At 37.9% G+C, this 72,089-nt stretch overlaps 1 protein-coding gene across 1 annotated transcript; it reads right to left on the bottom strand.

Moving 5' to 3' along the window:
• Positions 1-31,787: 31,787 nt before the first annotated feature.
• Positions 31,788-59,054, bottom strand: LOC100030645 (dehydrogenase/reductase SDR family member 2, mitochondrial). The gene is made up of 9 exons (XM_056810084.1): positions 58,637-59,054; positions 42,218-42,395; positions 41,728-41,905; positions 35,550-35,651; positions 34,146-34,216; positions 33,465-33,516; positions 33,061-33,195; positions 32,656-32,708; positions 31,788-32,363 (listed from the first exon to the last, which is right to left on the bottom strand). Exons 2-9 carry the CDS (start codon positions 42,355-42,357, stop codon positions 32,252-32,254), a joined length of 843 nt encoding a protein of 280 aa, XP_056666062.1. The 5' UTR covers positions 42,358-42,395; positions 58,637-59,054; the 3' UTR covers positions 31,788-32,251.
• Between the last annotated feature and the right edge of the window lie 13,035 nt (positions 59,055-72,089).

Consider the following 72,089-nt stretch of genomic DNA (forward strand, 5'->3'; position numbering starts at 1 on the left):
ATCCTGGGAATTGGACAGAAGTTGGGTATGGGTAGAAGAGGGAAAAAGAGAAGTTTGGTGGGGTGGGGGGGTGTCGTGAATACCTAGAGACTAGAATAGGGAAGGGAAGGCAATAAGCAGAATCATTTTCCACAGTTGTTTTCTTGGTAAGCACTGGGCTCAAGGGGAGGGTGAATGACAGATAAAGAAATATTGTCTGTTCCTTCATAAAATATATGAAATATTGTTTCTTGGTATTCTTGAACTCATTTCAATCCTTTAATCTGTTCCCTAACATATAAATGTTCTGTACAAGATGAAATTTGACCTTTAATGGGGATCTCTGGGTAAATGGGCCATGACTACAATATGATAGAGGTTAGTGTTCATTAAGAAAAGAGGAGGGTACATTTTTAGGTGCTGAGGAGTCTCCATCTCTTTAAATTTGTTTAAAGACTTTATTATTTAAAATGAATTTGATGGAAATGACTAGATATGTTGTTTTGAAAATAAGCCACCAGTCTATGATTTAAAATCCTGACATGGAATTAGTACTTTTTAGACTCATAGAGATAAGTTGGTAAGGGGAGGTAATTAACCTTTCCTATTCATATTATTTCTTATATTTAGCAGCAAATGCCTCTCTAAATGAGTGGTGAGGAATGGAGATATTCGATTAAAGTCTAATTTAGGAAAGGAAAAAGAGATCCTATGCACCAAGCTTATATATCCAAATGAGCTTTTTCTATTAAACATTTTATTTTTCCTCATTAAATAAAGAATGAATTTTTATCTTCATTTTTAGAAATTTGAGCCAAATTCTTCCTTTTCTTCTCTCCCTGTTCTCTTCAAGCAATCTCATATCAATTTTACATATGTAATAATGTAAAACATTTTTCTGTATTAGTCATTTTGTTGAAGAGAACTCAAACAAACAAAAATGAAGAAGGTGTAATATAATATGTCTCAATTTGCATTCAGACTCCAACACTCTGGAGTGGGATGGCATTTTCCATTATGAGTCCTTGGGGGGTATCATTGTACTGCTAAGAATAGCAAAGTTATTCACAATTGTTCATCACATAATATTGCTGTTTTTGTGTATAATGTTCTTCTAGTTCTGCTCACTTCACTCTGCATTGGTTCATGTAGGTCTTCACAAGTTTTTCTGAAATCATCCCTTTCGTCATTTATTATAGTGTAATAATATTCCATTACAATCATATACCACAAGATGTTCAGCCATTTCCCAATTGATGGTGTAATATTTATTGAGAAAGGAAATGGGGAGGATATGAAAAATAGGGAATAATGGGAGGTTTGTATGGGGTATGGAGGAGTTTAGGGGAGAGAGGGAATATTGCTCAGTGAGGCAAAGGAGAGAGATGCCCCCCTGCCGAGAGGAAGCAGCAGGGGTCCAATAAGGTCTGTTTGTCTTGAATGACTGAACTGAAGTTCAGCTCCCTCTATGACCAGAAAAGAGAGTCCACTTATCTGACTGTGAGTTCAAATAATATAAAGTTTAATAACTAGTTGGGATTGGAGTTTTTTCTCAGCTTCAGAGTTGAGGCCAGGCCCCAGAGGCTGGCGGAGGGTTTCTCCCACTCCCGTCTACTCTATATCAGTCCTCGCTTTGTCTAATTCAGAATCTTAGCAGTAGACATAAAGCAAACAAGAACAGGTCTGACCTTCAGAAGTGATTGGGCCTGAATCTTTGGGCTGAACCAAAAGAGGCACATTACATCAGACTGGGCTGATCAAGCTCCTCTCTCCTCCAATACCAGGAAGGAAGACCCCTCTGGCAGGAAGGAAGTGCTAGTCACAAGACCCAACTGCCACTCCCAGTTGTCCCTTCCCCCACCAACTGTCAGTTTTGTTTCCTTTCCACAATGGATATCCCCATAATTTCCAATTCTTTGCTACCACAAGAGAGGTGTACTATAAATATTTTTGTACAACTAGGGCTTTTTCTTCTTTTTTCAGCTTTTTGAGATATAGACTTAGTTGTGGTATTGCTGGATCAAAGGGTATACATAATTTTAAAGCCCTTTGAGCATAGTTCCAAATTGCTCTCCAGAATGATTGGATCAATTCACAGCTCCATCACCAGTACACTAGTATTCCAATTTTCCCACATACTCTCCAACATTTTTCCCTTTTCTGTCATATTAGCCAATCTGATAGGTGTGAAGTAGTACCCCAATATTGTTTTAATTTGCATTTTTCTAATCAAGAATTAGCACATTTTTTCATGTGACAATAGATAGCCTTGATTTCATGATCTGAAAACTATCTCTTCATATCCTTTGGCCATTTATCATTGGGGAATGACTTATATTCTTATAAATTTGACTTGCTTCTCTATATATTTGAGAAATAAGACCTTTATCAGAGATACTTGCTATAAAATTTTTTCATAGTTATTTATTTGCCTTCTAATCTTGGTTGCATTGGTTTTATTCATGCAAATTATTTTTTAATTTAATACAATTAAAATTATCCATCCAACATCCTAAAATTCTCTCTAACCCTTGTTTGGTCATAAATTCTTCCCTTATCCATAGATTTAACAAGTAAACCATTCTATGTTCCCCTAATTTACTAATATCAGTATCCTTTATATCTAAATCATGTATCCATTTTGACCTTATTCTGGTGTATGGTGTGAGATGTTGGTCTACATCCAGCCTCTGCCATATGTTTTTCCACTTTGCACAGCAGTTTTTGTCAAATAGCTTCACTTGTTACTATGTATTGTACAGCTAGTCTATTCCATTGATCCACTGTTCTCTTTCTTAACCAATACCAGATCATTTTGAGCTTTGTAAAACAGTTTGAGATCTGGTAGTCCTCAGCCACTTTCTTTCATATTTTTTTCCAGTGATTACTTTGATATTCTTTTCTTCTTCCAGATAAATTTTGTTATTATTTTTTCTACCTCTATAAAAGAATTTTTGGGCAATTCAATTGGTAAGGCCCTGAATAATTATATTACTTTAGGTAGGATTGTCATTTTTTATTATCCAAGGGAGACTTTTAAAGGATATTATTTAAAATTGACTAAAACTTCAGGAGCTAGAGATAGGAGACAGAACATTTTCAGATCTAATCCTTAAAGAGGGGCTTCCACTGCCATTTTTTACCCCTGTTTTAAACCAGTTGGTTGGGAATTAAGGATACTTTCTCAATTTCTTGGTTCCCTGCATATTCTAGGGCAACAATTAGAAGGAGGTGTTATCTGCTACCTTTACTCTCAGAGCTATGATTTGGTATCAGAAAAATTTCTGACACATTTACTGTGTAAATTCTTGTTGATTGCTCTTTGAGCACTGTAATTGATTAAGTGGGATTAGGGGGCATAAAACTGGAATGCTCATTCCCTTCCTGCCACTCAAGTTTTGATAACAAGGGATCACAAGATCAAAACCCTAGGGCTAATTGCATATATGTGTGGGTAAAGACCTCATCTGACATCTAGTCCAATGCATGCACACACACACACACACACACACACAGGTATAGATAGAACCTCACTAGAATTCTAGCCTCTATTGGAAGACCTTCAAGAAGGGGATCTCACTCCATCTAGAAGTAGGTCATTACACCATTGGAAAACTCAAATTCTGAGGAAGTTTTTTTTCTGACATAAAGTTGCAATGAGTTCTGTTCTCTGGGAACAAACAGAACAAAAAAAATTTTTTTTCCTGCACGTGACAAGCTTTCAAATACTAGAAGATGGCTTCTCTCTTCATTTCTCCACGCTAAACCTATCTAGCTACTTCAATCAATCCTCCCGTGATAGACTCGAGGCCCTCACCATCCTGGCTTCCTTTGGACAGTCTTTAGTTCATCAATGCCTTTCTTACTAACATCATGTTGTCCAGAACTGAACACCATAATCCAGATAAAGTTTGACAGAGCAGAATACAATGGGAACTATCTCCACCCTACTCCTGGAAGCTGTGCCATCTAAGATCACTTGATTTTTTTTTTTGGCTGATATATCACACCACTGTTATCCGGGATCCCAGGTGTCATCAAGCATTAAAGCATTTGTGCTCAGGTAGCCACATATATGAAGTCATAATTTTAGGAGAGAGAACAGAGACCTCAGTCAATTTAGGGGTGTGTAAAAGACCAAAATATTTGGAAACAAAACTATATAAATGTGCTGAATAGCACAGGATGATGGTTATTTCCCACTTTATCAACTGTATCACCTTGCTGTCTGGCTGTCAGGAAGACCTAAGTTCAAATCTGACCTTAGACATATTAGCTGTATCTGCCTCAGTTTCTTCAATCTTAAAGTGGAGATAATAAAAGCAACTTATTTCCCAGGATTGTTATGAGGATCAAAAGAGATATTTGTAAAACATTTTGCAAACTGCTTAAAACACTATATAAATACTAGTGATTATTCGCTCTTTTACATAAATCCAAGCACCATCCTATTAGAGACCAAAGCAGAAAAGGAGAAGAATCCATTTCTTCATAAACAAGTTTCATGAGAACACTGCCCTTTTACCTACTACTGCCTAGAATTCCTCCCCTTACTTTTAGCAGGTTGGCTGAGCCCCACCCCCTTATTTAGGCCACCACATGAACTCTTTCTCAACTCCTACCTAGACCTTTGGATTGGATTACTGGGAGAACTTTGTTTTAGCACAACAAGGCATTCTATTAACCCCTTGGGTCACCACCTGGATGATCTCTTTTTTACTCAAGATGGTTCTCTCTAGATGACCTTATATCATGAACTTCTATAGGTAGGAGCTCTCTTGTCCTGTGTAGAGGAATGTGGGTTGAGATGGTTAGGATGGGGTTAGAACTGAGCCCTGAAGATAGGCAGAGATTCTAAGGGGTAGATATGAGGAAGGAATGTGTTCCAAACATGGAGGTTCACTGATGTAGAGACACAATGGTGGGAGATGGAAATTCAAATATGAATGATGATGATCCATCCCACCATTCATACCATTACCACCTACCTCTGCCAACTGCTAACTGCCACTGACATTTATATAGCCCTTGAAGTTTCCAAAAACACCTTCCATTTGTTATCTCACTTGGAGCCTCACAACTGCTCTTAGAGGTGCTTCACGAGTTGTTTCCATTTTACAGAAGAGAAAAATGGAATCATAGAGAGGGTAAGTGACTTGCTGATGAGAGGTCAATCAATAATACTCAAAGGAAGAAAAAACAATGGACTCGATGCTGAGGGCTACTGAGGGATAGGAGCCATCTGTCATGAACAGTAGAGTGTTCTGCTCTCTTCCTGGTACATGCTTCCAAGACAGGATTGGAGAAACTCTTGAGACTTAAAGACCTGAAATCCCAATGATTTGTAGGGATTTACACATGGACAGATCAGAAAAGAGGAACTGGATTCATACATCTCCCAGCAAAGATCAGTGATTGGAAGGCTGAGGGGAAGAAGTCTCAGGAGTGAGAGCAAAGAATAGCATTAAGTAGAATAAGAGAACCCTCAATCCATGAATATAGGAAAAGTAGGGGAACCCCAGAGTTTTAGACTGCAGGAGTCATGAAGTTTCCCCTGTGGTAGCTTCTACCACTGGGTTCTACAAACATTTTGTGGACAGAAGATGATGTTGATTCATCACAAGTTAGGGGGACAAAGTGATATGGGACAAAGTGGTATGGTCCAATGGGAAAAGCCTAGTATTAGAAGCTCTCAGCTCAAATCCTGTCTCTGATGCTGTGTGACCTTGGTTAAATCACTTACCTTCCTTAGACCTTTGTTTCCTCATCTGCCAGATGAGGAAATGGGACTAGAACTCTTAGGCCCCCTTCTAGTTCTACATCTATGATCCTTTAAAGGAGGCTGTGTGAGGCCTCATAAACATGAGAAAGTACAAAGTGGCTGGTAGTTGGATTTCTGCTTGAGAGCTTTTCCCAGGCTCCAGCAGAAGAAAATCTGCTTGTGATGGGATTTTGGCAAGAGACTGCAGACTGCTGATCAAAGGTAGCTGAGTAAAGTTATGCCCTACAGAGAAGAGTCAGGTCCCTTGATAATTAAAAAAAAAGCATCACTCAGGAGCCCCCAGAGACAGAGCCCTCAATTATGCCCCTGCCATGAGAGTGAACACCAAAATGTAAGGACAAGCTGGACCAATGGCAGAATAGTTTATTTTCAGCAGGTTTGCTTTCTGCAGTAATCTGCAGAGTGCATGAAGCTCATTGCTGCCCATGTCTTGGAACAGCTGGGCATGCACAAAACACAGATTTGTCTCCCTACTAGAGGTGGTAGAAGGGCTAGGCAATCAGTAAATCAATCAATAAACCTTTATTAAGCATCTCTTATGTACCAAGCACTATGTTAAGTGCTGGGCATACAAAGAAAGGTAAGGCAGTCCCTGTTCTCAAAGAGTTCCCCATCTAATTGGGGGAGAAAATATGCCAACAACTATGTATAAACACCTAAGTTGAAGATAATCACTAGAGAGAGGCACTAGGATTTATAAGGGGCAGGGAAGGCTTCTTATGGAAGCTGAGATTTTTGCTAGGACTTGAAGGAAGCCAGGGGAGCCAGTTGGCAAAGATGAAGAGGAGGAGCACTCTGGTCCTGGGGGAAGGCCATTTTAAGGCCAGACTCAGGAGATGGAGTGTCTTGTTTGGAGAAACAGAAAAAGGTGAGTGTCGCTAGATCACAGAGAACATGGGGGACAGGGACTAAAAAGTGGGGAGACCAGTTATGAGGGCCCTGGAGAGCAGCATTTTCAGGGAGAGCCAAGCATTTCTCAAAAAAGTGGAAGAAGTATTTCAAAGGGAAAAATCAAGAGGAAAAACAATCACTTCTGGGCTAAGATGGCCTCAAAGTAAAAGAGGAAAAACAATCCAAAGGTGCTGAGGGTAATCCTATTCTGTGTCAAGAGGCTAAAAGGTGAAAAAACATAACCAGGAAAAGGATAAGAAGAACCAATGAACCTTTAAACTCCGTAAAAGGTGGCAGACTCTTCCTGTAAGGGAAAAGCTGGATCCTCTGGTAAATCTACAGTTTCTTTTGCTCCAAGAAATTTCAATTCAACAAATACTTATTAAGTTGTTGTTTTTTAACCCTTACTTATCTTAGGCTCAATACTGTATATTGGGTTCCAAAGCAGAAGAGTGGTAAGGGCTAGGCAATGGGGGTTAAGTGACTTGCCTAGGGCCAAACAGGCAGGAGGTGTCTGAGGCCAGATATGAACCCAGGACCTCCCATCTCTAAACCTGGTTCTCAATCCACTAAACCACCCAACTACCCTCAGTACTTATTAAATATTATAGTGTATAAAGCCCTGGAGATGCAAACACACACAAAAAATAGTCCTTGATCTCCAATTCCTTGCATTCTATTTGATAGACAGTTTAGTAAATACAAAGTATGTACAAACTTATACAAAATAAATTCAAGACCATTAATGACTGGAGAGCCCAAATATTCCTTTTGACTCTAAAAGCTGCAATAATTCTGTCTTGTATAAGAGCAGCTTTTGAAACAAAAGTTATACAATGTTATAGATGATTGGAAGGGAAACTGAAAAAACTGAGGGGAGGAAGTCAAGAAAGCTCTCTCATAAGGGATGGCACCCAAGCTGCATACTGAAGTAAGCTAGGGTTTCTAAAAGATGGATATGAGGAAGGAGTCTATTCCAGACACAGAGGGCCATCAATACAAAGACACGGAGGTGAGAGATATAAATTCAAGTATGAGTGATAATGATCCATACCACTATCATCATGACCATCACCAACAACTAATAACTCCCACTGACATTTATATAGCCCTTGAAGTTTTGAAAAAGGTTCTAAAAACACCTTCCATTTGTTATCTCACTTATAGCTTCATAACTGCTCTTACAGGTGACACAGAAATCATTCCCATTTTATAAATGAGAAAACTGAGGCAAAGAGAGAGTGACTTGCTCTTACAGGTGACACAGAAATCGTTCCCATTTTATAAATGAGAAAACTGAGGCAAAGAGAGAGTGACTTGCTCTTACAGGTGACACAGAAATCGTTCCCATTTTATAAATGAGAAAACTGAGGCAAAGAGAGATGACAGGCGTCAATACTCCGAGGAAGAAAAGACAATGGACTTGATGCTGAGGGCTACCGAGGGATAGCAACTGACACGCACACAGAGAGGTCTTCTGCCTTTCTGGTACATATTTCCAGGACTGGTTTGAAGATACTCTCAAGTCTTAAAAATCCGAAATCACGGCCAATTTGTAGTTATTCCAAAATGAAGGAATCTTTCTGGTGATAACATAGCTAGGAGAAATAACTAACATGTTGAATGACAGTCAAGATCTAAAATAACTTCTACACTATGGAACTCCAGACTGAGTGTAGTAAGATAAAATGGAACAAGAATTAGTATCGTTGTACATTTAGCTTCCCAGAAATCAGAAGCATAAGAACGAGATAAAGGACGTGTGAAAAGACATGCAAAGTTCATGTGGAAAAGTATCTGAGGGTGGGATAGGAGTTAGTGAATTGGAAAGTCAATATAAATTACTTTACTTTTTCCCTCTCAGCCCTCAGATCTCATATTACAACTTTAAGATTGCTTTAATAAAGTCTCTCCGCAACCTGACTCTGGACTGGAATCCAATGAATGTCTAGTTGAAGTGTCTACTGCCAGAATTGTATGCAAACCAAGGCCAGTGAGATTTTAAGTATTCCTTCCCAGGGCTAATGCATTTATGACTAAAATTCACTTGCAGAAAGCATCATCTGAGCCAGGTCAGCTTGAAGAAGCTGACCGTATTCAGCAAAAAGGAAGGCTACTGGTGAGGCATTAGGAAAATCTAGACAGTGAGTTGAACTGGAACGGAAATGAGAGCTGTTGGGTTCCCTCAAGAAAGAGTGGTCTGGGCTAGGGGCTTACCAATCAGAGGAGCCAACCCTAGGACAGAGCCTTCTTCAGACTTGCAAGGCTGCCAGTGGGGAGGTTGTAAAGAATGGAGAATAAATTGATTCATTAGAAACTTTTTAGGTTTCTTTAAAAAAAATAAAAACAGTTAAGACAGTTCTCCCAAGAAAGTTTTTTATCTTCTATTTTTTTCTAAAGTTTATCTGAAACTTTCTTCTTTAACTCTTTTCTCAGTTTCTCAAAAACTAGTTTTGTTTTACTATGAAGATTTTTGCAAAGGTTTCTCCTTATCCACTTTTCCCCCCAACCATTTGGATGGGTAGGGACAGGTGGGGTAGAGATAGAAGAGCAGAAAAATAAATATGGATCATTGAAGCATCCTTTTTTCAATACCCAGAAAATAAGAATAGGAAACCCCCCCCCCCCAAATGGAAAATTACATTTTATGGAGCAGTTGGGTAGCTCAGTGGATTGAGAGCCTGGCCTAAAGGCAGGAGATCCTAGGTTCAAATCTGGCCTCAGACACTTCTCAACTGTGTAACCCCAGGCAAGTCACTTAACCCCCCATTGCCTAGCCCTTACCACTCTTCCACTCTGGAACCAATATACAGTATTGATTCTAAGATGGAAGGTAAGGGTTTAAAAGAAAGAAAGAAAATTACATTTTGAAATTACTTATTTTTAAGATATTGAGAAATATATAGCAAAGACCTGCAGTTTCATGTACTATTGTCTTTCCTCATTATATTATATATATGGAAATGCTCATTTTATTTTGTGCTTGTTAAGTTCATAATTTTAAAACATTAAATTATTTTTTTAAAAAGGCCTAGGCCTACCTGCCAAACTCTAAATCTTCTATTTGGTTCTTAAAGCTACAACAGAATTGTTGTATTGTTGTTGTATTGTATTATTATCTATAATAATAAATAAATAAAACAGCTTTTGAAATAGAAGTTATACTTTTAAGAGAAGAGAGGATTCCTATCTCCTTGACAGGAGGGGATATGAGGGAATTTAGGAAATTGAGGGGATTAGGACAGCAAGTGGTTAAATATGGGAATCGAGTGAACCACACTGATTCCATCTTGTGATTCAATTCTGGAACTAGTTCAGTTCCCTTTCTATTCAATTATGGATCTAGTTCAACTTCTGTCTTGTGAGAGAACTTTATCCAAATTGTGGGAATTGGAAGAAAATCTTATTACTTTGAACCTAGCCCTGCATGACTAGAAAGTTGGACCACCTCTGCTTGCTACTGAGAGACCCTTAACTAAGGAACTTGTTTGTGCTGACCAGAAACCTGGTCAGATCCAAAGACTGATGCAAGGAGTTTTCTCATAATTTCACATCTCAAGCAACCCACATGACTTATCTGAAAACCGACCAATCAATTATTGTTTCCACAATTCTTTCATTGTATATAGATACAGTGGGGGAGGTGGGGATGGGGACCCTTTCAGATTTCAAGGAATTGTACCTGTTTACTCTCCCCCTCCTAGTTTGGAAAGTTCCTAATCTTTTATCCAATTAGAAACCAGATTACCTAATGTTGTATTGGTTTTTTTTAATTAACTGCCATTATTTGAGTAATTTTTTAATATATAAAAGTTTGCCTTTACCTGTATTTGGAGTCCATCCCTAAGCTGAGGGAAAGAGACTGGTCCCAATTTGTTAGACAATTGACATGCATTGCTTAGTACATCAGAATGTTTGGAAGCACAAACCTTTGTTTCCTCGGTCATTTCATCTTTCATCCTCCAAAAATATAAAGTGTACAGAGTTAAGTATAGTACAATGTCCAGATGAGATGCTCTAGAAATATCAAAAATGGAGAGAACATTTTCTGCTAGGTGCATTAGAGGAGATTACATGGAGGAAGTGGCACCTGATATGAACTTAGCATATAAAGATTAATATTTTTATGTTTTATTGATGTCTTTCATTTTCATATCACAATAATTTCTAAATCTACCCTTCTCCCAGCCCTACTCAGCAATCCCTCCATTGTAAAATTTTTTTTCATTTTTTAAGAAAAAAAAAAGCTCAGCAAAACTAGCTAACACATCAGCCTTATATGATAACATATTCAATATTCTATAACCTTAGTTGGCGTAGATAGCCGGCACAGGGGACAGATGGTCCTGGAGCCAGGAAGATTCATCTTTCTGAATTCAAATCTGGCCTCATGCACATATTATCGTGTGAGCCTGGACAAGTCACTTAACTCTGCTTCAGTTTCTTTATGTGTAATATCAGCTAGAGAAGGAAATGGCAAACCACTCTGGTATCTTGGTTAAGAAAACTCTAAATGGGGTCACAAAGAGTCAGACACTACTGAACTGACTGAACAACATAATCATAGTTCCCCTACTTTTCCAATTAAAGGATCGACATGCACTTTCTCATCTCTATCTGGGGGCCAAACTTGGTCATTATGATTCTAGAGGGCTCACTTTCATTTTACTGTAGAAGATAAAGATTCTGAAAGGCAGAAGAGAGAGTACAGTGCATTCCAAGCAGGGAATGGCCAGTATGAAATCACAATGATAGAAGATGGCATGGCATGTTCAGGAAAGAACTAATCTGAAAGAATATAGGAGAATAATGTGAAATAAAGCTAGAATTGCAGGTCAAATGATATTTTTGGTGATCCTTTAATGTTAGGCTAAGGAGTTTTCACTTTATCCTAGAGAGACCCTGGATGTTCTAGGCAGAGGTGGGGGCATCATCTTATCAAATTATTCTTGGCAGCTCTATGAAATATAGACTAGAAGAGAGAAACTGATGGCAAAGAAATCAATTAGGAAGTTGTTATAAGAGTTCAGATGAGAAGTGATGAGGCATTGATCTGTGTGTGGGGTGATAATAGGAATGAAGAGAAGGGGCCAATCTATATGATGCTGTGAAATAGCAAAATTGGCAATTGAATGGATATGTAAAGAGTGATGCCACCAAAAGGAATAAGGAAGGGTAGAGTGGGGGTGGGCAGAAGATACGAGTTCAGTTTTAGACATTCAAGGGGGAGAAACAGAGACAGAAAGAGATACAGAGACAGAGACAGAGACAGAGGAGAGAGACAGAGCCAGAGAGACAGAGAGAAACTGAGAGATTTAGATGATTAAAGCCAGAGAAGTGATAGATGCAGAGAAAAACAGAGATATCTAGAGACAGAGACAGAGACAAAGGCAGAGAGGGACGTCAGTGCCACTAATTACATTTATTATAAGAGACCAGAAGGACTGTTAAGTTATTGGACCTACCAAAGGAAGCTGCCAATGGATGGGGATAAAATGAGCTTCCAGTTCACAAGTGATACAAAATACACAGTTTAAGATAAAATGATCTGCATATATAGAACTCTGAAGCAGGGGTAGTTTTTTTTTTAATTCTTAAACATTATTTTATTTGGTCGTTTTCATACATTATTCACTGGAAACAAAGATCATTTTCTTTTCCTACCCCCCTCCCCCCCCCCCCCGCCCCTTCCCTCTCCCATAGCCGACACATGATTCCACTGGTTATCACATGTGTTCTTGACTCGAACTCATTTCCCTGTTGTTGGAATTTGCACTAGAGTGTTCATTTAGAGTCTCTCCTCAGTCATATCCCTTCAACCCCTGTAGTCAAGCAGTTGCTTTTCATCGGTGTTTTTACTCCCACAGTTTATCCTCTGCTTGTGGGTAGTATTTTTTAGATCCCTGCAGATTGTTCAGGGACATTGCATTGCCACTAATGGAGAAGTCCACTATCTCGATTGTACCACAGTGTATCAGTCTCTGTGTACAATGTTTTCCTGGTTCTGCTCCTCTCACTGTGCATCAATTCCTGGAGGTCATTCCAGTCTCCATGGAATTCCTCCACTTTATTATTCCTTTTAGCACAATAGTATACCATCACCAACATATACCACAGTTTGTTCAGCCATTCCCCAATTGATGGGCATCCCCTCGTTTTCCAGTTTTTGGCCACCACAAAGAGTGCAGCTATGAATATTTTTGTACAAGTCTTTTTTGTCCATTATCTCTTTGGGGTACAGACCCAGCAGTGAAGCAGGGGTAGTTTTGTAGGAACTTGGAGAGAGCATGAAAAGATGATTTCTCATATGTCAACAGGGAGATGGGGAGGAGTGATCCAGAAGACAAAGTGGAAGGTGTAGGCAGAGAAGGAGAAACACTGGGGTGAGTAGGGCAGAGCTAGCTGAAGTGAGAGTACAAAGAGTTTTGTCCCCTAAAATAGCAATTCAATGGCAAGGATGATGATGATGATGATGACGTTGACAATAATATATATTATCATAAATATAGTGCTGCAAAGTTTACAAATATTTCATTTGAACAAAACTCTTGGAGGTAAGTATTGTTGTTATTGTTATTATTATAATACAAATGAGAGAACTGAGGTAGACAGCCTTTAAGAGATTTGCCTGGTCAAGGCTTTTCTAGCCACGGAAAATTGGGAAATATCAAGTAGAGTAAAGCTTTTAGACTATGTTGGTCAGGGGGGGTCTGATTAGGGTTCCTGGATGAAGATGCCTTTGATGATGGTGCAAACTCCTCCAGATGATCAGACCAAGAGACAGGAATGTCATGCTAATGGGATCTTGTGGTGAAGGAAACTTCTAGTTCTGGGCAGCAGCAATGACTTAACTTTTTCTTCTGAGAGCCCAAAGGCCAAAGCTAGTGAATTTTCATAGCCATATTTTCCCAAGAAAACTGTGAATTCTTTGAGGGCAAAGAGCCTAATTTACATTTCTTTGTGTCCTTCTCAGCACCTATGACTATACCTAGCAAACGCCATATATCATATCATATACCCTACTTGAAAAATACTTAGAATCACAGAATCTTATGGCTTAACAATACCATAGATCAAATCTTTTTTGATCATCTCACTTTATAGAAGGGGTAGGTAACAACTGAGGGGCATCTAGATGGCGCATTCAATAAGAGTGCTGGGTCTGGAGTAAGAAGGACCTGAGTTCAAATTGGACCTCAGATAGCTGTATGACCCTGGGTAAGTCACTTAACTTTGTTTGCCCTCAGGTCTTTCATCTGGAAAATGAACTGGAAAAGAAAATGGCACACTGCTCCAATATCTTTGCCAAGAAAATCCCAAATGGGGTCACAAAGAGTCAGACATACCTAGTTGACTAAACAACAAGAAGAAATAACTGAGGCTCAACAATTTGTCCACACAAATCAGTTTGTATCAGAAGGGAACCTAAGGTTCAGGGCTCTTGAGTTTGTAGTCTAATTGACTTTCCAGAATATCAGGCTTCTAAAACCCAACTCATTCTCCAATACTATGTTTCCATCCCTCCCCAAGGAATGGCAACTTATCTTTCTACAACCTTCTTTCTCACAGTAGCAAATAATCTGATAAGAAGTGGGAATGAATCACATAATCATTGCTCCCAATGCTGGAAGAAACTTTATAAAGAAATTTTACCACAGACTTTTCCCACTGGTGATCCTTTTCTTTCTCTTTTGAGACCTGAATGTTTGGAGCCTGGTTTCATTATTCCCTTAAACCAGGGAAGTGCTGGTAAATGTTTAACCACTGTCTGAAAAAAATAATTAATTCAGGGCATGATTTTATGTTTAAGCTGCATTATTAACATTTTCCCCATCTCTTAACTCTAGGCAATCAGCAAAACAATAAATTAAGCCTTGATTTGCAGTGTTTGCCAATTTCTGAAATATAAATGCTCACACTGAAAATTTAACAGTCCAGTTCAAACTGACTCCAGAATACCCCTGCCTGAAATTTCCCATCATTCCAAGTAACTGACAGGTTTAAGGGTTCCTTCCCTCTCTTCTCCTCTCTCTTACTGGGCTGAGAAGGAAAATGGGGTCTAAGAAGAAAAGGAAGCGGGATGGGCCTCTGCTCAGCAGACTGGATGAGACAGAGTTAATGACCCAACAATTCCAGCCAGCTCTTTGTAAGCTTGACCATGAAAACTTTGTACCTTGTTTGGCTGGTTATACATTTTTCTTTCAATTACTTTGTAAGGTATAAGGCATTATTTTTAACTTTAACATATCAGTGAGTAGAAGGAAAGCAGTTCTTTCTTCACATAGACTTGGCAAATTAGTTGAATCTGGAATCAGTGGATGAGAAAGAGACTATGGCTAATTGGGGGGGGGGTCTTGAATTTTAAAATACAGTAAATTTCTGTCTGTGTATCAGTTCAACAGCTTTTTGTCATTCCTCTTCCTGTCTTGGGCATTTCACTATAGTAGTCCAGGAACTGATCCAATTCTGTCGTTTTTTCTTTGTTAATATATTGTCAGCTTTATTTTATTTTTAAACCCTTAGCTTTCATCTTAAAATCAATATTGTATATGAGTTCCAAGGCAGAAGAGTGATAGGGCTAGGCAATGGGGGTTAAGTGACTTGCACAGGGTCATACAGTTAGGAAGTGACTGAAGACAATATCAACTTTATTTTAGAAATAAAACAAATAAGGTCCAGAGTAATGATTTGTCCAAAAAGGAAAGACAGCTGAGGGAGGGGGCAGTAACCTGAAAGTGCCAAAATCAAGCCCAACCAGTATACTAATATCTCCCTTTAAAAAGTGCCCTTTATATGATTTGGGGTTTTGGTTTGATAAGATTATTCTCTTACAAAAAAAAAGAATAATGTGGAAATAGGTTTTGAGTGATAGTACATGTGTAACCCTGGGGAATTGCTTGTCAACTCCAGGAATGGGGAGGCAAGAGGGGAGAGAGAGAGAACATGAATCATATAACTTTGGAAAACTTATGTGGAAATTTGTTATTGGAATAAAATAAAGACAAAAATACACCCCCAAATAAGCAAATAAATGGGGGGGGATGTCCATAAAATTCCCTTTATAACTTAAGTTTTTAAATTTAAATTTAATTTGTAAAAATTAACTAGAATATTTTCTCTCTCCCTTCTCCCTTCTACTCATACCCTTCCCACTACTGAAAATGAAGAAGAAAAACTCTTATAATAAATAAGCCTAGTAAAGGAAAACAAATATTCCCATTGTTAAATTTAATTGTGGTTGGATTTAATAATAAAATTAGTGGTCATCAGGGATTTAATTTCTAAATCCCAAAATGAATTACTAAAATAAAATGTAATTTATGGTAGTTTATTTACAATAGAAGGAAGATATTAAGGAATGAGAGAGAGAGAGAGAGAGAGAGAGAGAGAGAGAGAGAGAGAGAGAGAGAGAGAGAGAGAGAGAACTCTGGCTTTCTCTGAGCCAGGTAGAAATTCTAAGGCCCTAATCAGGGAAAAGAGTCTCAAGACAATGGGCCTTTCTTGGAGGTTCACACCTCCAGAAAGGCAGGAAAACTAAATCAGCCTTTACACTCACCATGGTGACCATCTAAAAGGAAAGCAATCTGAGGTCTCCTACATGAGCTCCTCCAGGGATCCAGTTCCACAGCCAACTCTGAATGACTCCTCCAGTCTCTCCTCCGAGTGACTTTTCTTCACTCCAATCCGAGTCAGAGGATCTCAGATCTATCTCTTGTGTGCCTCTGTTTCCTCTATTTAAGGATCTTTTTCTCTTGTGTCACCTCCCCTAAATTTCACTTCTACCAATCACAGCAGATGCTCCTCTCCAGGACTGACCACTCACACATGGGTCACAGACCTCCCACTCAATTCGTGAAATGGGTGTTCACACCTTTTTTTATTAGATCACACTTTTTTTAGTTAGTTGGCACCTTTAGCAGTTAGTTACTTTTTTGTAGGTTAAAATGGGTAGATCTGCTTCAAATATTAAGTTAACACTTTTGGGGATTAAAATCTAAAAATATACTGGGGATTACAATTCAATCTTCCCAATAAAGGAATAGCTAAGTACCTTCATTGTTACAATCAGGGGAGAGCCAAATCCAATCTTCACACCATATATGTATATCATTCTGAACTCCTTCGTATCTATCCTGTGGATAGCATACATCATCTGTGGTCCTCAATAATCATACAGAGAGGGGCAGCTAAGTGGTACAGTGGATAAAATGTTGAGTCTGAAGTTAGGAAGACTCATCTTCCCGAGTTTAAATCTGGCATGAGACACTTACTAGCTGTGTTACCCTGGGCAAGTCACTTAATCCAATTTGCCTCAATTTCTCAGCTATAAAATGAACTGGAGAAAACCCCAAATGGGGTCACCCGGAGTTGGACATGACTGAAATGACTGAAAAGCAATCATATAGAGATTGTCCATTGATTTTTATCAGAATTCTTAAGTCTTTCAAAATTGCTTTTATAATATTGATAATTTACATATTATTTTCCTTATCTTCTCATTGTATCAATTCATACAAGTCTTTCCAGATTTCTCTGAAAAGATCTCTTTCATTTTTTATGGCCCAATACTATTACATTACTGTTTAGTATACGGCATTCTCTAACCGATGGGCTTCTCCTCGGTTTCCAGTTATTTGCCATCACAAAAGACCTGCCATAAATATTTTTGTAATTATGGATATTTGTCTGTTTTCTTTGATATCATTGGAGTATAGATCTACTAGTGATTTTATTAGGTCAAAGGGTATACACAGGTTTTGGGAAAGCATTTCTTTCCATAACAAGAGGACCAATTCCTAGATCTGTCAACAGTGCATTAATATGCCTATTTTCTTGTAGCACTTTTAATATTTGTCATTTTCCTCATTTTTTTCAACTTTGCCATTCTGAAAAATGTGAGATAGAACTTCATAATTGTTTTAAACTTGCATTTCTTTATTATTAGTGGCTAAGGATGGTTTTTTTTTTATATTTCTATTGATATTTTGAAATTCTTCTTAGAGAAAGAGCTTCCTATTCCTATATTTTTTGGCCATTTGTCTCTACCCTCTACACTGATATTCACATGAGGACCAGCCAAGAATTCCCTTTCTTCCTTTCTGATTTTCTAAGTCTGATTTTTCTTTTTTTAAGACCTAGTTTCAGGGGCAGCTGGGTAGCTCAGTGGATTGAGAGTCAGGCCTAGAGACAGGAGGTCCTAGGTTCAAATCTGACCTCAGACTCTTCCCAGCTGTGTGACCCTGGGCAAGTCACTTGACCCCCATTGCCTAGCCCTTACCACTCTTCCGTCTTAGATCCAATACACAGTATTGATTCGAAGACGGAAGGTAAGAGTTTAAAAAAACAAAAAGACAGTTTCAGTTTTATCTCTTCCCCCTACAGACTTCCACAACTATATCAGCTTCTTCCTCTGAATTCCTGCGGTTCTTGAGAGTTCTTCCTGTGAAACACTTTGCTTCCTCTGGAAACAAGCACTGAATCTTCTAGTAATTGCAGTAGGAGGGTCTCAGTTGGATCCTCGGGATGCTATACCAGAGACAGCCACTAGGGGGAAATCAAGGCTCGAGTTGTCATAGCTCACTGGGTAGAATAAAAAGAAACTGACCTGCCCAGGCTGCTGGAGAGATAGCAGCACTCCCGACTTAGACTCTATCACCACAAGCCTGACACATGCATTCAACACCAGGTTTTGTCAGCCTCAGCTTTTCTCCACTGCATTCTGATGCTCTTCTCCCTCTGAATAGGAATGACTCAAATAAGGATTTCTAAATCTCTTGGGCTTTGGATTCCCTATCAGTAATAGTCTGATCTCTTTTCTAGCACCCTATCTATGTATGACCCCCAAAGGATGACTTACTCACAAATAGATTAAAAAACATATACTAAAATGGAAGTGAAATGCACCAAATACAGGGCAGAATCCTAGCCCGGCTGCCTAGGCAGAGCCTGAAATCTCATCTCCACCCATCCTCACTTTTGTACCCAGTTTTCCACAGACTCACATAAATGCCATATTGGTAAAAAATAAAAACAAAGACTCCCTTGTAAGCATTTTTGTTTCAACGATAAGAGGCATCAGGTGGCCTCTTTCCATCCTTGTCACATTCACTTCTTCTTCTTGCCTGTTCCTAATACCTTCATATACTCTCTTTTCTTTAAACCATTTTAACCCTGTTTTAAAAACATTTAAACAATAGGGTTCACTATTTAGTAATAATTCTAAGGCAGAAGGGAAGGCGTGGGGTCATCTGGGCTGAAATGACTGACCTAGAGACATATACAGCTAAGGAAGTGTCTGAAACTAGATTTGAACCCAGGTTTTCCTAAACCTTGGCCTGGCACTCTATCCACTGTGCCAAATAGCTGCCCCTGCTTTTGTATACTCTTCAGTGACCTTCAGCCGCCAGGTAAGTGAAGCCACTGCTGGATACTTTATAATCATTGGAAGGTCCTTTATCAGAGGCCATCTCAGCATCTTCTCTCGTAGGCTTCTAGCATCTACCTCACAAGTTCTTTCCTTTAGAATCTTGATTGTCCTTTTAAGTGTCTCCCTCATGATCTGTCATTCCGTTGATGTTATATGGCCAAGAAGCCATCCTAGCCCTGTGTTTTCTGGATTTTTTGATGCCTAAAAGATACAGAAAACTGGAGTGATACTGAGGACAACAACTACCACTAGAAACAAAAGCTGGGGGCAGCTGGATGGCTTAGTGGATAGAGGTCCTAGGTTCAAATCTGGCCTCAGCCACTTCCTAGCTGTGTGACCTTGGGCAAGTCACTTAACCCCCACTGCCTAGCCCTTACCATTCTTCTGCCTTAGAACCAATACCCAGTATTGATTCTAAGGTGGAAGGTAAGGATTTAAAAAGAAAAAGAAGACACAAACAAAAGCTAACGCAGATAGAGGTTACCTCTAAGTACTATGTCTGTCACTTGTCTTATAATTCAGTAAGGGGGGCAGCTGGGTGACTCAGTGGATTGGGAGCCAGGCCTAGTGACTGGGTTCAAATCTGGTTTCAGACACTTCCTAGGCAAGTCACTTATCCCCCATTGCCTAACCCTTACAGCTCTTCTGCCCTGGAACCAAGACAAGAACGTAGGGGTTTAAAAAAACATTCAATACACAGATAAGGAGCAGCAGCAAGCGATGGTAGTAGTGATAGCAGTGATGATAATGGTGACCGCATGATAATGATGAAGCTACATACTAAATTTTAATGCAGAGGCAAGATTCATCGGCGTTGCTATGGAGAGATAAGCCCCATGACACACTGTTGGTGGAGCTACAAATTGGTCCAACCAGTCTAGAAAGCATTTTGGAATCATTCAAAGAAAATGACCAAAATGTTCATATTCTCTTATCTGGAGAACTCACTGCTAGGCACGCACCCCACAATAGTTAATCTATAAATAAACATTTATTAAGCAGCTAGTATTGCTAAGCCCTAAGGATATTAAAACAGGGAAAAAAGAGCCGCTGCCCTCGAGGAGCTTACAATCTAATGGGGGGAGACAACATGCAATCAAATATATACAAAGCAATCTGTATATAACCCAAGATGGTGGGTTAGAAACAGCCAGCTGGATTCTCCCAATATTTCCCTCCAAAAAAGTTTAGAATAACTCCTCAAATCAAATTTGACACCAGCAGAGCCATTAAAAGGTCAGGGTGAGACATTATCCCAGCCAAAGAAAGCTTAGAAGTGGGCAGAAGTCTGTGTCCACAGGGTAGAGGCCTTTTTGCAGCTCCCCCGTGCTATGGGGGAAACAGCATCAACAGCTAGGGAAGCTCTCACCCTAGAGGAAGAAATAGAGGAAAATACACTGTGAATGCGAATGAGATGAGCACACTCGAGATTAGGAACTACCATCCAACAATATGTTGTTTATAAAAGATGACACATTTGAAACGCAAAGACACACAGTTAAGATAAAGGGCTGAAGCAGAATCAAATATGCTTCAGCTGAAGTGAAAAATGCAGGAACAGACAAAGAAAAAGTCAAAATAAACCTGATTGAAAGAGAGAATCAAGGAAACTATATTATGCTAAGCAGTACCACTGACAATAAAGTAACATAAGAAATCTAAGAGCAAATTTCTCTGCTAAAGGCCTCTTTTCTCAAATATAGAGTATAGAAATGAGTCAAATTTATAAAAATAAGAGCCATTCCCCAAATTGACAAATGGTCAAAGAATATAAATGGGGCAGTTTTTCAGAAGAAATCAAAGCTATTTATGATCATAAGAAAAAATTCTTTAAATTACTATTTAAAAAAACCTTACCTTTTGTCTTAGAATCAGTAGTAAGTATTGGTTCCAAGACAGAAGAGCAGTAAAGGCTAAGCAGTTGGGGTTAAATGACTTGTCCAGGGCCATGCAGTTAGGAAGTATCTAAGACCATATTTAAATGCCAGACCTCCCATCTCCAGATCTGACTCCCTCTCCACTAAGTCATCTGACCATCCCTCTAACTCACTATTGATTAGAGAAAGAAAAATTAAAACTCTCATCTATCTAAAAAATCATATCTATCAGAAATGACAAATGCTGGGGGAGTTGAGGTAAAAATAGGTACACTAATGAACGAGTAGAGTTCATTAGTGAACTGGTCCAGCCACCCTGGGGAACAATTTGGAACTGCCTATCCTTTGGTTCCATAATACCCCAAAGAGATCAAAGAAAAATGAAAAGGACCTATATATACAAAAATATTTATAGCAGTTCTTTTATGGTGGCAAAGAATTGGAAGTGGAAGGGTTGGCCATCAATTGGGAAATGGCTGAACAAATTGTGATGTATGATCATGATGGAGTATTATTATGCTATAAGAAATAATGAATGGGGTGGTTTCAGAAAAACACGGCAAGACCAAAGTGAAGTGAAAAGAACCAGGAGATCATTGTGCACAGTAACAATAACGCAATGAAGATCAACTATGAAAGATTTGGCTACTCTGATTAATACAGTTATCCAAGACAAATCCAAAGAACTCATGATGAAAAAATGCTATCCACCTCTAGAGAGAAAACCAATGAACTCTGAGAGCAAATTGAAACATAATTTTCTCACTTTTTTCTTTTTCTTTTTTTCTTGCTTTTTTTGTGACATGGCTAATATCAAAATGTTTTACATGATTTCACATGTATAATTGATATCAGATTGCCTGCCTTCTCAGTGGTTGAGGAAGGGACTGGAGGGAGGGAATTTGGAATTCAAAAATTTTAAATATTAAAAAAAAACAAAGCAAGCTATATATAGGATAAATAAGAGATAATTAAAAAGAGGGAAAACACTGTAATTTAGAGAGATTAGGGAATTTAAGATGTTACTGGAATTCCAGGTAGAGATGTCCAAAAGGCAATCAGAGATGTGAAATTGGAAGTCAGGGAGGAAATTGGGGCAGGAAGGAGAAACAACAAAGGAAATATAGAACTGAATGAACTGAGATTTTAGTGCTGAAAGACTTACAGCATCTTCTGAATAAGAACTAAATAATTTACATATTTTAATATGGTTGTGATGCCTTTTTGAAAATAGAGTACGTATTAAGGCACAGAGACAGTAGGAATAAATATAAAAAAGCATAAATACAAGTTTTCAAGGTAACAAAGACAGGACAGCTTTTATTTCACTCCAAAGAAAATACACAAAATTTAAAGTGGTCATAGGAATTAATGGAGAAATGTAGAAAACACTTAGAGGGAATCATAATAGTCTGTGAATAATCAATAACTTCCTTTTTGATGGTTTCTTCTTTTCCACTAGCATCCTAAAGGCTTCTTCAGTATGACTATTGGTTAGACATCTTATTGTGGGGAAGGGGCAAAAAATATTGGGAATCACCAATCTAGACAACTCTCAAAGACCTTACATTGCAGGAACTGTTAACTTACAATGGAAGAGTTTCTGTACTTAGAAATCAGTCTGGATTTTAAAAAAATAAACAAGAAATCCAAAGCAAAACAATCAGGTAACAGGCTCCTCCATTAACAATTCTTTCTCCCTTGCTCTGGCACAGGGCTACTGGAAGCCAGGTCACTTAAAAGGTATTATTTTGACCAATTATGTGACAATAAATCTGACAATTTAAGTGAAATGGATGAATATTTATTTACAGAAATATAAATTGTTCAGATTAACAGAAAAGGAAATAGAATACTTATATTAACTCATCTTAGAAAAAATTGAACAATCTATCAATTAACCCCCTAAAAAAAAATCCTAGGGCCAGATGGATTCACATGTAAATTCTGTCAAATAGTTAAAGAACAATTAATTCCAATACTATATAAACTATTTGGAGAAACAGGCAAGGAAGGAGTCCTGCCAAATTCCTTTAATGACAAAAATATGGTACCTACACCAGGAAAAGTGATAATGGAGAGAAAAAACTATAGACCTATTTCCTAAAAAATATGGATGCAAAATTTTTAAATAAAATACTAGTGATGCAAAAATCTTAAATAGGATACTAGCAAAAAGACTCCAGCAAGTCATCACAAGGGTTATTCACTATGACCAGGTAGGATTCATACCAGGAATGCAAGGATGGTTCAATATTAGGAAAGGCATCCACATAATTGACCATATTAACAAGCAAACTGACAAAAATTACATGATTATCTCAATAGATGCAGAAAAGGCCTTTGATAAAATACAACACTCATTCCTATTGAAAACACTAGAAAGCATAAGAATAGAAGGGCCTTTCCTAAAAATAATAAACAGTATAAATCTAAAACCATCAGCAAACATCATCTGCAATGGGAATAAACTAGAAGCCCTCCCAATAAGATCAGGAGTGAAACAAGGATGCCCATTATCACCTCTATTATTTAACATTGTACTAGAAACACTAGCTGTAGCAATTAGAGAAGAAAAAGAAATTGAAGGGATTAAAATTGGCAATGAGGACACCGAGCTATCACTCTTGGCGGATGATATGATGGTCTACTTAAAGAATCCTAGAGAATCAACCAAAAAGCTAGTCAAAATAATCAACAACTTTATCAAATTTGCAGAATACAAAATAAACCCACATAAGTCATCAGCATTTCTATATATCTCCAACCCATCTCAGCAGCAAGAATTAAAAAGAGAAATTCCATTCAAAATCATCCTAGAAAATATAAACTACTTAGGAATCTATCTGCAGAGACAAACACAGGAACTATATCAATACAACTACAAAACACTCTCCACACAATTAAAACTAGATCTAAACAATTGGAGAAACATTGACTGCTCATGGGTGGGATGAGCTAACATAATAAAAATGACCATCCTACCCAAATTAATTTATAAGTGCCATACCTGTTGAACTACCAAAAAATTTTTTTACTGATTTAGAAAAAACCATAACAAAGTTCATTTGGAAGAACAAAAGATCAAGTATATCCAGGGAAATCATGAAAAAAAAATGCAAAGGAAGGAGGCCTTGCAGTCCCAGATCTCAAACTATAATATAAAGCAGTGGTTAACAAAACAATTTGGTACTGGCTAAGAGACAGAAAGGAGGATCAGTGCAATAAACGTAGGGTAAATGACCTCAGCAAGACAGTCTATGATAAGCCCAAAGATCCCAGTTTTGGGGACCAAAACCCACTATTTGATAAAAACTGCTGGGAAACTTGGAAGACAGTGTGAGAGAGATTAGGTTTGCATCAACATCTCACACCCTACACCAAGATAAACTTGGAATGGGTGAATGACTTGAATATAAAGAAGTAAACTATAAGCAAATTAGCCGAACACAGAATAGTATACTTGTCAGACCTTTGGGAAAGGAAAGACTTTAAAACCAAGCAAGAGCTAGAAAAAAATCACAGAATATAAAACCAATGATTTTGATTACATCAAATTAAAAAGTTTTTGTACAAACAAAACTAATGCATCCAAAATTAGAAGGGAAGTAACAAATTGGGAAATAATCTTCATTACAAAAAACTCTGACAAAGGTCTAATTACTCAAATTTATAAAGAACTAAACCAATTATACAAAAAAATCAAGCCATTCTCCAATTGACAAATGGGCAAGGGACATGAATAGGCAATTTTCAGTTAAAGAAATCAAAACTATTAATAAGCACATGAAAAAGCATTCTAAATATCTAATAATCAGAGAAATGCAAATCAAAACAACTCTGAGGTATCACCTCACACCTAGCAGATTAGCTAACATGACAGCAAAGGAAAGTAATGAATGCTGGAGGGGATGTGGCAAAGTGGGGACACTAATTCATTGCTGGTGGAGTTGTGAATTGATCCAACCATTCTGGAGGGAAATTTGGAACTATGCCAAAGGGCACTAAAAGACTGCCTGCCCTTTGATCCAGCCATTGCACTGCTGGGTTTGTACCCCCAAAGATATAATAAGGAAAAAGACATGTACAAGAATATTCATAGCTGCGCTCTTTGTGGTGGCCAAAAATTGGAAAATGAGGGGATACCCTTCAATTGGGGAATGGCTGAACAAATTGTGGTATATGTTGGTGATGGAATATTATTATGCTCAAAGGAATAATGAACTGGAGGAATTCCATGGGAACTGGAACAACCTTTTAAACCTTGAAATTTCTTAGACTTGTGAATGTTGGAAATTTCACCATTGGAAAGTTTCATACTTGGAAAAAATTTCCTACTGATAGTAAGAACTCTATTGGAATGTGAACCCCCTTGGCATGGGAGGATCCTTCTCCTCCCTACTTGGGACTGCTTTAGGACAGAAACCTTTTGCTGAACAATGGAAAGGGCTTTGACCTATGCTTAAGCATAGAACAAGAAGTTCTTTGAGTCATGATTGATTTTAGAATTGATACAATAGAGATACTTGGAATGACAGAACCAGGTCTTGGAACTTACAATCTCCACCCTACTCAGCCTAACAGGATTTAGGAAGGGCTGCAGCATAGATCAAAATTTAATTATTTGAGAATATGACCTTCAACAGACATGTGCAAAGGGGGGCAGACCTCTGGGCGGTCCTGGGTTTAGCTAGAGCCACCATTGGCACAGGGGAGACATGGACAGTGATTGGTAGATGTGAGAACTGAGGGGAGGGGACTTAGATGGTTTCCTTAAAGATAGCAGGGTCTGAGGACAGGGGAAGGGCTCTGAGGAGGTTTTGCTCTGAGCGAGGTGGCTCTGAAGGAGGACTGAGGAGGTTGCTCTGTTGGAGGACCAGGAGAGAAGGCTGGCTCTGAAGGAGGAGAATTCTCTGGAAACATTTTTTGAAAGGAGGCTCTCTTGAAGGTGGAGCCTGAGGTTGACATGAGAAGCCTTACCTAGAGAGATCTTGGGTGAGTGATAAAACCAACTGACTGATTTATTCATTCTTATTCCTTTCTTACTTTCTCTCTTTTTCTATTGATTAATTAGTGTATTATAAATTAAATTTCTCTATAAAACCCAGTTGGCTTGGGCATATTCATAAATTGGGAATATATTCCCTGGCGACCATCTTATATTTATATAAAACCAAGACACAGTAGAAAACATATTTCAGCGGTCATAATTGATATATATATTTCCCTTGCTCCCAAACATTTTAATTATCACAGTTTATGGCTCCCACTCTCTTATCTACAACTATTTAACACTCAAAACTATTTTAAATCTAACAACCTCCAGGAATTGATGCAGAGTGAGAGGAACAGAACCAGAAAAACATTGTACACAGAGACTGATACACTGAGGTACAGTCGAATGTAATGGACTTCTCCATTAGTGGCAATGCAGTGATCCTGAACAACTTGGAGGAATCTACGAGAAAAACCACTATCCACATTCAGGGGAAACACAGTGGGAGTAAAAATACCGAAGAAAAATAACTGCTTGAATACATGGGTTGAAGGAATATGGTTGGGGATGGAGACTCTAAATGAACATCCTAGTGCAAACAACGTCATTGAAATAGGTTCTGATGAAGAACACTAGTAATACCCAATGAAATTGTGTATTGGCTGCAGGAAGGGTAGGTGGAGGGGAAGGAGGGAAATAAAGTGAGTATTGTAACCAAAAATATAAAATTAAATAAAAATTTTTAAAAATGAGAAAAAAAAATAAATAAAATACTAGCAAAGAGATTACAGCAATATATCAGAAAGTATCACACATTATGACCAGGTGGGATTTATACCAGGAATTCAAGAAAACTATCAGCATAATTGACCATAACAGCAACAAAACAAAACAAAAATCATTATCTCAATAGATTCAGAAAAGTCTTCAACAAAATCCAACACCCATTTCTATTAAAAATACTAGAGCGCATAGAAATAAATGGGGTTTTCCTTAAAATGATCAATAGTATCTATCTAAAGCCAAGCAAAGATTATTTGTAATGGGAATAAGCTAGAAGCTTTCCCAGTAAGATCAGGAGTAAACCGAGGATGCCTATTATCATGACTATTATTCAGTATTGTACTAGAAATGCTAACTATAGCAATAAGAGAAGAAAAAGAAATGGAAGGAATTAGAATAGGTGATGAAGAAACAAAACTATCATTCTTTGCAGATGATATGATATGTCTAGGGGATTAACTAAAAAACTAGTTGAAATAATTAACAACTTTAGCAAAGTTTCAGGATATAAAATAAATCCACATAAACCATCAGTGTTTCTCTATATTATCAAAAAATTCCAACAGCAAGAGACAAATTCCAACAAAAGGACAAGAATATCAAGGGAGTTAATGAAAAAATAAGAAGGAAAATGACTTAGCCATACCAGATTTTAAATCGTATTATTATAAAACAGTAATCATCAGCCTGATACTCATTGAGAAATTGAGTGATGGATCAATGAAACAGATTAGGTACCATAGCAAATGACCATAATAGTCTAGAGTTTGAGAAAAGCAAAGATCTATTCCCCAGTTGATAAATGGTCAAAAGATATGAACAGGCAGTTTTTAGAAAAAGAAATTAAAGCTATTGATAATCACATGATAAAATGTTCTAAGTCACTCTTGTTTAGAGAAGTGCAAAGCAAAACAACTCTGGGATATCCCCTCAGATTGGTTAATGTGACAGAAAAGGAAAATGATACATATTGGAGGAGATGTAGGAAAATTGGGATACTAATGCACTATTGATGGAATTGTGAACTGATACAACCCACCTGGGGAGCAATTTAGAATTATACCCAAAGGGCTTTAAAATTGTGCATATCCTTTGATCCAGCAATACCACTATTAGGTCTATATCCCAAAAAAGATTTTTGCAAGGGGTTGGGGAAAGGATCTAATTTTACAAAAAGATTTATAGTAGCTTTTGTTGTGAAAATGAGGGGATGTCCATCAATTGGGGAATGGCTAAACAAGTTGTGGTCTGTTATTGTAATGAAATACTATTGTGCTATAAGAAATGATGAGAAAGATTATTTAAGAAAAACCTGGAAAGACCTCCATGAATTGTTGCATAGTGAAGTGAGCAGGAGCAGAACCCTAAACAGTGTAACAGCAATATTATTTGTACAATGAGTAACCCAATACCTTAGCTATTGTCAGCAATACAATTATCCAAGACAATTCTGAAAGACTTATGATGACAATTCCATCCACTTCTAGAGAAATAACTGATAGAGACTGAATGCAGACTCAAAAATGCCATTTTTTACTTTTTTGTAGGTTTTTAAATTTTGATATGTATTTTCTTCTATAACATGACCAATGTGGAAATAAGTTTTGCATGATATCACATTTATGATATTAAATTGCTTACTATCTCAGGAAGAGCAGAAGGGAGGGAGGGAGGGAATTTAGAACTCAATATTTTAGAAAATTGATGTTAACAATTTTTTTCACATGTACTTGGGAAAACTAAAATATTGGAAGATAAAAATAAATAAATGAATTCATTTTATGTATAGTAAATTTTGTTGTATCTTTGCTTCTTTTATGTAATTCAGAAGTTTGTTTTTCCAGTGTGGCACTTTTTCATTCTGTTCAGGTTTTTTTTACTACATTTGCATTTAAAGTTATGTTATGCTTGTGTTTTCCTCAACATTTTTAGTAACGTTAAATATTTTTCCCTACATTTCCTAGGTTTTTTTTCCAGTTGTTGTTTATCCTTCATTTCCAAAGAGGACAAATGACATTGCAGGGTGATGTCTTGACTTAAACATGGATTGGATTTTAAATGAGGTAGAGTTAGTTGCACAAAGTCATCAGCCTCACTCTCTCTTCCAGCATTACAAGTCTAGTACCAAAAAAAGTCAAAAAGACTAGTGATGGTTTGGGATGCAGTGGCTTCTTCCAGTTCTAAGCACTTCATTCCACTGGCAGATATCTTCACATGCTTGGAGTAGGCATCTCCTTAACTGGCCTATGCATTTGAAAACTGTCATTTACCCTCAACTTAGTTTTGCTCATTGGCTGAGATGGTTTTTCCAGGTGTTGTACATGGTTTTTGGAGCTACATATGAGAGTTGGGGTAAAGGTAGAAACAAAAGATGGATGAGAAACCCTGAAAAAGGATCAGTAAGCCCTCCCACTAGAGATTCCAGTCCTACCAGAATAATATATATTCCCCAGAATGAAGCAGTAAGAACTACCATAGTGGAAATCCCACAACATCTGCAGTCTCAGAGTCTGGGACTCCCCTACTTTTCCTATATTCTTAGATTAAGGGTCATCTTATTCTTCTACTTATTGCTATTCTTTGCTCTCACACTTGAGTCTTCTTCTTCCCCTCATATATCTGATCATTGTTCTCAAATGGGAGATGGAGGAACCCAGTTCCTCTTTTCTGGTTTGTCCACATGTGAATCACTCAAATCATTGGTATTTCAGGTCTTTAAGTCCCAGGAGTTTCTTCAATAATGTTTTGGAAACACATTCCAGGAAAATAGCAAAACTCTCTACTGTTCATGACAGATGGCTCCTATCCCTCAGTAACCCTCAGCATCAAGTTCATTGCTTTTTCTTCCTTTGAGTATTATTGATTGACCTCTCATCAGCAAGTCACTTACCCTCTCTATGATTTCGTTTTTTTCTTCTGTAAAATGGGAACAACTCCTGAAGCACCTCTAAGAGCAGTTGTGAGGCTCCAAGTGAGATAACAAATGGAAGGTGTTTTTGGAAACTTCAAGTTTCCAACAACAAATAAATGTCAGTGGCAGTTAGCAGTTGGCAGAGGTAGGTGGTAATGGTATGAATGGTGGGATGGATCATCATCATTCATATTTGAATTTCCATCTCCCACCATTGTGTCTCTACGTCAGTGAACCTCCATGTTTGGAACACATTCCTTCCTCATATCTACCCCTTAGAATCCCTGCCTATCTTCAGGGCTCAGCTCTAACCCCATCCTAACCATCTCAACCCACATTCCTCTACACAGGACAAGAGAGCTCCTACCTACAGAAGTTCATGATATAAGGTCATCTAGAGAGAACCATCTTGAGTAAAAAAGAGATCATCCAGGTGGTGACCGAAGGGGTTAATAGAATGTCTTGTTGTGCTAAAACAAAGTTCTCCCAGTAATCCAATCCAAAGGTCTAGGTAGGAGTTGGGAAAGAGTTCATGTCTGGTGGACTAAATAAGGGGGTGGGGAAGGAGTATTAGATCAGTCAACATGGAGAAAGATAGGGAAGGAACACGAGGCAGCAGAAGGTGAAAGGGCAATGATCTCATGACACTTGTTTACAAATAAATGGGTTCTTCCCCTTTTTTGCTTTGCTCTCTAATAGGATGGTGCTTGGTAACAGAGAGATAATCACAAGCATTTATATAGTGCTTTGAGCAGTTTGCAAAATGCTTTACAAATATCTCATTTGATCCTCATAACAAGCCTGGGAAATAGGTGCTATTACCATCTCCACTTTATAATTGAGGAAACTGAGGCCAATAGAGAAGACTCAAGTCTTCCTGACTGCCAGGAAGCTAGGTAGCCAGGCAGCACTGGATAGAGTGAAGGCCTAGAGGTAGGAAGACTTGTCTTCTTGAGTTCAAATCTGGCCTTAGACACTAGCTGTGTGACCCTGGACAAGTCACTTAACCCCAGTTGCCTGGCCCTTACTGTTCTTCTGACTTGGAACTGATCAATTCTAAGATAGAATGTAAGAATTTTTTTTTTAATTCCTCAGAACCTGAGGTTTCCAAAAGTGGGATGGCCTCCTTCTAATTGGTGTGAGTCCCTCCTTCTTGAAGGTCTTGCAGCTGAGCCTAAATTTCAGTTGGGGATTATGTTGAACTAGATGCCATATGAGGCCTCTGCCCATTCATATATGTAATTAATCCTGTGATCCTGATCTTACAATCCCTTGTCATCAAAACTTAAGCAGCAGACAGGAAATAAACATTCCATTTCTGTGCCTTGTAATCCCATTAACCAATTACAATGTTCAAAGAGCAATCAACAAAAATTTACTAAGTGTTTACTATGTGCCAGACATTTTTCTAGTGCCAAATCATATCCCTGAAAGAAAGGTAACAGATAATACTTTCCTTCTAATTGCTTCTTTGGAATCACCATGAAATCAAGAAATTGAGGAAGGATTTTTAATTCCCAACCTAGATAATCTAGATAAACAAATGGCTGAGGAAGTCCACTTTAAGATATAGACTTGAAATTTTTCTGTCTTGTCTCTAGTCCTCTTAAAGATTTAGTCATCTGTAAATACTATCCTCCAAAAAATCTCATTTGGGCACATAAGCTTTGTGTGTGGAATCTCTTTTTCCTTTCCTAAGTTGGATACTGATTTATCGCTCTCAACACCCACCACTCATTTAGAGAAGCATTTATTATTAAATGTAGGAAATAATATGAATCAGAGAGTCTCTTTCCAACTTATTTATAAGGACCTGAACAGCAATGATTCAGAGTTAGGGTTTTGCAACATAGGCTGATAGCTCATTTTCAAAACAACAAATCTAATAATCTTGAGACAAGTTTATTTTAAATAATAAAATCTTCCAATGAATAAAGAGACAGTGATACCTTGCCACTTTCAAATTTAAAAAAAATCTTCTTTTCTTAGGTCCCTTAATGAATACTAACCCCTATCACACTTTAACCATAAGCCACTTCCCCAAGGACTCCAGTTAATGGTCAGATCCCAGTCTGTACAAAAATGTATATCCTAGGGAACAGATTAAGGGATTGAAATGAATTCAAGGATACCAAGAAATAATAGTTTATGTATTTTATGAAGGAACAAACAAGATACACTGACATGCATTTTCCCCTTGAGTTCAATGTTTAAAGTATTTTTATATGTTTAAACTAGTGATATAATTATAAGTTTATACATTTATAATATACATACACACATATTTATATGTTTGAGTTAGTGATTACTAGGAAAACAACTGTAGAAAATTATTCTTCTCTTACATGCCCTCTGAGTACTTCTCTATTAGCTCCACCCAAGCTCGATTTTTGAAATTATAAAAGCACAGTGCCTGGCATGTAGTAGGCCCTACATAAATATTTATTTCTTTCCCTTTCCTTTTCTAGTCTCTGGGTATTCATGAAGCCCCCCTGAGCTTCCCCCTTTCCCTCTTCTACCCTCATCCAACTTCTGTCCAATTCCCAGGATCAAATGTTCTAATTAATATGCAAAGCTATAGTTTCATGTTTCTTGACTGGCTGCCTTACATCTTGGGGGAGAAGCCAGCCACGACAATGTTCTCTCCGGTGATGTAGCTGGCATCTGGAGAACACAGGAAGGACACAATCCCAGCACAGTCTTCTGGTTGTCCAGTCCTGGATAGATGAAGAATAAGACTGAGATCTGGAAACCAGGCTCTAATCAATCCTGGCTTCTGCATCTGTAGTTTAAGGAAAGGACCCAGGATGGCCTTGTCTTTATGGTTCCTACAGATCATAGGAACCTAGGGGGTTATTCCATGCAGGGATAGATGGTGAGCTCTTCATGGGACACTCTTACCTCCAACTCACAACCCCAAATCCAGCACTATGCACTAGATAATGACAAGAATTTTCTTTCTCCCAGCTCTGGAGAAGGTATTGTAAATATAGCACCAAAACGATTTACCTCTGCATTGCATATAGGGTTTCCAGTGCATTTATAATGTCTTCATCTTGAACCTAAACAAAAGCAAAATATAAAAAGTGTTCATTCATCAAAATATAAAAAGATCATGAAAGACCTAAAAAGGGAATATTCATGGTGTATATGCTTGTGAAAGGATGAAACTTGCTCCCAACTAGGGAAATGAAATGGAGGCCACCATGTAGTATTTTCATCAAAGAAGATTAAAGCCTGCTACAGGGAAAGGAGACTCTACCCATGCTTAGAGCAAAAGACTAGAAGGGAATAATAAGCCTAAGATTAAGCCTCCCAATCATGAATGTCTCATAAGAGCTGACCTGAACTTGTGAGGAATTGAATCCTCAGTGGAGATCTTGAGAGGGTTAGAGGAGGAAGCTAGAGTCTTACTATGTGGCTGAAGTCAGTCTTGATGAGTCCTGGAACCAAGCAGTTCACCCGGATGCCCTTTGGGGCCAGCTCCATAGCCAGGGTCTTGGTGAGGCCCAGCAAGGCAGTTTTACTGATATTATAGGGACCCAATTTCTGCAAAGGGAAATATAGCAGGTACAGGTTGGGGGAAGATCTTTGGTCTTGAACTTCCACATTTGCCAAATGCTGACAAGACCTGTCCTAGATTCCAAGGAAGTGTGATGAATCTGAATTGCATAATAGAGGAAAATACACTTTCAAGAATATAAGCAACAGATGAGAGTTATTACTAGAATGCAGGATTTAGAACTCTTCTCATTTACTTCCTATGTTTCTTTCAGGGTCCCCTTTATCTAACCAAGGCCAAAAAAGTCAGAACTTACTGGAACTGGAACATAGCCTGTAACTGATGATACCAGAACCACAGAGGAGCTCCTATAAAGAAATAAACAAACAAAATGTCTATAGAGCAGAGTCACAGATTTTCAAGGGATTAGCTTTTCCTCTGATATATAGGCTAAATAGGAGGAGGGACTAAGCCCTCTGAGAAGAGGAGGGGATTTGATGGCATCTTCTCAGTACTTCTGGATAGAAGCTGAGTCTCAAGGGTAATAAAATCTTGGAGCGCTTCTGATTATGCGGATAGACAGCATCCCTTGAGCTCCCATGAAAGACAGCTAGGTGAGATTATAGAATTATAGAATTAAAGGGTCATATTAGACCTCAGAAATTTTGTGCTTTAACTGCCTTGAATCTTGAATCTTGTCTATAAATCCCCTGACAAGTGGTCATTCAGCTTCTGGTTGAAGAACTCTACTGATAAACTGACTACACTCCAAGGGCAGCCCATTCTATCTATGGGCTTTTAAGAAAAAAAAATGGAATGGGCTTCACTTAGGGGGATCCTATTTCAGGATTCAGAGGGACTGAGAGAAGGAGCATTAGGCTAACTCTAGGCATATTAAAGAGAGTTTAACTAGTCGTTTATGTCCTAGACTTATTGCTGTGCTTGGTCCAACTCCTGTGCTCAGTAATTCACTTATTCTCCTTCCTCCATTCCATACCCCCTTTTCTCCATATAAGGCAACAGCTTGGCCAGCAGCAGGGCTGGGGATTTCACATTCACATCCAAAATCTGTATTTAAAACAAGAAAATGCAATATAGTTATTTCCAATTTCCAACTTCCATTGATTATTTTGAATTCTATAAATTTCTCTGTAGGATGTGGCTGAAATGTTAATAAATCCTTTTTCTACAGGAGATTCCAAAAAAAAAGAAGGAATTCAGGGTCCAAGGAATATGGTCCCTGCCGAGTTGGCAAGGGAAACAGCATGAATATGCAATTTAGGAAAACCTTTTATAGTTGTCTCTTCCACAGTAATTTCTCCCCATCTAAACCAACCTATTCTAGAAGAACAAAGTAAAAAAAAAATAAGAGTATAGGGAAGATAGAAGACCTAGTTTATATAAGAGCAGCTGGATGATACAGTGGGTAGAGTGCAAGGTTTGGAGTCAGGAAGATTCATCTTCCTAAGTTCAAATCTGGCCTCAGACACTTACTGGCTATGTGACCCTGGGCAACTCACTTAACACTTTTGGCCTTAGTTTCTCATCTTAGTTAAATGAACTAGATAAGGAAATGGTAAACCACTTCTGTATCTTTGACAAGAAAATCCCAATGGAATCATAAAGATTTGGACACTATTGAATAATTTATATGGGTCTGCTTAAATAGAGAAGACGCAAGAGGCTAAATAGAATAGTTTAAAAATAGAAGATGCTTTGAATAGATGAACCCTGTATTATGATCCCTTGAAAAGGGCACTTATTCAGGCAGAGGGAAGATGAGTACTCTGTGTCAGTGACAATAATTTAGCTCAATAGTAATGGACTGGCACTACTTTTGGATGTCACCATTTGGGTTAAAAATTTCCTTGGTCAAAACCATGAAAAAAAGGGAGAAAAAGAATGACCAGTGGGGCATGCCTTCTGGGGTTCATGAATGATGTTGGAACTGAGGTCTGAAAAGAATATTCCTCCTAGAATTATGAAGGAAGCTATTCCTTGGGCAGCCTGAGATTTCCTTGTCTCATCCTGGAGGGTTGATTCCTGTGCCAGGCAGATGAAAATGGCATTTCAAGAGACAGAACATGTTCCATATGATCTATGGTATCAGAGAAATCCTGATCCAAGACTGAAGAGAGGAAGATTCTAGCCCAAGGTCTTGGTGACTCATTGTGCCTTAGTTAAATTTTTTGAATGAAGAATAAGATAATGAAAGTCTAAAAGGATGGGATTTTGCTTTTTTGGCATTAAGAGAGTTGTAGACTACCAGTTCCATGATTCAATGAGGAGAGTGATTCTGTAGGATCCTGGATTACAGTTGTGTAGGTAATCAGCTAAAGCAGAGAGTACATAACCCATGGATCATGGAATCTGACCCTGAACCCAGTTCCTAAGGCCTCACCTTGTCCCACACCTGCTCACTGGCTCCCAGAGTGCTTCCTACTAAGGGGTTTACTCCAGCAACACAAATCAGGAAGTCAACACCACCATATTGGTTAGCCACCTAAAGGGGAGAAAGTGACATAGGAAAGATGAAGTCAGAAATGATGAGGAGGCAATCCATAGATAGCCTCTCTTTCTCTGCCACTGTTTGTGTTTCTCTGACTGTCTATCTCTATGTCTCTCCTCTGCTTGATTGGGAAGGGGTGGTCTGACCTGCAGACTCACTATGTATGGAGTCCTTATGAGCACATAGATGTAGAGCTGGGGGTGAGCCTTAGAGGCTACCAAAGTGAACCCCCTGATTTTATAGATGTGGAAACTGAGACCAGAAACTGAAAGGTTAAGTGACTTGCCAAAGATCACACAGATAGAAAGTAACAGCTGAAATTTGAACCCAGGTCTTCTTGACTCCAGTTCTCCAACCACTAGGTTATGTTACCTTTCCTTGTTGGATACTAGAGTAGCCTTATTGTCTCCTGTCAAACTAAAAATTTTTGGTATAATAATAATGAACTTTTATACAGTGCTTTAAGGTTTTCAAAGTACTTGACATAGACTCTCTCATTTGTGATTCACTGCTTCAAGGTCAATCTTTTTGCTCTTCTCTGATGGCCTCCCTATCATACTCTTAGAGTAGCAGCTTCAAACCTCTTCTTTCCTCCAACCACCTCTCCTCCTTCCTTCTCATCTGGAAACTTTGCCTCATACTTCACTTTCCACCTCAGTTCCATACTTGAACCCAGCATCTCCATTCTCTTCTCTTTGCTCCAGTCTTAGAAGTTGAGGTGGTCTTAGCCAGTGACAACCCTTCTATACATCCTCTTGATCAGATTCCCTCATGTAACCTCTGTGACCTTCTCCTCAATCATTCCTTTTTCTTCATAATTATCCATTTACCCTTATCCATTGATTCCTTCCCAGCTGCCTACAAACATCCTATCTCCCCTCTCCTTAAACCAAGTTCACTTGTCCCTCCTATTCCCTCAACATACCATCATATATCTCTTCTCGCTTTTACAGCCAAACTCCCCCCCCCAAAAGCTTTCAATACTAATTGCCTTCATTTTCTTACCTCTCACTCACTACTTATCCCTCTACATTCTGGATACTGTACCCAGTAATCAAGTGAAGCTGTTCTTTTGAGGTTACCTTATTCTCCCCATCTCTTTACCATTGAATCATGCCTTAACAAATTTTAATTAAAACTAAAAATTGTTGTTCAGTTGTTTTCAGTCCTGTTCAGATTTTTGTGACTCAATTTGAGGTTTTCTTTTTTTTAAGTCTTGGAAATTTTTATTTAATTAATTAATTTTATGCATTTTCTCATGGTTACAAGATTCATGTTCTTTCCCTCCCCTTTCCCAAACTCCCTCCCATAGCTGATGCAAAATTCCACTGGGATTTTTTACATGTGTCATTGATCAAGACTTATTTCCATATTATTAATATTTTCATTAGGGTCTTCGTTTAGGGTCTACATCCCCAATCATATCCCCATCAACCCATGTGATCAAGTGATTGTTTTTCTTCTGTGTTTCTATTCCCATAGTTCTTCCTCTGAATGTGGATAACATTCTTTTTCATAAGTCCCTCAGAATTGCCCTGGATCATTACAGTACTGCTGGTAGAGAAGTCCATTACATTTGATAGTGCCACAGTGTATCAGTCTCTGGGTACTGTTACAGACAAAAGAGTGGTTGCCATAAACTGTGACTGCGAAAATATGGGTTTCAAGACTGTGAATTGCCCAAACTGTAAAGATAATTTTTAGCATCTTGATTTTATATCAAAAATAAGTGGTTGCCATGGGAAAAGTTCCCAAATATGAAATAACCAAGTCAGCTGGGTTTTATGGAGATTTTAATTAATATAAATGAAGGAATTAAGAGAAGGGAGAGAGACAGAGTAAGAGGAAATAATAGGAAAAGGCTAGGGCCTAGGCCTGAGTTTTAAGAGAGAACCTAAGTCAGTCTTTAATCACTCACCACAATATCTTTCCAAGCAAAACTCTAGTGTTCAGAGACCCAGCAGTTCTCCTGAGCTCAACTAAGTTCAGCCACCTAGAGAGCCTCCAATTCAGCTTCTTAAGCTGAACTAAGTCCAGAGGCCTCTGACCTCCTTTTAAAGAGAATTCTCTCCTATGTCTCCTCCCCTAAATTTTCACATCTATTAATCACAGTAGATGTTTTCCAAAGGACTGACCATTCTTAATTCATATCTTGTTATCACCTTCTTAAATCATATCTTGTTATCACCTTCTCTGGGTAGACTAAAACTTCTTAGTAATTCACATCTCTTTGCTAAGCTTGCCCTTTTATTGATTAATTTAGCCTTCATAGGTACTTAGCACCCTTCTGTATTAGATCTAAAAATAGACCTAGCTTAAGGGCTTGGCCTCACTATAAGTATGGGTTGGGGACTTTTTCATTGTTCAGTAAGGAGTTTTACAACTTTTTCTTCCCCTTAAGATATGCCTAAATATGGGTGGAGTAAGGTTAAGTTCTCAAAACATTCCTGACCAAGTACCTGCATTGTTAAATATGGGGAATAGCTTAATCAAATCTTCTGAAGTAGAGTCCGAGAAATTTTAAGATTCACAGCACATTGTTCTCCTGGTTCTGCTCCTTTGTAATAGATGATATTGGAGCATATAGTTGATGGTATATTATATAACTAATAGATCAGATAGTTATCTTCTTTTTGCCTACCCTCCTTTCTTTTATACCTCCCTTCCTCCCCTCTTCCAATCTCCCTTCCTCCCCTGTTCTTCCCTTCAGTTTCCCCTTCCCCTTCTTCAGCCTCCTTCTAAGTCACTCAGAGTGAGCTCTGATGTTTCAGAGGAAATACTCTTTTCTCTTCTTTATCTCAAGTAAAGGTTTATTGGGGAAAACAGGAAAGATGGAGGATAAGGTAAGAGGGGTGGGATTTCCCTATTATCTACAGTGAGTATTAGGTTGGAGGATATTGAGAGAAATGGCAATTCAGTCACTAGCATGAAACAGAGTCAGTCAGAGAGACTATATATGTACTATGGTCTTTCTTCTTCTTCTGCCTTCAAATCAGCCGGGTTACCTCCAACTTGATTATTCCAAGTCCCAGAGATAAACCCAGCTTCTCCCTTCAGGTTCACCACCATCAATCCCAAGCCTAGAAAACAGTCACCATTGGCTTGCCTCCAAACTGCTTTTCCTGGTAACATTCCAAATGGAATTTTCCTTTGATTGACAGCTGACCCATCTCCAGCTTCTGTCCTTTGCATGCATTTTCTTATAATTTCTCTTTTCTCCACACCTTTCACTCTGCATCAATTCCTGGAGGTCATTCCAGTTCACATGGAATTCCTCCAGTTCATTATTCCTTTGAGCACAATAATATTCCATCACCAACATATACCACAATTTGTTCAGCCATTCCCCAATTGAAGGGCATCCCCTCATTTTCCAGTTTTTTGCCACCACAAAGAGCGCAGCTATGAATATTTTTGTACATGTCTTTTTCCTTATTATCTCTTTGGGGGTACAAACCCAGCAGTGCTATGGCTGTATCAAAGGGCAGACAGTCTTTTATCTCCCTTTGGGCATAGTTCCAAATTGCCCTCCAGAATGATTGGATCAATTCACAACTCCACCAGCAATGCATTAATATCCATTTGGGGGTTTCTTAGCAAAGATACCAGAGTATTTTGCCATTTTTGTCTCCAACTCATTTTACAGATAATGAAACTGAAGCACAAACAGGTACATATGCAACTGCTATGTGGGCAAAGTATCCTGAGGTCAGATTTGAACTCAAGAAAATGAGTCTTCCTGACTCTAAGCCTGGCCACTGGGCCTCTTAGCTACCCTAAAACTAAAAGTAATGGTAATTGTATTTCATAGTGCATAACAGATGCTACACGTGTAGTTCCCTATCTCTCTACTGAAAGGAGGAAGATATACATCATTATTCATTCTCTAGGATTGAGATCCCATATTGCTTTCATCAAGCTGTAATATCTTGATAAATGTATATCATTGAGGTGGTTCCTCCCTCCAGGGGTGCATATTGTACCCCAATAATACCTTTTTATCCCAAATCATCCATCAGGCTTCATCTGGATTTTGTAATATTTTGCAAATAATTGTGAAAAATACAGGCTGACTAGTTGCTACTCCTCCCTTTTACCCTACGGGAAAGATTATTTTTCATTCATACATCCTTGAAGAGATTTTCTTATGGTCGTTATCATTAATTAATAATATGATATAACTCTAGAGAAGGGGAGATATACTAAGAAAGCATGTTACCAAGAACACATGGAGGGTAAACATATGGAATATATTTGACCTGGGCACATATATGAAGAGACATTCACAAAGGATCTGTATGACCAAGTTATATATGAAGATGGCATGTGGCCAGAGCAACTCACAAGTTTGATGCTATAGAACTGATGATGTCCTTTAGTGATGTCATCATCCTGCTCTCTGCTGGAAATCATGTCTGCTGCTCTTCACTTGTCTTGTGGTGCCTACTGGATAGCTCCACTGATCTTAACAGCCACCAAACTACTCCCCTCCATTATCAGATTCTATGCTCCATCTTTTCAGGAATATCAACTGGCCTTTTTAGTTCCCAAATCATAAATGAAGAGATGCATTTCCTTGGCAAAGGCACACTGACAGATCTCTAAACCATATCAGAAACTATGAGTCATTATGTCCAAGGATAGTCAACTAGAATGCCCTCAGTCAAAGGTTAAGTCTATTCTTTTTAGTACCTATATCTAGAGCTGATGTATTGAGACTTGCCACGCAGGGTTAGAAATTGCATGTAGTTTCCCTATAATGCCCCAGAGGGATCTTGTGTTCCCCAAACCTATTTGGGGATGGTGGAGAGGATCTGACCAAGAAACCCCACAGTAGTTATATAGAGGCTGAGGCTGTCCCTTTTGCTCCCATGATCCTTTCCAGATGGGCATACAAATGAAGCTATACAAGATTAAAAGATAAGTAAAGAAGGTAAAGCCCATATGGCCTCTTCTCTCCAAGACCACTGGTTCCTGCTTTTATTATGCATATCTTGCATAAATTAAAAAAAAACTGGACTTCTTTGATGTATTCAATCCATTACAATAGTTGACTCTCCCTTTACACTGAATGAGTAAACTGGCCAATGGACAGAAAGAGGCAAAATGTCAAACCCTAGGAGTAAAGGGGAACTATAATTCCCAAACTCTGTCTAGGAGTAAGCCAATTCCACAAAAATCAGAAAATGAGGGGATGCCCTATGATTGGGGAATGCCTGAACAAAGTGTGGTATATGTTGGTGATGGAATACTATTGTGCTCAAAGGAATAATAAAGTGGAGGAATTCCATGGGAACTGGAACGACCTCTAGGAATTGATGCAGAGTGAAAGGAGCAGAACCAGGAGAACACTGTACACAGAGACTGATACACTGTGGCACAATAGAATATAAAAGGCTTCTCTACTAGCAGCAATGCAATGATCCAGGACAATCCTGAGGGACTTATGAGAAAGAATGCTATCTACATCCAGAGGAAGAACTGTGGAAGTAGAAATACAGAAGAAACACAGCTTGATCACATGATTCGGTGGAGATATGATTGGGGATGTAGAGTTTAAACAATCACCCTAATACAAATATCAGTAATATGGAAATAGGTCTTGATCAGTGACACATGTAAAACCCAGTGGAATTGCTCATTGGCTACGGGACAGGGGTGGGAAGAGGGGAGGGGAAGAACATGAATCATGTAGCCATGGGAAAATATTCTAAAATGAATAAATAAATAAACTTAAAAGGAATAAGCTAATTTCTTGTCATGCCTCTGCCAATCAGAATGTCATATTTCACATAACATGTAAATGAATCCCTAAATCCAGTCAACAAACATTTGTTAAGTGCCTAGTATTCCCAACCCAGAACTTCTCTAAAGCCTGAGTCACCAAGATCATTTCTCTTCTAAGGATCTGCTCTCATTGGCCCAGGATAGTCCATCTATTGATGGCAGACTACATGATCCCCAAGCAGGAGGACTCAGTTCTAAGTTCTCTGAATCCTGGGTTGGGCATTTAGAAAATGGTCTGTATTTTTTTTCTCTACACTATCTACCATCATCTTTAGTCACTCACCATCTTCACTAGTTTATCACGATCCTCTGCCTTCCCTGCATGGCACACCATGCCTTTCGAACTCAGTCCCTCTTCCTTTAGGAGGGCCACAGCTTGATCAACATTCTCCTGCTTGCGACTGCTCACCACCACATAGGCGCCATCCCGGGCCAACCGTTGGGCAATAGCAAAGCCAATGCTGTTAAAAGAGAGAGAGAGAGAGAGAGAGAGAGAGAGAGAGAGAGAGAGAGAGAGAGAGAGAGAGAGAGAGAGAGAGAGAGAGAGAGAGAGAGAGAGAGAGAGACTTTAGATAGTCTCATTCCTTAACCCTGGTGCCCTCTACCTCCCATCCCTGGTGTCCTCCTCTTTAGGGGAAAATTCTAATCCCCAGCCTCTTTTGGACACAAAGGAACTGCCCCTACACTGAGTGATAAATCAGAGTGACACTTCTGAGGGTATAAATCCAGTATTTCTATTGCATTTTTTCAATTAGAAACTGGTCTTCACTCACCCTTGAGTGGATCCTATGATCACAGCCACTTTGTCAGCCAAAATGCCTTTCTTGTTTACGTCGGTGCTGCTCATTCTCACTGGGAGAAGGGATCTTGGAGAGAATAAGGTCCCATAAGCAAATGCCAGCTTCCTGAACATGTCTGATCTTCCCAGTGGACTCAGATCCAAGGAGAAACCTGAATGACACAGTGACCACATCATATAGGATTTCTGACTCAGTCCATCATCTTTTCCCTCTCTCCTCTTGACCCAGGAGTAGGGGAGACTGTATCCCTGCTTTTTTTTTGTCTTTCTTTGTATCCCCAGGGCTTAGCACAATGTCTAGAGCATCATAGTAAGCACTTACATTCTTGTTGATCATCTGACCTGTGTTAGGGATATTTTATTGTCACTGAGATATAGGGGCACTTGAACTCTGTTTTTTGCTATTAGGGGCCATGTAACCAGAGCTCTGTGATCGTTTCTGCCAGAGGCCTATAAGCTTCTGTGACCTGCTTCCCAATAGTTATATTCTTTCTTAAAGTCTATAAGCAATGTCCTTACTTTGAGGCACCCAACTACTTTGTTCTGTGATAGATTAGGCAGAGGAGAAAATGAAGAAGAGTTAATGGAGCCCCAGAGCACTTCCTTATATAATTTTAGCTTCAATAATCCCTCCCACAGAGTATTGGAAGACATTATAAAATACCTGGGGATCTACTTGCTGAGGCAAACCTAGTAATTATATGAACATAATTACAAAACACTTTTCACACAAATAAAATCAGATCTAAATAATTGGAAAAATATTCATTGCTCATGGGTAGGCAGAGCTAATATGATAAAATGACAGTTCTATCTAAATTAGCTTATTCAGTGCCATACTAATCAAACTACCAAAAATTATTTTATAGGACTAGAAAAAATAATAAAACTCATCTGGAAGAACAAAAGCTCAAGAATATCAAATGAATTTTTTAAATGTGTAGGAAGGTAGCCTAGAAGTACCAAATCTCAAACTGTACAATAAAGTAATTATCATCAGAATAGTCTGGTACTGGCTAACAAATAGAATGGTAGTACAGAGATTTGGATATTGTTGCTAAATTTTTTAAAGAAAAGGGAATAAAATCTTAAGAAGAGATAGCTTAGAGTTAACAGTCATATCTGAGACTGAAAGACAGAGGAAGAGAGGACTAAAAGAACTTCTTTCCTGAGAGAGTTTGTGACAATTGCCATGGCATAAAAGTCTAAAGAGATATTTTGATAAAACTGAGTTTAACTTTTATCATGTGGGAGAAGATAATCTGAAGAGAATTCCTGAGGGAATTTGCTATCCAGAAGAAACTAAATTCTTGTTGGATTATGTATGATCTGTGAAGTCAGCAGCTATAGCTGTTGCTTAGAGATGACTCTAATTGTAATTTTTCTCATAGCTTATGTTATTGGAATATTTAAATGTCATTTTATTGCTTGATGCATTATTAATCAACTGTATAGCCAGTAATATTAATGTTTATTTAAGCATATGAAATTAGGGAATTTATTGGGGGGAGAGAAAAGGAAGGAGAGAAAAACTTATGGGAAAAGAGGTTTATTTTGTAAAGATTAAAATTTAGGGGAGACTGGGGAGACTGAGGCAGGTAGAAATTAGTTTCTCTCTGCAAGGAGTATTATATTTTTTAGAGGTTTGTTGAAGATTAAGGATTAAAGAAAATACAGGATAAGAAACATGCGTCCAGGACATAGAGTGGCCTAGACACAACCTCACCTACATTATGAAAAAAAACCACGCCTGCCCCAAAATGGAAGTCCAAGAACCAAGAGAGAGCCCTGTCAAAAGCCTTTGAATCAGCTTAAATACCTTCTAGATCTCGGCCCAGGTGAGATTACAAGGCATCCTGGGGAAGTGGAGCAAAGGCTCATGGGGATTGTAGTCCTGTATTCGAGTCTATTTTTTACATTTCCCCATGTGATCATTTTTGGAAAAATTAAATTTTCCCCCAAAGGATCATAAAAACATAATCAACTTAAAAGATTACAATAATGTGAGGATAAGAGAAAAAAGAATAAAACCAATAATTGCTGAACACATTGACAAAAAGCCTGTTAGGGGGCAGTCCCCTTTGGCATGAAAGTACAGATACAAATAAATGTTCAATCAACCACACCCAAAGTTCAATTTTGTGCAACTTGTGGTCTGGAGGCTTCTTCATGGTGGCTTCTCCAACAGTTCAGTTCTGGATTCAGAGAGGTAGCATCTTCTTTACCTAAAATTCTTCTCAAAAGGAATTTAAACTTTGCAATTTTTTACAATTTACAAACTAGGGTGGGTGCTTATGCTGCTTGATTAATTAATGAGAGTATGTATTTCTATTAATTTGTCAATAAATATGAGAGCATGTCCTTTGATTGCTTTAGAACATGTATAGAGAATTACTACAGAAAAGAGCCAGTAGCAGGTGGAGAGGACTGAGGATCAACATGTCTTTAGCTAGTAAAGTGCATAGCAAACTAGACACATGTTCAGAAGTGGGGTGAGGGGGTGTCAAGTGTATTACTTCTGTTACACTTATATTTGCATTGGTCTGAATAGGTAATTGTATAAACACTTCTTTGGCTACTTTTTATTGAAATTCTCCCATTTTTACCAGAATGACTTCTGCTTTCCCTTTTTAGGTTTTATTTTTCTTCACCTTTTCCTTTATGTACTTTGTTTCATTTAGCCATTGATCTTTGTTTTTTTTAACCCTTAGTTTTCACTTTGCATCAGTTAATGTAGGTCTTTCCAGGCTTTTTGGATCACTGCTAGGAATAGCTGAACCATCCATAAATAGTCACCATTGCTGCTACTATTGTACAATATTCTAGTTCTACTCACTTCAATTTGCATCAGTTTATGTAGGTCTTTCCAAGCTTTTATTAAATCATTCTTCTCATCATTTCGTGTAGCACAATAATATTCCATTACAGTAATATACCACAAGTGGTTCAACTATTCCCTAATTGATGGACATCCTCTCAGTTTCCAATTCTTTGCCACAACAAGAGTTGATATAAATATTTTTGCACAAGCACAAGCAAGATCTTTCCCCTTTTTAAAAATCTCTTTGGGATACAGACCTAGTAATGGCACTACTAGATGAAAGGGTATGCACAGTTTTAAAGCCCTTTGGGCATTGTTCTGTTGCTCTCCAGAATGGATGGATCGGTTCAGAATTCCACAACAGTGCAATAGAGTCCTAATTTTGCCACACCCCCTCCAGAATTTATTATTTTTATTTTCTGCCATATTAGCCAATCTGATAGGTGTGAGGTAGTATCTCAGGGAACAACCCTATCATCTTAACATCAGAGTCCTGCATATTGATGGGCAGACAGTACATATTTAATAAGCACTTGTTGATTGATTACTAGGTGTGAGATCCAAGAGAGTAAGAACTTTTTTTAATCTAAATTTTTCAATTCTCTTTAGCAGTTACAAGGTGTTCTACATATATTTGGGGAATTGAAAAAAAAAAGAGATTGTAATGTTCTAGCTGAGATCTCAGGTGTTGGGCTAAGAAAAAACTATGGAATGGAGATAATGTAAAAGTAAAAACTGAATCGGATTCCTCTGTGTTCCTGAGATATTCATATATTAATTCAACCAATGAATATTTTTAAATACTTTCTAATATCAATGATTATTCTAAAAAAAGAGGTCTAAGGTTAAACAAAAAGATGTTTATGGACTATATAGGTTATACAAATTATCAGAGTAAGATAATATAGGTAAAATGCTTTGTAAATCTTGAATATTAATGTTTGATAATATTAATATTTAATACTATATTCAATAAAATAATATAAATATTAGTTGTTATTAGTATTGCTATTATTGACCCAGAAGTGTGAAAATGACCCGAATGAATTAATTTGATAGCTGTTTCCCCAAAATACAAGCATTATACCAAGTTTAGACTATAAGCTGAAGATAAGTATATCTTGTGGGTAGGAAATAAGGACAAATACCTATTTGAGGAAAATCATGGAGAAAGCCATGCCATGGATAATAGGTTTGATAAAGAAAACATCACTATAGAAAAAAGTTTGCCAGCCTCACTGTGCCCCTTCAGAATTTCAAAGTAAAACTGAATAAAATAGGTAGTCTGAATGGTTCTGGTGCTGATTGCCAGGTTTATGGAAGATTTAAAAGGAATTTCCTCACACCCTAAATGCATGGAATTTCTACTAAGTGGTAAATGAAACTATCAAGTTGGATTTGACTTAAGGAACTCTTGCTGACTAAATACAGTTTTAAGTCTGACTCACAAAAGAGCTTAAATAACCTTGCAGCTATAAGTTGGTTCATGAAAGTGCTATAAACATTACCTGTCAGGAAAAAGCCATATAACTGCTAAAATTCAGTGGAGAAAAAGAAAAAAGTCATGGTAGCTCAACAGAGGAGTACCCACTTTGTAGGGAAGTGACAATTGGCAGCTTCAAAGAAAGAGAGGTGTTCCACATGGGATGCAACATTAGAAACATAAAAGGTCTGGATTATGTGTTCCCTCTCCCACCAGTGGTCTGAAAATCTATAGAATATGGTGTCCTTGTGTGTATAGGTAACTTTTTTTTTCTTTAACTTGCTAGTGTTTTTATTAAATGTCTCTTACTGATTGTTTAATATGTTAAATTTCATTTGATTGTACTGATCTTGAAAGAAAACATATTGAATGGAAGCTAGAGCTAGAGGTTTTGAATACTGACCCAAAGAGTTCCATGAGCTATTATTCTATTAAATATTCTATTGTAAATAGAATAAAATAATATTCGATTATAATAAATAAATAATTTATAAATAAAAATATTCTATTATTCTATTAAAATAGAAATTCACAGAAAGAATTTAGTGTAAGCTACAGTGATCAGAGGAGCAGCTAGGTGGCACAGTAGATAGAACACTAGACTTGCAATCAGAAAGATTCAACTACATGAGCTCAAATCTGGCCTCAGACGCTTACTTGCTATGTGGCCCTGAGTAAGTCACTTGACCCTGCTTGCCCCAATCCCTCATCTGTAAAATGAGTTAGAGAAGGAAATGGCAGACCACTTAAGTTTCTGCCAAGAAAACCCAAAATAGGGTCATAAAGAGGAGGACATCAGACCTGGAGTCGGGAGGACCTGAGTTCAAATGTGACCTCAGATACTTCCTAACTATGTGACTGTGGGCCACTTATTTAACCCCAATATCTAATCCTTGATATTCTTCTGTCTTAGAACCAATACTAAGATTGAAGATCAGGGTTAAAAAAAAAAAGAGTTGGACTTGCCTGAAACAACTAAACAACAGTGACCAGAAAAGGATTAATGAAGGAGGTCGTTCTTAGATAAGATAGAATTTCTATAGACAGTAAAGGGGAAAGCATTCTTGGCAAGAGAAGTAGGATCAAAAATGTGGTTCAACATGAGTACAGGTATTTTAAGGAAGAATAAAAATACTATTAGCTAAGCTATCATGGAGGATAGGGCAAATTAAAATTATAGAAAACCATGAAAATCAAACTGAAAATGTGGGAATCTATCTTTTTAGAAAATGGGCAATCATTGAAGGTTTTTTTTAAAGAATGACTTTTATAGAATCATAATTCTTATGACTATAAAAGCTCTGATTACACTAAGAAATGCTCATTATTAGAACTTGAAACAGAACTATATTTTTAGATTCCTAATAGCTATTCCATTTTTAAAAGAAAGATCAGTTTCATGATTTGTGTACTATCTATTCATATCTTGGCTTAAAGTTTTTATTCAATTATTTGTATATTTTATACTTTTAATTGCACTTGTGTTTACTACAAAAAGCTAGAAAAATAGTGCTCTATAATTAGAAAATTGCACTGCATTATACTTTGCTCAAACTCACATAAAAATGGGTGTTTAACATAAATCCTCCAATCAGAAGTGTTGCTTGTAAATATTTCAAAGGTTAAATAATTCTGAGCTTTCTCTCTCTCTCTCTCTTTCTCTCTCTCTCTCTCTCTCTCTCTCTCTCTCTCTCTCTTTCTCACACACACACACACACACACACACACACACAGAATAAGCAAAAAGATGATAAAAGTTTTTGTCAGTGATTTTTTTTGTCCCCAAAGCTTGTATTTTTGTGTTTATAAAACACATAGATTACTATGGTCATTTAATACTATATATTCTATACCTAATCTAATCCATTGATGCATCTCTCTTTTCCTTAGCCAGTACCAAATTGTTTTGATGATTACTGCTTTATAATACAGTTTGAAATCTAGCACAGCTAGGCCATCTTCCTTCACATTTTTTCCACTAATTCCCTTGATATTATTGACCTTTTGTTCTTCCATATGAGTTGTTATTATCTTTTCTAGGTATATGAAATAAATTTTGGTAGCTTGGTATAGCACTGAATAAGTAAATTAACTTAGATAGAAATGTCATTTTCATTATAATAACTTGACCTACCCATGAGCAATTAATATTTTCCAGTTGTTTAGATCTGACTTTATTCATATGAAAAGTGTTTAAAATCTGAGCAATTTATATTTTTGTAAATCTTCATCCATTTCACTTAGACTGTAATATTTGTTGGTATATAATTGGGCAAACAGCTTCTAATAATTGCTTAAGATTCCTCTTAATTGGTGGCAAATTCACTATTTTCATTTTTGTATAGTAATTTGTTTTCCTTCTTTTCCAATAGTAATTTGGTTTCCTTCTTTCTTTTTTTAATTGAACTAACCAGTGGTTTTCTATTTTATTAGGTTTTTTTTATAAAAACCAGCTCCTACTCTTATTTGTTAGTTCAATAGTTTTCTTATTTATAATTTTATTAATCTCCCTTTTTATTTTTGTTATTTCTAATTTAATATTTAATTGGAGATTTTTATGTATTCTTTTTCTAATTTATATTAGTTTCAAACTCAATTTATTGATCAAGTTTTTTTTCAGTTTTATTGAGGTAACTGTTTAAAAACATATATTTTCCCTTAAGTACTGCTTTGCTTGCATATCATAAATTTTGTTATGTTATCTTGTCATTTTTGTTAGGGAAATTATTGATTGTTTCTACAATGTATTCTTTGGCCCACTCGTTTTTTAGGATTAGATTATTTAGCTTCCAATTAATTTTTAAAGTATCTTTCAACAGCCTTTTATTTAATGTAATTTTATTGCATCATAACCTGAAAATTATGCATTTAATAGTTCTCCTTTTCTACATTTGGTTGTGAAGTTTTTATGTCCCAATAAATGGTCAATTTTTGTGTAGGTTCTATGTACCACTGAGAAAAAGTATATTCCTTTCTGTCCTTGCTGAGTTTTCTTCAAAAATAAATCATTATCTAACTTTTCTAAAATCTTATACACTCCCTTAACTTCCTTCTGATTTATTTTTTGGTTAGACTTATCTAGTTCTAAGAGGAAAAGTTGAGGTCCCCCACTAATACAGTTTTATTGTCTGTGATCATGATTACTATCTCTGCTTTTTTTTAATTTTAGCTGGAATTTGACTATAACTTTCCTATGAGTTTTTATTTTGGGATCTCCTTCAGGAGGCAATCAGTGGATTCTTTCAATTTCTATTTATCCCCCTTGTTCAAGACTTTCAGGGAAGTTTTCCTTGATAATTTCATGTAATATGATGTACATACTCTTTTTTTTTTATCATGGATTCCAGATAGGTCCAATAATTTTTTTTAACTCTTACTTTCTTTCTTGGAACCAATACTAAATATCTGTTCCAAGACAGGAGAGTACTTTGGGCTAGGCAATTGGAGTTAAGTAATTTGCCCAGGGTCACAAAGCTAGGAATTGTCTGAGGTCATATTTGAGCCCAGAGTCCCCCAATTCCAGGCCTGTCATTCTATCTACTGTGCTACCTAGCTATCCCTTAGTTCAAAAATTCTTAAGTTATCTCTTTTAGATATATTTTTGAGGTCAGTTGTTTTTCCAGTAAAATATTTCAAATTTCCTCCTAGTTTTCATTCTTTTGATTTATTTTATTGTTTCTAGATGTTCATTAGTTTTCATTTGCCTAATTCTAATTTTTAAGAAATTATTTTCTTTATTATTATATTAATTATATATTATTTGGACAGTTCTACTTTTTTAGGACATTGTTTTCTTCATTAAATTTTTATGCATCTATTTTCATTTTTTTGTGCTTCCATTTTACCAAGCTGATTCCTTTCTTTCCCCATTTTTCCTTCTACCTCTTTTACTTGATTTTTTAAGTCTTTTCTTATATTCCCCCAGGCGTTCTTTTAGGTGTGATACCACTTAATATTTTTTTTGAGTCTTCTCATGTAGCCATTTTGACATTTTTGTCCTCTTCTGAGTTTGTGTCTTCACTATCATAGTAACTTTATGTGATCAGTTTATTTTTTTGCTCATTTTCCCAGTCTATTTCATGACTTTTAAGTCTATGTTAAGGTTGTACTCTGGTCCTGGAGAGGAAGAGATACTTTCCAAAAATTCTTACACTGAGAGTATTGGGGCTTGGCTACTTGTAGACTTCTGTTGGATCACATTGGGTGAGGGAACCTCTCTGCTTTGCTGGCTTGCAGTGGCAAGGCCTGCTGCTGGCTTGCCTGGATGCCTGTACTGGACTGCATTTCCCACTTATCCCAGTGAGACAGACCTTTCCTACCAAACTTCTAAGTTTCTTTGGTTAGGAAATTGTTTTACCCCATTCTTTTGCTAATTCTGCTGTTCCAGAATACATTTTGCGGCAACTTCTAAAATAGTTATTTGTGGGGACAGTTGGGTAGGTAGCTCAGTGTATTGAGAGCCAGGTCTAGAGATAGGAGGTTCTAGGTTCAAACCTTGTCTCATATACTTCCCAGCTGTGTGACCCTGGGAAAGTGACTTAACCCCTATTGCTTAGCCCTTACCACTCTTCTGCCTTAGAACCAATACACAGTATTGGTTCTAAGGCATAAGGTAAGGGTTTAAGATAGATAGATAGATAGATAGATAGATAGATAGATAGATAGATAGATAGATAGATAGATACATAGATAGATACATAGATAGATAGATAGATAGAATAAAATAGTTGTTTGAAGGTGAATTTAGAACACCTCAAAGAGTTTCCCCCATTTCAGCTCTGCTTCCTCCAGCCCCCACTCCCTTGAGCTGGAGATTTAAAGAGAAGGAAGTAAGAAAGAAGTGTTTTCTAGACATCAGGGATGGACTGTGTAAAGGTAAGTCCCTATCTTTACCTCCCTGTTTGTCTCTAACAGTGTTAATCTAGATTCCTCATTCAACCTCTTTCTGGGCAAAAGACCCTGTTACTTTGTTGTTTTGCTTTTATTTTTTTTGTCTTGTTTTTATCCAGAATAATTTTCCATTGTGGAATGTCTATCACTACGAGTTAACAATTCCTGCAACTTTAGGTCTTTGAGAGTCAACTACAATGGAGATTTCCAATATTTTTTATTTTTCGTTCCCCATACCAAACAACAATAACAACAAAATATTTTGTGAGTTCCCAGGGTAATTTCACATAATATTCATAATATTCTACAATTATTTACTACTTTAGGTGCCCTTAAATTAATAAATTTTAGCTTAAAGTTCTTGGGTTATTGCCCTGAACCCTCAAAATATTGGAAAACCACTAAATGAGACCCGCTGATCTGGAACATTGAAGTAATACATGGCTTTCCCATGGTAACAGAGCCAATATGTATCAGAGAACACACTTCAAATCAAGATTTCCTGACCCCAAGGCTAGTCCTTATATTAACCTACATAAAGTCTTATTAGGAGAAAAACAGAGCAAAGAAGAACATTCACAAAGTCTGGTAGATATCAACTCCCTCAAACATATTGGAACCCTCCTAACATGGTAGTATTCCCTATTTCTGCTATGAGAGGCTTTGTTTTGTTTTTAAACCCTTACCTTCCATCTTGGAATCTGTACTGTAAGGCAGAAGAGTGGTAAGGTCTAGGCAATGGGGGTTAAGAGACTTGTCCAGGGTCATACAGCTGGGAAGTGTCTGAGGCCAGATTTGAGCCCAGGACCTCCCATCTCAAAGTCTGGCTCTCAAACCACTGAATCACCAAGCTGCCCCAAAGATTTTTTTTAATAAATCTACAATTTTCTCATGATGGCATCTAAGTTATAACTTAAAATTTTGTAAAGTTTTCTTTACATTCCATGATTTCTAATCCTCTTATTTCTGACCTAGGCTACCTAAACTCTCATACCACCAGGAGGTCAACTAAACTGTCAACTCTAGGAGGGGGAAGGGAAGAGAGGAGGGAAACAACAAGAATCATGTAACCATGGGAAAAATTAAATAATAACTATGTATTTTTTTAAATCCATGTGTGTTGCCATATCCTCTTATCTCCATGGAGTCAATATCCTTTTGAGTGATCTAAAGTGGATGTGTGAGGGCAACTGGGTAGCTCAGTGGATTGAGAGCCAGGCCTAGAGATGGGAGGTCCTGGGTTCAAATTTGGCCTCAGACACTTTACAGCTGTGTGACCCTGGGCAAGTCACTGAACCCCCATTGCCTAGCCTTTACCTCTCTTCTGCCTTGGAGCCAATATGCAGTATTAATTCCAAAGTGGAAGGTAAGGGCTTTGGTTGTTTTTTTAAAAATAAATACATAAAAATAAATAAAGTAGATATGATCACAGAACAACATGGAGTTCTGAGCATCCTACATCTGTGCCCAATTGTGGAAGGAATGACAACTTTTCAAAGGCTGAAGGAGCTAGGCTAATACTAAATAGGACCAATAGCCAGGGTGAGGCAGAAATGCTATTAAAGTCTATGATGAATGTAGGTTAAGGAAAGCAGGTAGGGGATAGGTATGCCTCTGCTCCTGACAGGCAATTAATCAACAAGAATTACATAAGTCAGCACACGTTGCCTAGCAATGAAGGTGGTACCCACGGAGCTACATAGTAAAGAAAAACATGATCTATCCTGAATATTCACTACAGAAAAGAGACTATCCCAGAATTATAGAGCATGTCTGTGGATGGACACCAGGCGAACAAAGCCTCCTCAGAGTTAGAAACCATTTTGTTTTTATCTTTGTATCTCTGGCATTTGGGCGAGTGCCTGGCACACAGTGGGCAATTTAATAGATGCTTATTGAATTTAATCAAATTAAGCTGAGATTCTGTGAGCTACTGGTCACATGGGCCTGGATGATGACCATGGCTTCCTGCCTTAACAATTGTCATTTCAATCAATAAGTATTTGTTAAGCTTCTGTGATTTGCCAGGCACTGTGCCAGACATTGAATATACAAATTAAAAAAAAAATTAAGGAGCAGCTGGGTGGCTTAGTGGATAGAGAGCCAAGCCTAGAGATGGGAAATCCCAGGTTCAAATCTGGCCTCAGACACTTCCCAGCTGTGTGACCCTGGGAAAGTCACTTAAAACCCCTATTTCCTGGTCCTTACCACTCTTCTGGCCTGGAATCAATATACAGTATTGATTCCAAGTTATTGTTTTTTTTTAATTAGACAGTTTTTGCCCTCAAGAATTTATATTCTACAGATTATTCGGTTTATGAAAGGGGTTATGCTAACTGAATGCACAAGCCTATCTCCCTTCTGAAGACCCTGATTATTTTCTGGAGGCTTTTGACTCCGTGTAGCAACAAAGAGCTTTAACCCTAGCTCTCCGGTTCTATCAACAAGCCCTTGCCCTTCCTGTGAACCTCTTCATGCCAAGGATGACAACCAGGTCTTCCCAGCAAGCCCCATGCCAAAAGAGAATAGGTTTCTACCAGAGGAACCATTTTTACTAGAAATTAAGGTATTGTAGCATTCTTATTTCTCTATTACTCAAAAGGCTAAGGGAAATGGCACAATTTGGGTCAGGAGTTGGAAAGTTAGGGAGAACTAGCAAGAAAAGAATGACCCAAAGAGTTAGGTAACAGAAGAGTCAGTAAAAACTTAGAGGACCTGGAAGAGACTTGCAGTCAGTCAATAAGCATTAATGAAGTGCGTACTATGTGCCAAGATCCAGGCTAAGTGTTGAGGATACAGGGCAAGACCAAAGACAGTCTCAGCCCTTGAGGAGTTCACAAGCTAAAGGGGGACACAATATACAAGCCGTAAAAACAATATATATAGGATAAAAACAAGCTATATATAGGATAAAAAGGAAATAATCAAGAACAAGCACTAGAATTGAGATAAAAAGGAAATAGTCAAGAACAAGCACTAGAATTGAGATAAAAAGGAAATAGTCAAGAACAAGCACTAGAATTGAGATAAAAAAGGAAATAATCAAGAACAAGCACTAGAATTGAGAGGCATTGGGAAAGGGTTCCTAAAGATGGTGGGATTTTACCAGGAACTTCAAGGAAATCAGGAAAGTCAGGAGTCATGAGAAAGGCAAGAATTCCAGGCATGGGAGATGGCCAGAAATAATGCCTGGGGAAGAATTTTGCAGGGTCTTGTTAGCAGAACAGCAAAGAAGCCAGTGTCACTGAATCAAAGACTACTTCAGGGTAGTGAGAATTGCAAGAGGGATAGATTATGAAGAGTTTTAAATGCCAAATGGAGGATTTTGTATTTGATCTTGGAGGGGATAGCAACTGGAAGTTACTGAGGGTGAGATGGTGAGGCAGATGCTTTAGGGAAAATCATCTCTTGGCTTAATGGAGACGGATTGGAATGGTGAGAGATTTGTGGCAGACACACGACTGACATATTATAGTCCAGGCAGATGGTGCCTGAACCAGAATTATGTTAGTATCAGAGGAAAGAAGGGGGCTTATATGAGCGATTAAGATAGGCCTTGGGAATAGTTTGAATATAGAGATAATGAGAAGTCAAGGAAGACTGATCTTAATTTCAGTTGACTCAAGCTAAATGATATGAGACAGGATATAGGCATATCCAATAAGGCAGCTCCAACTATGTTAGTTTCTCCACATCATGATCCAAATGCCACCATAAAGCCAAGAAAATATAATCCACTGTATGCTGGTGAATCAGTCATTTATAGACATTTACCACTGCAACACTGCTCCTTACGTTTTGTTTTCTTGGAACCACTTAATAAAGGTATTACTCAGAAAGCGCTCGACTCTTCTGGTGCCTCAATGTGGTGCGGAGATGAACGTATGTTCTCATTGCCTATGCTAGTCAAGCAGAAGTTTTGAAAAGTTCTCTCAAGCTACTCCCAAAGCCAAAACATTTTTATTAACATCCTGATTAGGCACTGTGTCTGATCTCCATGGTCTGGCTAAGGTAAATGCAGAGATGATTATCATCAAATAATAGATAGATATTTCCTTAGCAATAGCAACCCACAAGTGAAAGAAAAATATAAGATGACTTCCATTGCAATATAATTCCCTTCTGCATACACAGTGATGGTGGAAGAGTTGGGGCAAAGATGGTGCCAAGAAGAGCACTTTTTAATCCATCTAATCCATGAGCATTTGTTTTGGTATTATCACTCTTCCTACATTTGTCTAACAACCAACAAGTCAATTCACAACTAAAGAACATGATCCATGCCAATATAAATATTCTCTACACCAGCGGTTCTCAACCTCTCAATTTGTAGCAATGAGAATACATAATGCATATCAGGTATTTACATTCCGAATCATAACTATAGCAAAATTACAGTTTTGAAGTAGCCACCAAAATAATTTTTTGGTTTGGGGTCACTGCAACATGAGGAACTGTATTGCGGGGTCACGGCATTAGAAAGGTTGAGAACCATTGCTCTACATGAATGAAACCAGAAAACATTAAGGTTTCTTTGTTCCCCAAAAGACCATAAGGAGAATCATTTTGTGGGACCCTGGGTCCTTTATATTAGCAGTCCCCATGATGAGTATAAATTTTAAAAGCAGAAAGAAAATGAATAATAATAGTAGCTAGCATCTATATAATAATAGTAGCTAGCATCTATATAGGGCTTAAAGGTTTGCAAAGTGCTTTACAAATATTATCTCATTTTATCCTCCCTCATAACAATGCTGGCATTAAAGGTGTTATTATTATTCTTATTTTAAAGATGAGAAAACTGAGGAAACTGGAGGTTAAGTAACTTGCCCAGAGTCACATAGCTAGCAAATTTCTGAGGCTAGATTTGGACTCAGGTCTACCTGACTCCAGGTTCAGCTTTCTATCCATTGTGTCATTGAGCTAACTATTGAATGACAGCACATGCACCAATGTCTGTTCTAGGGTATAACGAAGAAGAAAATTTCTATGAAGGACTTGACAAGATCCTCCATATGAAATCAATATGTATCTTCATACTTGGTGACTTAAATATGAAGGAAAGTGCAAGAAGAATGACAAAAAACAATGTTGGAAAATATGATTTGGGATCAAGAAATGAGAGAAGCCAAAGATTTGTAGATGAATCATAAACCCTTTCTCTAGAAATCATCAATACTTTCTCAAGAGGTTGGAAAGCACTGAAGAATATTCCACAAATATTGAATATACCTTAACCACCAAGGAACAATTGGTTGGTGAATTCATTTCTAGATCAATTAGTGAATTCAGAGTATTGAAGGATCAAGGCAAAATCCATAATCAACACCAATTTACAAGAAAGGATAAGCAGAAGAAAATGACTATAAACAATTATACCACCTTCTGCCTAATCTATTTTAAAAAGCTATTGATCCAAAAATGGAAAATTGTTAAAAAGGAAATATGTAGACTCTTATTATCATTGTTTCAGATAGAAATTTAGCCAGTGCCAAGTAGTCGCCACAATGGGGGGGGAGGGGGACAAAAAAATCTCAAAAACTACCTTAATTATCAAATGCTTGACTTCCTACACAAGTGAAAAAAATATGGAAAGCCAAGAGCAATGTTGTCTTAGAGTACAAATTCATTTGTAAAATATTACAGAAAATAATCATGAAATATTATGAAGGCTGATTATTTACAAATCATCAAAAACCAGTGGAGAGGGAAATGTCTATGGACAGCTTATCATGAGAGCTGAGTCATCCGTCTATCTCTCCTTCCTCTCTCTTCCCTCCCCACTCTACTTCCCTCCCACTCCTGCTAAAAGCCTGGTTCTTGAAGGCTGGGGGTGATGGTGGAGAACTATGAGCAGACCTAGATGTAGGATCCTGGAATTATTCAGTGAATCTAAGAAAAATCCAGTTCTTAGTAACTCAGTTTTCCTGATGTCTGTGTACAATGAAGACTTAATTATTCATAGGATCATAGCTATAGAGCTGAAATATAAGCCCCATCATTTTACAGATGAAGAAACTGAGGCAGTGACTTGCCCTTGTAAAATATATAGAATCAAAACTGGAAATGACCTTAGAGGCCAAGTCCAATGCCCTCATTATTAGATGAGGAAACTGAGCCACAAAGAGACTGAGTGACCTACCCAGGATCACACAGTTTACAGGTAGTAAATGATAGGTAATATTATTACAATCTAAGATTAAGGGTCCTTAAAGATCCTACAGACCAAACCTTGATTTTATAGCTAAGGAAAGAATCTCTGGGAAGTTAAGTGCTTGCCTAAAGTCACCTAGGGAGTAGGTATAAGAGCCAGGTCTCAAATCCAAATCATCTGACTCCGAATCAAATGTTCTTTTGCCTCTGCCACTGCTTGTCTATAATACTAAATGACTGAAACACAGAATCTTTACATTGTCTATGGCATACATTCTGATATCTATTTATAATTTTTTTCAATAAGCATATTTCTTTAAAACAATAAAAATTGGACTCTTCCTCACCAGACTTCATCCTAGAACAAAACAAAATGACCTTTGAATTATCTGTTTAAAATCTATTACAAAGAAATCTATTGGAGAGCAGAGTCCAAATGGCAAAAAGATTCTCTTTCCACAAGACTCAGTGATGAGCAGAGGTCCCAAAAGGACCCTGCTGCCTCCCACACATAGGATTATAAATTCGTGCACACATAACTGAAAGGGACCTCAGAGGAAATCTATTCCAACTCTCTCTTTCTACACATGAAGAAACTGAGGTCCAGGGAAATTAAGTAACTAGCCCAAGTTACATCGATAGTAAATAAATTGTGAGATTTTAAATTCCCAACCTGGAGAGCAAAGGAAATGAAAAAACACATGTATATCTTCATTCAAATTCTGCTACCATCTATATAAATATTGCTTTCCTTGATGGAAATCCACACTAAATGTTAAATATCTTTATGCATGTTTTTGTGAAAGGAATGTTATTATCTGTTGGTACTTGATTCTTCTTAAATATATCTTTGTAAATATCAACAGCAGGTCTAGACATGGGGACTGGAGATCATTCAGTAAACCCAACAATAACACAGTTTTCGTACTATATATATTTTTAAAAGACTTTGTTAATTCTAGGATCATGAAACTAGAGACAACCTAAATCTAATCTCCTCATGTTCCAGATCCTAGAAATTAAAAGTAAAGGGATAAATGACTTACCCAAGATCACACTGATAATAAGTTTCTTTAATATCCACAATCTTCTGTTAGGTGTGCAGAGCTCCTGGGAGAAGCCAGAACAATGGTGTAGTTAGATCTAGTCCATCAGAAAGCCCAGCTGTATTTATATTGCTTGATTCCCTCTCATCACAAAGCATCATTCATTCATTTTCTGATGGCATTAATCCCCACTGCTGATCCAATCTCTTTCCCTGTCCTCTTTCCCAAAGGTATGGACAGGAAATCCTACCGGCTGGAGGGAGGATTTGCATTTCATAGTTTCCAATATTTACTGCTTCCCATTTCCTGATGCAGCTCCAAGTTGTTGCTTCCTGAAGAAAGGTCTAATTATTCAATGAATTGAATCCATAGGAGCAGACTCCATTGCTTCTAAACCCATCCCATTTCTTTTTTTTTATTATTTAATTAGTCAATTTAGAATATTATTCCTTGGTTACAAGAATCACATTCTTTCCCTCCCCTCCTCTCACCCCCTCCCATAGCTGACATGCAATTCCACTGGGTTTTATATGTCCTTAATAAAGACCTATTTCCATATTATTAATATTTGCACTAGGGTAATCATTTAGGGTCTATATACCCAATCATATCCCCATCAACCCAAGTGATCAGGCAGTTGTTTTTCTTCAGTGTTTCTACTCCCACAGTTTTTCCTCTGAATGTGGATAGTGTTCTTTCCCATAAATCCTTCCAAATTGTCCTGGATCATTGTAGCACCAGTTCTAAGTTACGCCCTCCTAGTTAGAATGAAGACTAGCAGATGGTTAAGACTATTTAGTCTTTCCTGATTTCTCCATACAATGCACTAAATCAATGGGTCATCTGAGTTTTTGCCAGTCAGAACTAAGATCTAAAAAGGCCAAGGAGAGCAATGCCAATCCACATATATATAAACTCTTTTTTTCCCCTTAAACCCTTACCTCCCATCTTGGAATCAATACTGTGTATTGGTTCCAAAGCATGGGGGTTATGTGACTTGCCCAGGGTCACATAGCTGGGAAATGCCTTGGAATCATATTTGAACCCAGGACCTCTCATCTCTACGCCTGGCTCTCAATCTGCTAAACCACCTAGCTGCCTCCCTGTATGTAAAATCTTAATAAATGTCTTGGAGTCCATGTTTCCACAAAAGAAACATCACTGAGGCTTTTCTGTTCAAATACCCAGAAGATTTCAGAGAGCACTGAACAAAAGAGGAGAGAAATAAGCACTTTTTTCTTGTGAACAAATATTCCTTCCGATGTTCATTTATTACAGGGAAACTGAAGAAGCAATCTCCTATGGAGGTAGGATATAGCTATTATTAAAGATCTAAATATACATCATATTGTGCTGGGGATGCTATGTGTAGTTATATGGCTGATTAACATCTTTTAAATTGAAAAAACTCAATAACTGACTCTAGAAGTGTGGAACACACAGGCAGAATAAAATAAAGCTTCTTAGCATTATTTTAGGTCCACAAATTTGGTTTGTTTTTTTTTAATATTGTTAACTATATTTCATTATAATTGGTTTCCTTTGCAATCCTATGTATTTTGTTTTATGCATTAAAAATATTATTTCAGAAAGGGATACATAGGTTTCACTATCCAGCCAAGGGGTCTATGATACAACTCCAGAAATTAAGACTGATGTATTCATCTTGGAAAATCTTGAATTTGGAGTTTGAAGTCCTGGCTCTGCTGCTGACTATATCTATGGCTTTAGATAAGTAATTTAAACCTTGCTGGTCCTCAGTTTCTCTATTGGTAAAACGGGAATGAGGATAATAATAACCTACTGCCTTTATCAGAATCATAACAGAGGAATATTCTTGATTAAAGAATATTCCAGGGAGCAGCTGGGTAGCTCAGTGGATTGAGAGCCAGACCTCAATGGGAGGTCCTGAGTTCAAATTTGACCCTAAACATTTCCTAGCCGTGTGACCCTGGGCAAGTCACTTAACCCCCATTGCCTAGCCCTTACCCCACTCTTCTGCCTTAGAACCAATACACAGTATTGATTCTAAAACGGAGGTAAGGGTTTAAAAAAAGAGAGAGAGAATATTCCAGAATGAGAAGACTGCAGGAATATCCCAGGGCAAGGAAGTCTCAGGGTTGTTTGGAGGATCAAATGAGAAGATTTATGAATATGAAATCACTTTGTGAATTACAAAGAACTATATTAATGTGGTCTGTTTTTATTACTGTGCCACTTCATTGAACTTTCTGTAAACAGGGAGCATTGATTGGAAATATCATTAAATAGAGGACTGTTTGAAAATCTATTATGAGGAAATTATTTATTAGCCTGACACTTCCTGGGATTTATCAGACTATAACCATCTCAAAAATATTTTCTTTTAAAATACCTGTCACAGTTCTTCATTCCCTCCAGGATGACATTCAACATTCTCAGCCTGTCTTCCAAAGTCCCCCTTATTTTCCAGGGTTCCCTCTCCCCTTCCACTTTGGTCAGAACAGGTTCTCCTCTTGTCCATAGATCATACTCCCAGCCTCTCTGATCTCAACTTATCCAAGTTCTAGTTGTACTTCATGGCCCAACGATGGCCTTCAACCCAAAGCACTTCCTGACATCCTCTCATGCCTCCTGATCTCTCTCCCACATTCCTGTCCTTTGTACCTACCAGATGAGTGAGCAGTCACTGTGGATGTCTGACCCAGCTCTAAGCACCCCACAGCCCCCCATTGGGCTGCCTTTGTGGCTCCTGGAACAAATCATTCTCATCAGCTGATTCTGAAGGGGACCTGATGCTAAGCTCTTTATAATGATCTCTTTTGGCATGGTAGGGGCTATCGAACTTGAAGTCAGAAAGTCCAAATCCTACCTCAGACATTTACTGGTTGTTTCACTCTGGGAAAGTCCCTTGACCTCTCTCAGCCTTGGGTTCCCTACTTGTAAACTGGGAATAATAACACCTAGCACTAGGTTTGTTGAAAAAAATCTGATGAAATAAAATTATGTTAAGCACTTTATAAACCCCATTAGCTATTAGATGGTAGAATTTTACAAGCCTAACACATAAATGAAAGGAATCCCAGGAAAATTCAAATCTGATGCTGAGTAATACATGGTTGCCATTGCAACTAAAATCTAATGGAGGGGACAGCGAGGTGACTCAATGGATTGAGAGCCAAGCCTGGAGATGGGAGGTCCTAGGTTCAAATATGATCTCAGATTCTTCCTAGCTATGTCATTTCACCCCCCATTGCCTAGCTCTTACTCCTCTTCTGCCTTGGAACCAATACACAGTATTGATTCTAGTTTGGAAGGTAAGGGTTAAAAATAAAGTTTAAGGGAGCTGATCTAACTTTGGCTTGGGGGTCCTGCCTCTTCTGTCCTTCTGGTTAGGTGTAGGGAAAGACTTTCATTGCATACACATTGTGTCAGAGTTCTTAATGTAATTAGTATTTTTGACCATCTCCCTCAGGCTGGTCCCTGGAAATAATCTACAAAGCCAGACACTAATAAGGATGAGCCTGAGTGCCGTGCCTCCAGTCTGTTCCATATTCCCTCTTTTATTGAGAAGAAGCAGCACTGGGCCCCGAGGAGGAGCACTGAAGTGGCTGGGTAGGACAGTGGACAGAACTCTGGGCCAGTCCCAAAGCTCCCTCAGCCACTTACTAGCTATGTGACTCTGGGCAAGTCGCTTCACTTCTATTTGCTTCCGTTTCCTTAACTGTAAAACAGGAATCATGATAGCAACTACCTTGCAGATTTGTGGAGAACATTAAATGAAGTAATATTTGGAAAGCACTTAACCCAGCGTCTGGGATGAAGAAGAGATTATGTAATGTAAAATATAATAAAAGGTAATGATTCCGTTCCCTTTCTCTCCCCTCCTCCGCGCCTCCCTTCTCTCTGACATAGTGGTGAATGTACAGAATGAGTTCCTGGCTGAAGAGGGTAGCAGGAACAGCGCCATCCTCCGCTCAAGAGTGGAACTGACCCTGCAATGAGCCAGCGTGGGGAGGGTCAGTTCCTTAGAAAGAGGAGACATTGGATTAGGAGAGACGTCTCAGGAGGACATCCAGAGAAGGAGGGGTGGGCAAGACGGAGCCCAGGGATAACGCTCTAAAGCAATGACTCCTACCCTTCCTCAACAGATTTGGCTTTGACACTGAACTGCGCCTGAGATGGGGACCGTGTGGTGGGGAACAGCCCCAAGTGACCGAGTGTGGATGGGCTACGACAGCACTGCAATGGGAGCCCCTGAACGTGAATGGCGCAGCTGCCCCCCCCCCCCCCGCCAAAGGCAGAGAGCTGTCGTTGCTCCCCCGCGACCCCTCACTCGCTCAAAGAGGTGGCAAAGAACAGAAGCCCATCTCCAGCTTTTCCAATACAAAAGTGCGCAGGCTCAAGGGCTTCGGAAACATGCACTATGGTCAAAATGTGTCCAGTAGAGAACAGAGACCAACCAATGTACCTCAGTGTTTATACTGAGTATTATTATATTGTATGTATTATGTATATATCTATATATACATATATTATATTGAGTAACCCCAAAGCCTCCATGTTTTAAGCTTTAATAGATCAATTTTTTTAACCCTTACCTTCCTTCTTAGAATTAATACTGTGTATTGTAAGGGCTAGACAATGGGGGTTAAGTGACTTGCCCAGGGTCACACAGCTAAGAAGTGTCTGAGGCTAGAGTTGAACCTAGCACCTCCCATCTCTAGGCCTGGCTCTCTGTCCACTTAGCCACCTACCTGCCCCCAATAGACCAAATTTTAATAGCCCACTAAGATTTCTGGAATAATTTAAATTAAGAAAGCATACCTGTGTATGCTGCATAAGTCATATGTAACCCTGGGCAAGTCACTTAACCTCCTCCTTGTCTAGGTCTTACCGCTCTTCTGTCTTGGAACCAATTGGTTCCAAAACAGAAGGTAGGGATTTTAAAAAAGGAAAGTAAACATATTTTAGAACTCTGATCAATGCAAGATCAGTAGTAAATAATGTAACTAAATAATGTCACTAAATAGACATAAATTTTTTAGACATGGCCAATGCTGGAATTCCTTTTTCTTGACTGCTCATATTTGTACCAAAAAAAGAAAAAAGAAAAAAGAAAAGAAACAAGAGGGGAGGGAAAGACCATGAATCTTGTAACCAATGAAAACTATTCTAATAAATTCAAAAAAATAAATAAATAACAGGGGGGGAGAAAAGAAAAAAAGAAAAAGAAACAAATAGCCCTTCAACCTTAATAGATGCACAGTGCTTGGGGAAGTTTCATGTTAGGAAATCAATGACAATTATTATCTACTTTGTGAGATACTAAGATAAGGTATTTGGAAGCCTGAAGCATGATAGACATTGCCAAGACATTTCAATGTGGCTCTTGTGTAGAGCACTGTATTTGGATTTAGAAGACTTGATTTTGAATTCTTGCTCAGTCACTTATTAGCTGTGTAAACTTGGGCAAGTCAATGAATCTTTCTTGGATACCAGAGGGAATTCCTGATTGGTACTCACTGACTTCTTTGTTTTTTCCAAACCCTTATATTCTGTCTTAGAATAAATACTAAGTATTGGTTCCAAGGCAGAAGAGCAGTGAGAAGTAGGCAATTGAGGTTAGGTGACTTGCCCAGAATCACACAGCTAGGAAGTGTTTGAGACCAGATTTGAACCCAGATCCTCCCATCTCTAGGTCTGGATCTCTATCCACTAAGCCACCTAGCCCCTTCATTTGTAATTTTTTTAGTTATTCCAGTCATCTCTGACTGTTTGTGGCCCCATTTTGGATTTTCTTGGCAAAGTCCTGGAGTGGTTTGCCATCTCCTTTTCCAATTCATTTTACAGATGAGGAAACAGTGTCAAACAGGATGAAGCTGACTTTTTCAGAGTCACACAGTAAGAAGTGTCCGAAGTCAGATTTGAACTCAGAAAGATGAGTCTTCCTTACTCCAGAACTGGTGCTCTATTCATTGTACCACCTAGTTTCAATGAAGATGGCTGGTGAATGAGTCAGGAGGATCGACTCTTATGAAGATATGAAGGCACCCTTTCTCTTGTCTTCTAGACCCTGTTCCTTTCTTCCTCTCCCTTGGCCTTCTAGCACTCCTGCCCACAGGAAATGACATTTTGAAGGAGAACTACACAGAAGCCCAAAAGGGATCATAAGCCCCTGGATTTTTTCTTCTTCTTTCTTGTGTCTTTCCCTGAGCACAGTCCAGTGAAAGGTGTTCCAGAGAAACAGTAGTTTCCAACCTGCCAGTTAGGTCATGATTTGCATGTTACCAAGTTTTGGATTTGGGCTTTTCTCATCCTGAGAGAGGAGAATTTCTCTAATAGCATGCTTCTCAGAAAAGTTTACCACCATCAGTAGCATCCTGTGGCTGAAAAAATGATTAAAAAAAAGCCATGCTTTTCACACTCAGCAAATTGGAAAAAATGACAAAAAATAGGAACATTCCATTTTGGAAAAATTGTGGGAAAATGGGCACACTAAATGCATCGCTTGAGGACCTGTAAATTGGTCCAACAAACATTCTGGAAAGAAGAACTTCTAAAGCACACACGACGCAATTTGAAATGATATGAAGAAAGTGACGGAAATGCCCATACCCTTTGACCTGTGATTTCATTGCTAAGGATGTACTTCCAAGGAAATCAATAGCAAAAGGGAAAAAGCTATATACACCAAAATATATCCAGCAACTTTCTTTGTGGTAGTAAAGAAATGGAAGCAAAAGAACATGCCCATTGAATGGGAAATGGCTACATGACTTGAGTACATAAATGTAATGAAATACAATTACGATATAAGAAATTATGAATATGATTAATACAGTGATACACAGAAGACTTATATGAGCTAGTCAAAAGGGAAATGGGCAGGATGTGTGATGATTATAACAGCATAAATGGAAAAGTATCACAAAACATTTTAAGCTAAATGCTACAAAATTACAATGAATGAATGTGCAAGCTTGTCCTCAAAGAGAAGATATGAGAAAACTTTATTTCTTCATAGCCTTGGGTCATTAATGATTCAAAACATTGCATAGAAAGGCAGCCTTTTTCAACATTTTGGTTAATTTTGTTCAATGTTCAATGTTCAACATTTCTTTTATTCTTTATTATAAAGGATTTCTCAGAGGAATGAGAGAAAAGGATACGTTGAGAAATAGAAGTTGTGTAAAACCCAAAGATCAATCAATCAACAAACTTTTTTTAACCCTTACCCTCTGTCTTAGAAGCTATACCAAGTATCAGTTCCAAGGCAGAAGAGTGGTAAGAGTGAGGCAATTGGAGTTATATGACTTGCCCAGGGTCACACAGCTAGGAAGTGTCTGAGGTCAGATCTGAACCCAGGTCCTAATGACTCCAGGCTTGGTGCTCTATTTATTGTGTTACAGAGATGTCTTCAGTTGATGCATAGAAAATTTTGCTTCAGATTCTCATTTTGATTCTGTCTTCCCTTTTTTGATGTGATGCTTACCTACAATAGATTGTAGCAGTTTGGTTTTTTATCTAGTATGCAACTCTTTTTCATTCTATTGACTTTTTTTTTATTCCAATCCCATTTAAAGTTAAATGTATTGGGCTTGTGTGTTCTTCCATTTTTTAGTATTTAAAAATTTTTTTAGCCACTCCCTATTTTTTCTAATAACTTGTCCATGAAATACATTTTACTTAAACTACTTTTATTCTAATATATTTCCCAAGGCTACCTTGAGTGTTTTTTATGAGTCAATGCTCCTATTTTCTATATCATTTTAAAATTACATATAATCACCTCTTCATACTCAGAGATTTATCAAAGTAAACTCTGGAGGATAACATAATGAAACAAAAAGATAGATTTTTTTTTAATTCCAGAATTGACTTGGGGAGTCCTGGGCTCTATGTTATGTCTAAAAAATAAGGCAATTAGAATATATGAGGTCAAAAGTCTCTTATGGCTCTGACATACTCTGGAAATGGGGATACATACCACTTTCCCCTTTATCGACCAGCCTTCAAAACCATCATCAGACTATTAGCACTAACTTTGAAATATAGGTTTCAAAACACTCCAAATGGTTCCTATTATGTAATACTCTGTGGAAGATAATTATCTGGTATTTCTATGCCAAGCCGTTAGACTTTCAGTTATGAAATGTCAGGAAATCTTGAACCTCATTTAAAAAGTAGCAGGCAACTGATATGCTTCTTTATAAAGCTTAAATGAATATGAAAATGTGAGCCTTTATTATTATGATTATTATTACTAATGTGGCTCTCAGGTTCATCCCAGCTCCATTCACAAAGCCCCAGGGATATTCATGGCCAAAGACAGTAGAGAGCAAGGGATGGGTTGAATATGGGGGAAAAGGACAATAAAAGGATGATGTGCTTCAGGGAGCCAGCTCCTTGTCCTCTCAGCTACCTGGCCCAGGCTTTGATGGCCTGGCAGCCTTCCTGACACTACCAGGGCAGAGATGCATATTAAGCAAATGCACCTGTTAGTGCTAGGGATTGAGAAGTAGGAATGTGGCCACTTGGACCTGTGTAGTTCATACTCCACCTGACAGAATAATGGAGGTTCCCTGAGTCCCTGAGTCAACCTCACAAACTATCTACAGAAAAGGTTTTGCCATGAATGGAAAAGTCTTGGGCACACATATTTGCCCACTCCATGTTGGAAATGGGGAGTATTTGTTCTGGCTATCAAGAGGTAAGGGAAGGATCGATGCCTTGTTTGAGGATGGTCACACTGGATGCCTTTATTTATCTATATATTTATTATTTGCTTGTCTATTATTTATCTATCTATTTATTTATTTGTCATAAGCATTCTTAAATCCAAAGATCTGGGAAGGGAAGATGGCAAACCTCATGAGAGAAAGATCAGCACAAAAATCTGTGATATCCTGGATGAAATCAAGCAAGACCTACCAACCCACTCAAAAGTTCAGCTGGAAACAGAGTCTGGCACAAAGCCCCAATCAGAAATGAATGCTGATTAGATAAATAATCAAGGAAAATACTAACCAGTATTAAAAATCGTTGCAGATCTAGCTCCATAACATCTTCAGGATGTTATGGACTTCCCACAAGTATTACATGAATACCAGGAACAAATAAAGCAAAAGACAAAGTAATGAAGTAAAGCTTTTGAGAAAAAGGAAGAATAGGCAGTTTAGAAGAAAGAATAATAAACCTTAACTGAAAATGGACTACTTAGAATGGGATAAATTGAACAAAAACTAATAATTACATGAGGCATCAGAATTAAAATATCAAAAAAAGAAGATTAAAATATCTGATAAAAAATTTGACATGAGAAGCAGATTAAAGAGTTTGGATACTATATTTCAATAAATAACTAATGAAATTGCCCAGATCTTTTAGAATCAAAGCACAAAGTAAAGTTAGATCACATTGATTGCACCCCTTAGAAAAAAGCCCATAAAAGAAAAGTTCCAGAAATATCAAAGTCAAAATCCAGAGATCCAATATTAAAGGAAAAAACATGCTGCAAACATCTAGAAAGAAATAATCCAAGTCCCAAAGAACAACTATCAAGATCACACAAGACTTGGCAATTTCTACTAAAAATAAGGGGAAATCCAGGAACATAATATTCTAAAAGGCAAATATATACATGTATTATATAAGCATATACCTAAGTATAATAGAACCACAATGGTGAATATAACCCAAGGAGGGAAATGAACATATAGTTGAACAGAGGACTTTTGAGCATTTCTGATTAAAAATTCAGAGCTGAGGGTAGTTAGATGGCTCAGTGGATTGAGATCCAGGCCTGGAGACAGAAGGTCCTGGGTTCAAATTTGACCTCTGACACTTCCTAGCTATACAACTTTGGACAAGTCACTTAACTCCAATTGCCTAGCCCTTACCAATCTTCTGCTTTGGAAGTAATACTTAGTATCTATTCCAAGACAGAAGGTAAGGTTGAAAAAAAAACCCAGAACTGAGTAGGAACTTTGAAATACAAATATAATAATTAAGAGGAACCTAGAAAGGTAAATTTACTTGAGTAACTAGAAAGAACTATAAGATGATGAATAGCTAATATTCTAAGGGAGAGAGAAGGGAAAATGATCCCTTCAGAACCTTAATAGCTTTAAAGGATCCTGAGAGAGACAAATTTTAAAAAGAGGATCTGTTCTAAGAGTTTGAGAGGAGGGGCAAAAGAAGATAAAAGAAGGAATCTCACAAGTCTTCAATCAAGTCTGGACGATGGCAAAATGGCATGCAGACCAGTTGAAGGACCAGAGTGGAAAGGAAGAGAATTTCTACAAGCAATGTGAATGGACATGGAAGGACTTTGGAACTTTGAAATTTGGAACTTTTGGCCATGAAGGTTATGTAAGGAAGCGTCGAACATGTGAACATCACATATACATTTGCGCACACATCCTACATATCAAAGTAAGATATTCATGGATTGGGTAAGTATATAACATGCACAACAACAAATGAACATACTGGCAAAACTTTCTGTGGGAAATTCAAACAGATAAAGATTTTCTTTTCTGCATGAGTTTGCACAGCAATCCACAAGAATGTACATATGTAAACTTGTACGTACACATGTAATTACTAAATAACTAACATGCTAACTTTTAGAGTAAGTTCATTAATAGTCTAACTGCTAACAATAGTAATAGCCTAGTGGGTTGGTCTAAGGCTTAGGAAATAGAGACAAAAAAGTTCTATAGTAGAGAAGTTAGATTGTATTATGATTGTAGCTTAGCATTTGTTAGTGTTAGGAACTTTTTCTTAGTGAATTTATAGACATTAGGAATTAGAATATTTGCATGTTCAATATGTTAGTGACATTGTTGAAATGATTTGAATGTTGTTACTTGTTGTGTTGTGGAAAACTATATTCATGTAATTCCCCTACCTAAACCATTTTCCTATGACCCATTCTTAGCTTAGTATTTAGACAGATAGAACAGCTAAGATGAGTTTAGGAGTTTGTTATTTTTGGGGGGATAAGAGTATATTTCAGATAGCAAAGAGTTAAGATAGAATTGTTATTAATGAGGTAAGTATCATGGAAAAGAAAATGCAAGTTGCATTTTATGGCTAGTAAAAGGGGGGGATTGTGATAGAGACATGAAGAGAGAGAGGTTTTGCAGGACTTGTGGACCAAGATGCAGGAATACAAGAACCAGGGTTCCAACAGAATGTTCCCAGTTGTTGGCAGTTGAACTGACAGGGGGAGGGACTTTTGGACTTTGTCTCTGACTGGGAGACAAACGATCTTTCCCTGGAGGTTTGAACCTGGCTGAAAGACCTTTTGTGAGGCTGACTTCGTCTTTGTCTCTGGCTGTGAGCAGTGGAAGCTGAATAGGGAAGAAGCTTTTGAGTTGGTGGTCTATAAGAGAGTTGAACTGGCCAGGAGAAAAGGAGAGACTTTGAACTTTGTTTCTTTCTGGGGTTAAGATGAGAGATCTGGCTGATTTGTGAAGAAGAAAGAAGATTTTGAACTGCTGTTGTCCACCATCTCCCTAACTGTCTAAGAGTCACACTTGAGACTCCCCAAACCCTAAATTTTATCTCATTTAGATTAGGGAAATTCCTCATCCCTCTTACCTCAGTTTCCCATCCTATTATCCCAATAAACCCCTTGACTGAGAAAGCAACTAGAGTATCTTTAGAGTTCATTCAGGAGGGAGGGAAGGAGCCAAAGGTTTCAAGAAGAACTGGGTGGAAAGAGGTTGGTTAAGGGAGGGAGTGAGGGAGGAAGGAGTTTAGGAAATAGATTGATCCATCAGCAATCAGTAGGGATCAATAGGCAAACCTTAGTGTAAACCCCAGAGCATTCCTTTATAAGCAGTGTCCCCTGTGTACCAGTATCCCTGTGTAGTGGCATTCGCCAGCATCATTTCTGTTCTACCTCCATTACCAATAAGCAGCATCAGGTTCTTGTAGTAGCCTCTCTAGTCACAGCCAGCCAGAGAATAACAGTCATTGTAAGAAGAAACAATGTTCCCCTCAGTTTACCTTTCTCTATCTCAGTAAGAAACAGTTTCCAGTCAGTTTACTCCTTTATTACACCACTTAGAAACTTTCTGAAATGTTGGCAATTTTCTGAGAATATTCTAGAGCATACCCACTAGATTGCCTTTGAACCCCAAAGAGAACTAATAAGGTAGAAAATCACAAAGAGGTGAGAGTTACGTAAAGGTTGTCCTTGACTGTAGTGTTGCACACCCAATCTCACATTGCTACAAAAGGATAATCTCATCATAAAGCCTTACAATCTTAGAGCAGTTTTTAATTGCTAAATATATCAACATAAAATATATGATTATAAAAATACTTTGTGATATATGATTACAAAACTACATCATTACAAGAGTACCTTGAAGGAGAAAAGTGTCAAAAGTGGAATTGATGGTTAGATTTCATGAGGTGAATATCCACCCCTTTTCCTACTGTACCTACATTTTCCAGCTAGGCATCTCCCTTTTCTCCCTTCTTTAATATCTTCAGACTCTTTCCCTTGAACCTGGAAAAAAGTATCTAGACACTTGGAAACTTTGATTTGGACATGTGATTCTGAAATTTCTGCTCTAATCATATTCCATCATTTTGAGGCCCCTTCCTTATCAAAGCCATCAGTCTTGTTTTTGCTTTTACTGAGGGAACCCCACCCCACTTCTTTTGCATGATCATTAGACTCACTGTAGTTACCTGACCCCAAATGATACAATAGAGGATTTGGATTATTTAATTTCCTCATCTAAGGAGACAAATGGGACAACTTTCAGTCTTGGACCCTGAATCCTGAGGAAGAGGAGGAAAAAAACCATATTCCAGTGCCTCTCTGAGAACTTGGGGTCAGGTCTGCTGCTTTGATGACTTAACAAAATGGGGCAGAAGTGAAGTGAGAGGGAAACTTAATGGATGTATCCACACAAGGAGGAGAAATGGGATGGATTTGACTTAAAATGAAGAAATCAAAGGAGCAAGCCAGTAAAATCAAGATTAGGTGTCAGTTATAGTTACACAGATCCTCTTTAGGAAATCTCAAAAAATGTAGTCAGAATCTGTCTCTGAAATTAGTTTCAATTCCCCATTAAGGATACCAACTCCATGCCCCATACAGGCTTCATGATCCTTATGAAATTCATCATGAAGTGAATGTTCACATTCAGTTTGGGTCTGTGTAGATATGATTCCCATTCCCATTTCCCTTGGTGTCCTCTAAGGCCACAGGAAGGTTCTGAGAAAGCCCACTGGTTTTCACTAGCTATAGCCAGAATGTGGCCAAGGCAGGGCACAAAAATCATGACAATGGGTAGAAAATTAGGAAGGAACCTTTAAGGACTAGAGGGATAATACACATGAGAGGTATTCGTGAGCACCTTGACTCTGCCCTCCTGATGCTTCAAGGCTTCAGTTCCTTATCAGAACCATGATCCCAACTATTTCCCCATTATTCTTTTGACTA

The sequence above is a fragment of the Monodelphis domestica genome, chromosome 1, assembly GCF_027887165.1.
Source record: "Monodelphis domestica isolate mMonDom1 chromosome 1, mMonDom1.pri, whole genome shotgun sequence".
NCBI classification, from domain to species: domain Eukaryota; kingdom Metazoa; phylum Chordata; class Mammalia; order Didelphimorphia; family Didelphidae; genus Monodelphis; species Monodelphis domestica.

Excerpts from the sequence above, each read along its gene's own strand:
- LOC100030645 (XM_056810084.1), bottom strand. The coding sequence starts at position 42,357 with ATGTTCAGGAAGCTGGCATTTGCTTATGGGACCTTATTCTCTCCAAGA. Across the intron at positions 41,906-42,217 it reads ATCATAGGATCCACTCAAGG|CATTGGCTTTGCTATTGCCC; the intron begins GTGAGTGAAGAC and ends CTCTTTTAACAG. Across the intron at positions 34,217-35,549 it reads GTGAGCAGGTGTGGGACAAG|ATTTTGGATGTGAATGTGAA; the intron begins GTGAGGCCTTAG and ends TTTTAAATACAG.